The sequence below is a fragment of the Panthera tigris genome, chromosome C1, assembly GCF_018350195.1.
Source record: "Panthera tigris isolate Pti1 chromosome C1, P.tigris_Pti1_mat1.1, whole genome shotgun sequence".
Taxonomy (NCBI): Eukaryota; Metazoa; Chordata; class Mammalia; order Carnivora; family Felidae; genus Panthera; species Panthera tigris.
Window position 1 is genome coordinate 18,222,198 of NC_056667.1, and position 70,666 is coordinate 18,292,863.

General features: G+C 45.2%; 1 protein-coding gene and 1 long non-coding RNA gene across 14 annotated transcripts; one reads left to right on the top strand and one right to left on the bottom strand.

Annotated features, from left to right (window-relative positions):
• The first annotated feature begins 10,247 nt into the window (after positions 1 to 10,247).
• On the top strand, positions 10,248 to 47,759 carry SRRM1 (serine and arginine repetitive matrix 1). Of its 13 annotated transcripts, XM_042994825.1 has the most exons (19): positions 11,631 to 11,771; positions 14,656 to 14,745; positions 14,999 to 15,121; positions 17,251 to 17,421; positions 18,022 to 18,137; positions 19,694 to 19,897; positions 20,540 to 20,734; positions 21,058 to 21,177; positions 23,031 to 23,305; positions 28,446 to 28,526; positions 29,531 to 29,617; positions 32,118 to 32,262; positions 32,653 to 32,694; positions 36,416 to 36,526; positions 38,823 to 39,287; positions 39,861 to 40,056; positions 41,575 to 41,784; positions 42,615 to 42,719; positions 47,534 to 47,759. In XM_042994825.1, the coding sequence occupies exons 1-18, from the start codon at positions 11,751 to 11,753 to the stop codon at positions 42,717 to 42,719; spliced, it is 2,757 nt and encodes a 918-aa protein (XP_042850759.1). In that variant the 5' UTR covers positions 11,631 to 11,750; the 3' UTR covers positions 47,534 to 47,759. The 13 variants fall into 13 exon arrangements, with proteins under 13 accessions (XP_042850769.1, XP_042850768.1, XP_042850761.1 ...); XM_042994835.1 differs by lacking the exons at positions 11,631 to 11,771; positions 47,534 to 47,759 and adding an exon at positions 10,248 to 10,266 and having other exon boundaries at positions 42,615 to 43,452; XM_042994834.1 differs by lacking the exons at positions 11,631 to 11,771; positions 47,534 to 47,759 and adding an exon at positions 11,105 to 11,257 and having other exon boundaries at positions 42,615 to 43,452.
• On the bottom strand, positions 19,463 to 19,734 carry LOC122240972. Its single transcript, XR_006220833.1, has 2 exons — positions 19,669 to 19,734; positions 19,463 to 19,551 (listed from the first exon to the last, which is right to left on the bottom strand). It is a non-coding gene; the product is annotated as an uncharacterized LOC122240972 (long non-coding RNA).
• Positions 47,760 to 70,666: the final 22,907 nt, after the last annotated feature.

Genomic DNA, 70,666 nt, shown 5'->3' on the forward strand with positions numbered 1-70,666 from the left:
TCATGGCCACCCTTTGTCAAAACAGTACATCTTGTTCATCAACAGTGTCTGTCTCGTGTACCTCATTAATTTTTCCTGATTATCTGTCTTCTTGCAATAGAAGCTCCATAAAAACCAGAATTTTGTTGTTTGCTGCTGTATTCCCAATGTCAAGGGTGGTGCCTCACATAACAAATAATGAAAAAATGCTTAACGAATCCATAATTGAATGAATGAATGTGCCTTAAAAAAAATACAGTGTTCTTTTTTTTTTTTTTAAGTTGTATGTATTTATTTTTTAAGAGAGACAGAGAGAGTGAGTAGGGGAAGGACAGAGAGACAGGGGACAGAAGATCTGAAGCAGGTTCCAGGCTCTGAGCTGTCAGCACAGAGCCTGACACAGGGCTCGAACTCACGGACTGTGAGATCGTGACCTAAGCCGAACTCACGGACGGGGAGATCATGACCTGAGCTGAAGTCGGACGCTTAACCCACTGAGCCACCCAGGTGCCCCTTCTCATCCATCATCTACACAGTTTGCCTCCAGATCCAACTACACACACAAAATAAGAGAAACATTCTCAAATATACACCCTTACTCATCTGTATGTGAGGTCTTTTTGGTATGGGGGTGGAGAAGGGGGAACATTTTTATGCCTTGGCGTAGAATTGCTGAGTCATAGAACACACATTATATTTAATTTGACTAAGTACAGCCAGAAGGCCTACCTTTTAGAAAGGCACACAGTTTCTACCTCCAGGTATAAACAGGGCAAAAGCACACACAGTTTCTACCTCCATCAGCAATTAGTGGAAAATACCCTGTTTCCTCCATATCCTTATGGGCCCTTTGAATTATCTTGGGTTTCTAATTTTTTGGCAATATTATGGTTATAAAATATTATCTAATTGCTGCTTTAGTTTGAATTTCTCTGATTACCAAGAAAGGGCACTTAGAGTTTTAGTTCTAGAATCTGTGATATTTTAGATTTTTGGGGTGGGGTGGGGTGGGGAAGAGTTCAAGTTTTTAGACACTAATAAAATTGTTTAAGTCATTTATTCGCCTTTACCACCCCCCCCCCCCATATGTCATTGCTTTCTTCTGCATTCAGTTCTCTTTTTTAGGAGTGATTTCAAAGAAGATTTTTATGTGGCAACATTTCTGAGGCCCTGAGTAAATATTTATTTTACTCGAGTATTTAAATGACAGTATAACTAGAGATAAAATTCTAGTTTCAGAGTTCTTTTCCTCCATTACTTTGGAATATTACTCCATTGTCTTTTTGCATAGCAGCTCTTAAGAAGTCCTTCTGTCAACAATCTAACCGTATTGCCAGGAGTTTCCCCCACCCCCGCCATACTGTGTTATATTTGTAAAATACCAAATAAAATATGTAACATTAAAAAAAAAAATGGCTCTGAACACACTCCACTCAACTCCAGAGTTGGAGCATTACCAATACTGTTTAATAATTTACTTCTGTGTTCTTTCCCTATCTCCTCCTCCATTCTGACCCCGGGGGGAACCACTTTCCTGAACGTTCCTCACCTTAAAAATAATTTTGTCGTAAGGGCATGCTTCCCTAAAACAATACGTTGTTGAGTTTTGCTAGCTTTTTCTTTTCATTTTTTGATAAATGAGCTCACACTGTGCATAGTCTTTTGCAACTTGTTTTGTTTTTTTCAGTCTCAATTTAATTTTTTTAATGTTTATTTATTTTTGAGAGAGAGAGAGAGAGAGCGAGAGAGAACAAGCAGGGGAGGGGCAGGGAGAGAAGGGAACAGAGGATCTGAAGCCAGACACGGGCCTAGCCGAAGACGGACACGCGACCGACTGAGCCACCTAGGTGTCCCTTTCCAGTCAATTTTAAAGTTTTACCTATTTTGTGCCATGCACCTGTACTCCATTCCATTTCCTTTGAAATTCCATTTTAAAAACATACTGCACCAGACTTCTTAACGTGGAAGAAGTAGTCCAGTCCATATCAATTGGCATCGTGTGATCTTGATTTGCATTTCCCAGATCGCTAAAGAGGTTGATAGACTCTTCTGTGGAATGCTGGCCGGTTCAAGACTTTGCCCATCTTTCCATTGGGTTGTCTGCTTTTTTCTTACTGGCGTGTGACCGTTTTGAAAGAGCGTATTCTACCTACGAGTCTTTTTTCAGCTACAGTGACATTGTCACAAATGTCTTCTCCCGGTTTGCAACTTGTCTTTTTTACTCTGTGGTATCTTTGGACAAGCAAACATGCTTTAAAGTCAATGGACATTTTAAGAATTTAAGAACAAAAAGTTGGCTTTTAATTTTTTTGTAAATGCTTGTTTATTTTTCAGAGAGAGAGAAGAGACAGAGCGTGAGAGGGAGAGGAGCAGAGAGAGAGAGGGAGACACAGAATCCAAAGCAGCCGGGCTCCAGGGTCTGGGCTGTCAGCGCAGAGTCCGATGCGGGGCTTGAACTCACGGGCCATGAGATCATGACCTGAGCCGAAGTCGGACGCTTAACTGAGTCAGCCACCCAGGCACTCCAAGTTGTTGCTCATTTTAAATGAAGTCAAGAATGATTTGAATCACTGATCGCTTAGGGCCACTACTGCCCTGATGGTCCAGGGCCTGACACAAAGAAAATTCACCCAAGCCCCTCTGGCTTTCCCTTTCTTTCACCCGGTTTGGGCGCAGACTGGGAGGCATTTGATGACCGGCTACATTCCCTCCTCCAGCTATTTGCTTAAACGCCTACAGATAAGCCATTAGTGATGTCGTGGTCCCAACTCTCAGCAGACAGACCAAACCCTAAAAGTGAGTTCTGTCGTATGCGGGCTGTGTGATTTTAGGTAACGCGCTTCTCCTTCCTGGGCCTCCTTCTGCTCATTTCTACAATTGGGATAGCGATGTATTAATTCTCAAGAGCTGCTGTAACAGACGACCACAGACTGGGCGATTTGAACCACAGAAATTTATTTTCTCACAATTCTGGAGGCTAGAAGTACAAGGTCAAGGTGTTAGCAGGGTTGGTTTATTCCGAAGCCTGTCTCCTTGGCTTGTAGTTGGCCGCGTTCTCCCTGCACCTTTGCATGGTGTTCCTGTGGTGTGTCTGTGTCCTGATTTCCTCACGTAAGGACCCAGTCGTATTGGATGAAGGCCCACCTAGTGACCTCACTTTAACTTAATTACCTCTCTAAAGACTCTATCTCCAAATACAGTCACATTATGATGTACCAAGGGGTGAGGACTTCAACATGTGAATGTGGGGTAGGGGGACACAATTCAGCCCGCAACAGCCTACGAGGTATTATTGTTAGGACTGAGTTAGCTAATGCGTTTAAAGCACTAATGATGGGGTTTTTGGGGTGATGGTGGGGGTTCGGAGCTGACGGCCAAGAAAGAATTCTTGAAGATGTCTTTGGTGCAAAAGGGTGATTTTATTAAAGCACGGGGGATTGGGGCGCCTGGGTGGCTCAGTCCATTGAGCGTCCGACTTCGGCTCAGATCATGATTTCGCAGTCTTTGAGTTCGAGCCCCGCGTCGGGCTTTGTGCTGACAGCTCAGAGCCTGGAGCCTGCTTTGGATTCTGTGTCTCCCTCTCTCTCTGCCCCTCCCCCACTCATGCTCTGTCTCTCTCTCTGTCAAAAATAAACATTAAAAATAAATAAATAAAAAAAAAAAAGAAAAGCACGGGGGACAGGACAGAAAGAGCTGCACCGAGGCTGTGAAGGGTGACTGATTACACACCTTCAGGTTGGGAGGCGGTTAGGGATAGCATAAGTCTCAAAGGAATTTTGGAAACAAGGTTTCCAGGACCTTGAGGGGGTAGGTGTTGTTAGGAAAATGTCATTTATTACTGTTTAGTGAAACCTCAGTCATGAGACCCTTCAGATGTATATCGGGGGCCATATGCCTGGAGTATAATTGCCAATATATACTTGGGGGCTAATGATAAAGGAGGTTTGCAAAGGAATTTTTATGTGTTTAGGGACACTCACGGGATCCTGGGGGCATCAGGATAATGTTAAGCCAAGATTCCCTTTTGCCCCTAGCAAGGTGTCATCATCGAGGCAGCTGAGCTCCTAGAGGGAGGTCACTCTGCCTGTTTCAAGGACTCCTCGATGGGCTGTAGGCAGTAAGGGAACTTAATTTTTCATTTGCCTTTGTTTCTCCCATCACCGTGGCAAGCACCTAAAACCCCTTCCATCTTGATGAGGGTGATACGAGGCCTCCGGGAAACGGAGTCTACAGGTTTCTGGAGAATAGGCTATGGATAAGATTGTCCTTTTCTTGCCGTTTACTAAGTTATCCGTAAACTGAAGGAGACTTCTGTCCTGCGTGACTGTGATCCCTGACGCGGGATCGTGGGGCAAGCTGAGGGCAAAGTACAGGCTAAGAGCACCTCCCCGCCAACACCAGGTGGGATACATGTGATATTCCTCAGACACTCCTGGCTGCCCAAGGACAGGGGAAAGGAAAGAAAGTAAATGGTTGACTGACTCTTTTAAAAACATGCCAACACAGGGGCCCTGGGTGGCTCAGTCCGACTTCGGCTCAGGTCATGACCTCACGGTTCATGAGTTCGGGCCCCGAGTCGGGCTCTGTGCTGACAGCTCGGAGCTTGGAGCCTGCTTCAGATTCTGCGTCTTCCTCTTTGACCCTCGCCCACTCATGTCTGTCTCTCTCAAAAATAAACATTAAAAAAAATTTTTAAATAAAAAAATAAAAATAAAAATAAAAGTAAAAATTAAAATTAAAATTAAAAAAATATGCCAACACAGGGGCACCTGGGTGGCTCAGTCGGTTAAGTGTCCGGCTTCGGCTCAGGTCATGATCTCACAGTTCTTGAGTTCGAGCCCCACCTCGGGCTCTGTGCTGACAGCTCCGAGCCTGGAGTCTGCTTCGGATTCTGTGTCTCCCTCTCTCTTTCTGCACCTCCCCCGCTCATTCTCTCCTATCTCTCTCTCTCCCTCTCAAAAAATATATAAACATTAAACAATTTTTTTTTTTAATATGCCAACACAGTGCCTGAATATAACATCTGTGGGGGAACTTTCTACGGGATGGAAAGCAAAGCAGGCAGTTACACTGTTGTTATTACATGTGCCTGTTGCTGTTATCTTTCTGGCTATATTATAAGCTCCCGGAGGACTATCTTAAAACTCCCCTTGTTATACCCACGAACTACATGGTGAGCACATAGTCAGGGCTCAGTAAAAACCAACCAAACCACAGTTGTCTTTATGATAGCTCTCTTCCTTCTGAGAGGATAGAACGCCATCTAGTGAATCTTGTATTAGACTCAGAAAGTGAGATTCGGAAAATCCCAGACTGTTGGTCCATGTCTTACATAGCTGATATTTATATATGCAAAAGCAACTAGAAATCTCTTATAGTTTGAGCTTGATATTTTTTCATTTATTAGTTTCTTAAAATTTACATCCAAATTAGTTAACATATAGTGCAATAATGATTTCAGGAATAGAATTTAGTGATTCATCACTCACATGTAACACCCAGTGCTCATCCCAACAAGTGTTGGAATGCCCCTTGGCCATTTAGCCCATCCCCCCACCCACAACCCCTCCAGCAACCCTCAGTTTGTTCTCTGTATTTAAGAGTCTGTTATGGTTTGTCCCCCTCCCTGTTTTCATATTATTATTGACAGCTTGATATATTAATGACAAATTCAAGTAAGCTTTTATTTTCCTTTCTTGCCAAGAGATTTCTGGCTTTCGTAGAGTTAACCTCATAGTGAATCTGATTAGTTATAGAATGGAAATGCCATAAATAAAAGTGTCATGCAACTATGAATGACAATAAAATAAAATGGAGACGGCCATGAGAAATTCAGCAATCATAAAGTGTCCATTTAGTATTAAAAATGTGCAGCATAGGGGCACCCGACTGGCTCCGTCAGTGGAGCATTCAACTCTTGTTCTCAGGTTCATGAGTTTGAGTCCCACGTTGGGTGTAGAGTTGTTTTTTGTTTTTTTTTTTAATGTGCATTATAGTGAGTGCAGGAACACTATGGTGCCAAGAAGCTATTATTCCTGCCTGTACTGTAATGCCAGACTTAATTTGACTACTAAAGACTTTAACAATAAAGTTGTAATTACAGCTGTTGTTAAAATTTTATACTTTCCTGATACAAGTTTATTCTGTATCCAAAAGTTTGCTCTATGATGGCAATCTTCAGCTTTAGCAGAATATTGTTTTTAATACTCAACTATTGTGCATATGGCCAAAGTGTGTATTTGATGCACATATACTTAGAACCTATTATTTGTCAAACTCTGTTTTGGGCACTGATGATAAAGAGAGGAGACATAGTTCCCACCTTCAAAGAGTTTTGTGTGGTGGTAGGGGGTCGATGGGGTAGGAGTAGAGATGAACACATACATGATTAGAATATAATGGAAAATATGCTAATAGGTAGAATATGAGGAATCTGTTTGGGAAGGTCTACCATTGGGGTTTTGGGGGCTCAGCAACCCCCTAAAAAATACTTAGATGGAAAAAAACAAAACAAAACAACTCAGATGGCAAGTACTAAGTCCCACTACCAGAAATGCTTCCTGGAAGAGATTACATCTAAATTAGAAGGGCGCCTGGGTGACTCAGACAGTTAAGCATCTGACTTTGGCTCAGGTCATGATCTCGTGGTTTGTGGGTTCAAGCTCCCTGCCAGGCTCTGTGCTGACAGCTCAGAGCCTGGAGCCTGCTTCAGATTCTGGGTCTCCCTCTCTCTCTCTGCCCCTCCCCCACTCATGCTGTCTCTCTCTCTCTCTCTCTCTCTCAAAAATAAACATTAAAATTAATTAATTAATTAAACCCTAGAGGAAGAATTAGAGCTGGCTAGTTAAAAAGGTTTAAAGGTAGAGGGACAAGGTGGGGAGAGCAAGGCAAAGCCTGGAAGGGAGGGAACAGTGATTCTGGATCAAGGGAACAGAATACGTGCAAAGGTTTCTGAGGAGAGAGAAAGAATGCAATCCTTTCTAAATCTAGAAGTATACAAACTCTTGTGCTTACATATTCTTTTTTATTTTTATTTTATTTATTTAAGTAATCTTTACACCCAACGTGGGGCTCAAACTCATAACCCTGAGATCAAGAGTCGCATGCTCTTCTGACTGAGCCACCCAGGTGCCCCTACGTTTGCAACTTACAAATACTTATCCCAGTAGCCAGCCTCCAAGATGGCCCCCAATGATCCGCAGCTGCTAGTATCCACACTCTTGTGCTGTCCCCTCCAAAACTGATTACGAGTAACCTGTGTCACCAATAGGATAGTGTGGAAACTATGGTGTGTGTCTTTTGAAGTTAGGCATTAAAAGACACCATGGCTTCTGTCTTGCTCTCTTTTGGATCATTTGCTCTGGGGGATGCTACCAGGTCATGAAGACACCCAAACAGCCTATGGAGAAGTCATTGTGGCAACGAACTGGGGCCTCATGCCAATAGCCGTGTGAGTGAACCTTCTTGGAAACACATTTTCCAGGCCCAGTTGACTGTAACCTAGGCCAATATCTTGACTACATTCTCTTGAAAGACCTTGAGCCAGAACCATCCAAAGAAGCCACTCCGGATTCCTGATGCACAGAAATAGTGCATGATAGATAACAAATATTTAATGTTTCAAGTTGCTAAATTTGGGGAGTTATTCGGCAATAGGTAACTAATACACTCACTGATGTGCTCAAAGACACCTTCCAGAGCAAAACGCATCAGCTTTTATCCATCAGGCATTTTCATTTCAGTTATGGGATTATTTTAGTCCGTGGCTTGTTTGCTAAATTTGCACTTGGTTTTTGAGATATTTTGTGAAGACTGTTCATCTGTTTTATCTAGGAAACACAAATGCAGAGCTGAAAGAAAGAAGCAAATGACAGAGACAGATGTAGAGATGAGAACAAAAGCCGAAAGGGGTGAGAAAATCACACAAGATGCACCTCCTGGAGGGATGGTTATCTTCAGGACCAGTGGCTTTAAAGGACAGAGGGGATAGGGACCAGGTGAAACACTTCTATCAGGAACAGCAATCAATGAACAATGAGGAAAAGTGGTTGATGAAATGAAGAAGTCTTGGACTCTGGGCCTAGAGGATCAACACTCAGGTTGGCTGCCCATTAGCTTTTAGAGGCTCAGAACATATTTGAGGACTTAAAGACCAGACCTAGCAAAGAACCACCAGAGGCTCACTGGGGATGGCTTCTTGGCTTTAAGACCCATTTTGATCTGCACAGCATCAAAGTGAGCAGGAGATAGCGTCTGCAAATACCTTCACTGCCAAGTACTTCTACACCGCACCTGCTGGGAGAAGGCTTATTTGCCTCAGCAGAGTTTTCAATGTGGACTCCCCTTATAGAATCAAAGGTTACTATTTCAAAGAACAGACTCACTCATTGGTAGAAATGCCTGTCGTTACTGGTCCTGACTCTTACTCACGCATTTATTCACCAAATATTTACTGAGCTCTAAGACTGTGGCAGATACTCTTCTAGACACTAAGGCTTTAATGGTGAACAAGAAACTCATAGTTTCTTCTTTTTTTTTTTTAATGGGGGCAAAACGGTAAGCATGTAAACAAAATAGATAACAATGTCAGATACTATTAATTGCTATGAAGAAAAAATAAAGCCAGGTATGATAGAGTGAGTGGGGAGAGGGTTCAGCTATTTTCAGAAGGCCGGTCAGAAAAGGCTTGTTTGAGGAAGTGATATGAGTCACCTCCTAGTAATTTTAGATTTACCAACATACAGACAAGAAACTGACTTTTGAAACCTAACCTGTTCGTAATTAGGCCACATCTGTAGTTCAGTGTGGCTGCAGCTTAGAAGTGAAGGATGTGGCCAGGAAGAGGATTGGTCCATGTGATGAGTCTGAAGAAGGGAGCAATAAACAAATCATAAAGCGTTTTGTAGGCCACAATAACTAGCTTGGGCTTTATCTAGAGGACAATAGGGAGCCACAGAAAGGTTTTCAAATTGAAGGGTGAAAGGATTAAGACTATTACCTTAGAAAATCACTCTCAATATAGGGTGGAGACATCAACTCTGAAGGGAGGGGAAATCTTAATAGGTTGTGGCTGCAATGGCCCAGACAGTAATCCAAATTAAAGAGGCAATGGGGCAAGAAGGAAAGCAACAGAAATGAAAAGGCAGGAGTCTGAAGAGTATGAATGATGACAGATAGAAAGGTAGGCTCATTCATTGAAAAATGGGAAAAAAAGGGTTGAGGCAAGTGAAAGAAGATGAAGACATTTTGGGACATGTTGAGTGTGAGGTACCTATAGGACATCCCAAGTGAATGTCAACAAGAAGTTGCACATATGGGTCTGGGGCAGAAATCTGTCTCAAATATATAGGCTTGGAAGATGAAATGGTCATGGAACCAAGAGAAGACAGATAGGTCATCTTTGCTGAGTAAAAAGTAAAAAGGGTCAATGGCAGGACTGTAAGAAAGCAACATTTATGGGATTGGCAGCACAAGAGCAGAGAGAGTAAAGATAAAACACAATGACCGATCAGAACCACAGATCACAGTGAGATTTCATAGTTCCACCTGGTCAACTGGCTTGTTCTGTGGAAGCCGGTTAGCTCCCCATCTTTGATGCTTTGACAATGCTGTCATTCATTCAATAAATTTTATGCGGGGGTGCCTGGGCGGCTCAGTGGGTTAAGCATCTGACTTTGGCTCAGGTCATGATTTAATGACTCATGGGTTCCAGCCCCCACATCCGGCTCTGTGCTGAGAGCTCAGAGCCTGCATCCGATTCTGTGTCTCTGTCTCTCTCTGCCCTATTCTGCTCGTGGTCTGTCTCCTCCTCTCAAAAATAAATAAACATTAACAAAAAGTTTAAAAAATAAATCTTACTGAGCCTCTACGACCTGCCAGACATTGTCCTAGGTGCTAGGGACGCATCAGTGAGCAAGAAAGACAAACGCCCTGACTTTAAGGAGTTTACGTTCTAGTGTGGGGAACACACAATCAACATTAAAGATAGGCAAATAAATATTACAGGGTGGTAAAAGCTATGGGAAAAAGCAAAGTAGATTAGAGGCATCAGGGTTCTAGAGAGTGTGTAAGCAATTTCCAGGAGGATAGTCAAGGTAGACCTCATTGACTAGGTGATCCTTGAGTAAAACCCTGAAATTTACCAAGGGGATATCTGATGGTAGAGCGTTCTAGGCAGAAGTCACAACCAGTGCAAAGGTTGTGAGGCAATAGCAAGCTTAGAAGGTTCAAGCAGTGAGCAGTGTCAGGGCCCCAGGAAGAGGATCACAGAAACAGGGGAGCCATCAGGTAGGATTTTAACCTTTGTTCTGAGAAAAATGAGGGACTTTGGGGAGGTTTGGGGCTTAAGAGCGACATGACTAAGGGTTTCTAATAGGATCACTCTGACTGCTGCATTTAGAAAAGATGCTCAGTGACAAGGGTAGAAGAAGGGAGACCGGTTAGGAAGCCGGTGCGGAGGTTCGGGCAAAAGATGACGGCGCCTCGAGCCAGGATCCTAGCTGAGTGGGTTTCCCGGTAGTCTGGAAGCGGGGTGAAAGAGAAAGAGAAGTCCGGGAGTAACACCAAGGCTCGTGGCCTCAACACAGGAAAGATGTTGCCATCGACGGAGGCGGGGGGACCTTGGGAGGGGCAGGTCGGTCTTCTGGGGGTGCGTGAGGAGTGAGGGGGAAGAGAAGGGTGGGCATCAGGGGTTCGGTTCCGGGACGCGTTAAGTTGGGGATGTCTCTCCAAGTGGAAATGCCAAGCAGGAAGCTGCCTGTACCAGCTGGAAGATCGGGAGAGGAGCCTGAGCTCGACTCTGTTAGCACAGCACTCGTATTCAGAGCCGCGGGAACGCCATCCACACGGTGCGGGGCGTGATAAGGGCCAGGGCAGGACGGGCAAGGAGGGCGTGAGCGCGCAGGGAGAGCTAACTTTATAAAATATGGCCAGAGGGACACGCGCCTTCCCGCGCTGGGCGGCGAGCCGGCGGAGCCCCGCCCGACCCGCAGCCCCGGGCCCGGGCGCTCTCGTCCGCTTCCTGCCCGTCGGCGTGGTGACCGGGCGGCCGGAGCCGAAACTCCTCCGACGGGCGTTTGCGTTTTCGGCCAGCTCCCCAAACGAGGCAGCTGTGCGCCGACCGGGGGAGGAAGCCCAGGAGACCGGGGCCACGGGGCGGGAGCCGATCTTAGTCACCCGTGGACTCGTAAAACCAACACAGTCACAACTTCCAGGATGACCGGAGAGGCCGGCAGGCTTCTCTTCCGCGCGCGGGCCGCGCCGCCCGCGTCACTCTGAGGTAACAGCCTTTCTCTTCAATCGCTCCACGGAGCCCCCAGGGCGGGAGGCCTCCTCCACTACGGGTCGAACGATGGGTCAAGCGGCGCTGCGCGAACAAGGCTGCTCCAGTGCCACAAAAGGATTCGCAGGGCGGGGCTACCCAACTCTCTCTCTCTGCCTCCCTCTCTCTCCCTCTCTCTCTCTCTCTCTCTCTCTCTCTCTCTCTCTCTCTCTTTCTCTCGTTCTTATTGGCTGCGGTCGCGAGACTCTCCTCCCGGCCTGGCTACTCGGGAGTCTCGGAGTCCGGCAGCGGCTCGCCCCCTTGGGCGCGCATGCGCACGCGTGGCGGGTGCTCCCCGCACTGAGCAGGCGCGGCCTCGTGTCGGCCGAAGGGGCGGGTGGAACGGCGCGCGCTGCGTCCCGGCGCTCGGCTTTCCCTGCCGGTCCCGCCCTCCGTCGCGGCGGCGCGGTGTATCTTGGGATAGGGAGCGATCTCCGAGCGAGGCAGCAAGATGGACGCGGGATTCTTCCGCGTAAGTAGAAGCGCGGGGATCTGGGGTGAGGTGAGGGCCTCATCGGTGAGGCCCGACAGGAGGCCTAAGCTCGGGACGGTGTGGCCACCGAGGGGAGGCTTCGAAGATCCTGGCGGCCCTCCGTGCCGGCGGACGCTCCCCCCTGCCCTGCGGCGGAGACCGGTGCGCCCCTGCGCAGTCTCCTCCTCCGGGATCGTCCCCCCTACGCGGCAGCGACGGTCGCCGGAAAATGGCGGCGGGAATGGGCCAGAGCCGTACCTCGGCGCTCGCCTGCCTAGTGGGGCCTGCAGGCCGAGCCGCGCGCGCCGCCGGGTCCTGGGGCCTAGTTGGGCCGCGAGGAGGAAGTCCCTGGGGGGAGGCCGGAGGGAAGCCCTGAGGTGACTGGCGGCGGGAGGATTCTGGAGAGTACGGGCTAGGGGTACCGCCCCAGGAGAGCGTGTTAGGGAGAGGAGAGCACAGGAAACGGCGTTCAGCGGCTTCTCCCTCGAGAGCGGCGCCAACCACCCCCTCCCCCGTCGTCCCTCCTGGTCCTAAGTCTTCGCGAAGGCGCGGGTCAGAGTTCGCGGGAACTCCCGCCCAATTTGATATCCCTTTAGGGAGGGGAACTCAGATAATACGTCGTTGGAACGTTTGAATCTGAGACTCTGAGGGCAGCGGGTGCAACAAAAAGTGTGCACGTGTATGGAGGCAGGGGCACGGGGTAGAGCCCCTCTCCCTCCCGCACGCCGCTCCCCACCCCCCACCCCCGTTTGTTTCTTTCTTTTGAAGTCCGCTGGAGAAAAGGGGCCCCTTACCTACCTAGATTGTCCCGGGGCCACGCTCCCAGCACCTGCGGGCGGGGGAGCCACCTCGTCGAAGTTGGTGCTCGGGGCCCAGACTTTATCCGGCTGGTACTGCCGGGCCCGTTTGCCCCGTATTCCGCTTCTGTAGGAAACGGGTACCTAGGAGAGATCTAGATGGATGGGAAGTGACACTGATAGGACTAGAGTTTGCAAATGCTTTCAGTGCAGAACCGACCCTATAGAGACCGGTGGTTTGGGTCAAAATCCATACTTGGTGTAACCTACGTTGCGCCTCTCTGCTCCCTGGGGCGTATTAATAATGCAGTTTGCATGTTTTTAAAAGGGAAAGTTGAAAGAGGGGGAGGACCAGGACTTGAGAGAACGTCACTCTGGACACTCTGAAGCCGACGTTGAAATTCTTGAATTGGCTTTAAATGTGCCAATGAGTTTTTCATCAAAAGTTGCAGTATTATTCCCAGCCAGTTATTCGATTTCTTAGGTTGTGCGAAGGATAACTGTAGTTATTTCCATAATGATAGTTTGAATTGAGAGTACTTACCACATTTTCATGCTGTTAATGAACTCTATTTTCTAATTTTCATAAAAGTGTTTTGTAGTAAGTACTCAGTATTTCCTGTGATCCAGTGTACTATTTTGACACAAAAGCCTATTTTGATTTTTCTTTTCTTGTTGTTATGACCTTTAGTGGAAAGGAGTTCCAACAGAAGAAGAACAAGGTGGTTCATAAATCAAAAAAAAATTTTTTTAACGTTTGCCCGTTTTTTGAGAGAGAGAGCCTGAGTGGGGGAGGGGCAAAGAGAGAGGGAGACACAATCCAAAGCAGCCTCCAGGCTCCGAACTGACAGCACAGCCCCCCCCCCCCCCAACGTGAGGCTTGAGCTCATGGACCGTCACTACCTGAGCCAAAGTCTTACGCTTAACCACCCAGGCACCCCCGGTGGTTGATAAATTTTAAAACAAAGTTTGCTTTTGGTGTTACTAAAAACCTGGACGAAAGGAGGGGGAGTTATATACTACCTATAATTTCTTCAAGGAGTTGACTGGATTTAAACTGAGTTGCAAGAATTTAGGGCAATTACTTTTTAGTACACTGCCAACAAGATAGTAAACTGAATTTTTCATTTAAGATCAAAATGATGGCTTTCATTTGTTGAACTTCTGGCACATGCCAGTTACTTTACATATATTATTTTGAGTTTTTCGGCCCTGCAAAGTAGATTTTAGCAAGTAAGAAAGCATTGTAAAAAAGGTTAAGTAATGGGCTTTGAGTCATGTGGCTTAAGTAGTGGCAGAATTGGGATTCTAATCCAGGTTCTTTACCTTCCTAGACAAAATTTTCCCGATCACTTTCCAAGGGACGGTGGCCAACTCCGTGAACCCATCAGTAGATTTCACATCACATAGCCAGTTATTTTTTTATTTGGTCCACTTGGAATGAGAAAATGCAGATTAACTAGTGATCACTTGATAATCTCCTGTAGTATTTGTAAGCTCTCATTTTTCCAAATTTATTGCTGAAATTAAGTTAATTATTAGGGTAGACCTGTAACAGATTCCATGTTCTCAAAGTTATGAAAACCAACATACAGTCCCAGGGTGTTTTCTTTTTCCTTTTCCGCTTGTTCATAGGCATGACCGTAATTTGCAAGCATGCTACTGGTTTTCAGAAGAGGATGAAATTTAATGGTGTTGTTTGGAAGTATATTAAGTATAGTAAATATTTCAGTGTGTTCTTATTTACACAAAAAAGCCTTAAATGTCTTTTAACATAGAAAAAGGCGTAAAAAGATACACATCAAACTTAACTTGGTTGTGGGGGAGGTGCTAGCTTTATGCAATATTGCCATATTGACCTGTTACAACAAGTTTATGTTTTGTAATTTTTAAATACAGTCAAATTTTTAAAATGTCAGCTTCATTGGGAAAAAAGTATGCATTCTACACCTATGAGTATTAGCTGTGGTGTTTTCTATTTACTTGATTACCCTATTTCTACTGTAAAGGTCATGGCCATGATTAACTGACAAAAATCAGGAATTTAACTTTGAACTCTTAATTAAAATGTGTTTCTCTTCCCACAGGGAACAAGTGCAGAACAGGATAATCGGTTCAGCAACAAACAGAAGAAGTTACTGAAGCAGCTGAAATTTGCAGAATGCCTAGAAAAAAAGGTATTCTTCTAGATAAAACTGCTTTTGCACCTTTATAGCACAGTTGGTTCATTTTGGGACTGTTAAACATTTTCCACCTTTTAGCAACAACGACACAGAGTAGCACAGCCACATAAGAATGAGCCATATTGTAGCGTGTTACACCAAAAAAATTTCATCGGTTAAAAGGAATTTTGTTGGGCAAAACTCTTCAGTGAGCTTTCTTTTAGGATTGTGAACCCTGTACTCAGTCATTTCTTGTATGCTTTATCAGGTGGATATGAGCAAAGTAAATTTGGAGGTTATAAAGCCTTGGATAACAAAACGAGTAACGGAAATCCTTGGGTTTGAAGATGATGTTGTGATTGAGTTTATATTCAACCAGCTGGAAGTGAAGGTAATAATACACAAATGGCTCTTATTTCTGAATATGTGACATAATTTTGTGAATCTATGGAAACTGAATTTTTCTATGGAGTGCAAATATAGGAGGGTTGTTTTACAATGTTTGTTGTGAAAAGAATTCACTTTGTAAACAACTATTAAGGCTGGAAGTTTAGTGAAGGTACATAGTTTTGAAAGCTACACAGGTGAAAAATCAAACTTATTGTTTGTAATTTTGCTGTTACATGTTAAGTTACTTTGACAGCAATTTTCTAATGATAATGTGATTTATGATTTAAAAGGCCTGAACCAAAATGGAAGTTATTCCTTGCGTCTGAAGTATAGCACCATCACCTTATTAGGTCACAGCAGAGTGAGTGTCCCAATGTCGCTCTGACCCAACTCCCTTGATGATGCAGTGTGTGTTTGGAGGTGAGTTGTGTAAAGTGGCCGAACATCAACAACAACAACAAAAACACAAACAGGAAAGAGCAATTGGGTAAATCTATACACTGCTCTTTAAAAATACTATTATGAGATGGACGTTTATGTGAAGCATGAGGGGCAATTCTGATTTGATTGGATATTGTTTTTAAAATAATCAAGTAACTGAAGTCTTTAGTTGTAGCTGCATGTCAGCTAGTCATCGATTAACATTTTAGGCACAGACTTTTTGTTTACATTATGCTTAAACTTCAGACTGAAATAAATTGGCAGCATTATTAGAACGAGTTGATATAATCATTCCTTTCTTCATACGTGAGATAATATGAGATGATGATAGAACTGATGTTTAAAAACGATTTTATCATAAGATAGTTTGTTATTTTGCCACAACAACCCAAAGGATAGTAAGATGTACCATATGACCTTTTGGCAAATATACCAATGTGAATTTACCTTTACATTAATCCTTTTCCCAAAGAGTTCGCCCTTGTGTTTTGACAGAACAGTTGGCATTTCAGCTGATAAGGTATTTCTATTTTAAAAATAATTTGGTAATTACATTTTGTTGTGAATATTTTTAAAGATTAATGTTAAGAAAGCACTTCTTTTAAAATGTATACATTTTACTTAGAAAACCAGGAACATGGGAAAACGTTTTTAAAATGATGATTAAAGATAGATTTTATTGGAGAAATGCTTTACTGATTTGTATTTTAGTGCATTTTTAAAACCTAAGTATCTGGTAGTATTCCCCTTGTAGTGAGCATGAGATTAAAGTTTAGAACTTTTTTAAACAATCTTTTCTTTTTTTGTGGTTGTGTACTCATTATTGCTTGTTCGTCTTTTGCAATTTAGATAAATGATATAACATTAAACTCAAGGTGGTTGAGTTGCAGTAGGGAGTCGGAAGCAAGCCAAGGGAACATCTTTCTCTACAGGGGACTTGGCGATTCCAAACCCCCAAGGTTCCAAGAAGAAACTGAAGACACCTGGAATCTGTACTTGCTTTGTGCTATTGAGCTGTGCTTGTTATATGGACCTTGTTGCTTGACCAACAGATTTAGCATTTAAAAACCCAGTTATTTTTGAGAAAACTTGACCTCTTAGCCCTTTGTGGACAGTTGAGAATTCGAGGCATTGTTATAGTAGATTTTCCTTATGTAGAAGTCAGGCTTTCAGCTTAGTCTTCAAAAGTTACAGAGTGCATGCATAACTTGTTAGTTTTCATAACTGGACGGTAGATACTTTATAGAAAGCTATCTTATAGTGGTAGAGAAGTGAATAGTTTATGTACTTTTTCAGTTTCTCATTGGGGGAAAATTTCCAGGCAAGCAAACACTTTCCTTGTTAGTCAATGCAGGAATTTGTGGATGTTCATGATGGTTTTTAAAGTTAATAAATGTAAGGCCCACTAACAGCCACATAGTCTAAAAATACTTACGAAATCCACAAAGGATTAACAGGCTGCTCTGATGCTTTTGGTAGAGTGAGAGAGAATTTGGTAATCTGTGCTAGAGATTATATTGCTGAGAAGCTATTAGAGAAAACTATTTTTTAAGTAGTAAAGAATATATATATATATGTATTTAAGCCCCTACGGTAGACTTAAAAAATACTAATTTATATGAGTTTTAGGTTGGTTGGTTGGCCTGTTTTGAAGTAACCTGTTTCTCTTCCTGTCATGTCTTTTTGCAGAATCCAGACTCCAAAATGATGCAAATCAACCTGACTGGGTTTTTGAATGGAAAAAATGCTAGAGAATTTATGGGAGAACTGTGGCCCCTGCTCTTAAGTGCACAAGAAAACATCGCTGGAATCCCTTCTGCTTTTCTAGAACTGAAGAAAGAAGAAATAAAACAAAGACAAGTAATAGCCTTTCTGTTTTGTAATGTTGATTTGAGGGCATGGTATCCAGACTGCTAACACACTTTAAATCTTATGTGACCTGGCTAGGATTAGCATGTTGTTTTGCTTTGCTGTAATATATTTGGACATTCAGTTTTGGTTCTCCACTCCTTCTCCCCAACCCTAATCCAAACACTGAAGTTGAAGAAGTCATTTTCCCAGAGTCAGATGTGTGTGTGTGTGTGTGTGTGTGTGTGTGTGTGTGCGCGCGCGTGTGTGTGCGTGTACATTTTTTTTAATGTGAGTACTTCTAGCTTAAGAAAATTGAACTTTAGTAACAGTGTAAAAGTGTAAGCATGGCTTCTTCATATGGGCAGTGTATGTTAAATCACAAAAGAATAAGTTGAACATGAAAATTATTTTTTTAAGCAAACTTGAAAATAACTATTCTCTTTCATTCAGCTGTTAGGGATTAATTTTCAGCGAGAATAGTCTTGTTGAAAAGCAGGAGGCTGATGATTTATATAGGATTGGTGTTTATCAGAGATGCAAAGTCTTCCTCAATTTGTTTAGTGATCTCAGATGTTCAGCTATGTTTCTTTGAAAACTTGATCTTTGCAGATTGAACAAGAAAAGTTGGCATCTATGAAAAAGCAAGATGAAGACAAGGATAAGAGGGATAAGGAAGAAAAAGAAAGCAGCAGAGAAAAAAGGGAGAGGTCTCGGAGCCCAAGAAGGTATAATACAATGGATGCATATGTTTTACAAATACTTCAGATAGTATTCTGTGTGTAGAAAGTTACACAGTTAAAAAGGAAGCTACTAGCACTCTTCAGAATTTCTTCCATCATGTAGTTTTCATGATGAACTAAGGCTGGTCTCTGGCCCAAAATATTAAAGTTTTGTTTGAGGCAGATCATTGGACTATAATAATTGTCTCTTAAATCTTGGTGAATTGTACAACTCTCAATTTCTAAATCAGAATCTAGACTTGCTTTCCATATTGCTTTTCTTTAAATATAGCATTTAATTATTTTAATCTTCTCCAGTTCTTTTTCTTTCCTTTTAATTAGAAATCCTGTACCCATTAGCCATTCATGTTATACTTCTCTATGTATGCCCTGTTCTGCTTTTCTTAGATGGTTGTATTGAACCCAAAACAGATCATTTATTTGTTTTCTTCTTCCTTCCAATGAGACTATGGTTAGGTTTCCATTTTTAAACCCATGACTCAGCTTCTACTGTATTTGTGGTGAAAGGTGAGAATTCTACTAGGGTTTTCATTTTTAGAGTTCTGCTAATTTTTTCACAAATCTTCTGGAATTAAAGGGCAGAGGTAATTTCTTTATCCATTTTAATTTGTGTATTTGGTATTAAAACCTCCTTACTAGGGAAGCAGTATTTTTTCTGGTGCTAAGCGCATCACAGTGGTAACTAGGCTATTGATGAACCAGGTCTGCTGTTTTACTTTTACGTTAGGGAAACTATTATTGAAAAGGAAAGGGGACTTCTCCTTTTCCTAAAAGGCTATGCAAATATGACATGTTTCTTTTTTCTTCCAAAGAGCACTTTAATTGCACTAGTCATTTTTCTGGAATACCTAGATTACCTGACAAACTCTGGTGGCATCTGTCTGCACCCCAACTCTTGTTTTGTTGGGTTTTTTTGGATTTGTTATTAGGGAATATCTCTTTACTTTTAAGCATTCTCTTCCTCTGAAAAGTTGGTCTTTGGTCTCTTCATCTCTGGGAATGATTAAGAATCTAAATCTAGGGGCGCCTGGGTGGCTCAGTCGGTTAAGCGTCCAACTTCAGCTCAGGTCACGATCTCACGGTCCGTGAGTTCGAGCCCCGCGTCGGGCTCTGTGCTGATGCTGGCTCAGAGCCTGGAGCCTGCTTCCGATTCTGTGTCTCCCTCTCTCTCTGCCCCTCCCCCATTCGTGCTCTGTCTCTCTCTCTCTCAAAAATAAATAAAAAAACATTAAAAAAAAAAAATCTAAATCTAGAGTTCCAGGTCAATGCTTTCCTCTTGTAACTGGTATACCAGACAGTGTTGTTACCTTTTGTTTGCTTACCTTTCTGGTTTTCTTTTGGCCCTTCCCATATTAAGTAAATATGACAGGATATCTTATTTTCATAAGGAATCTCTCACCTGTAAAGACCAGTGGTATAATTAAAAAGATTAATTTCTCACTTTGCCCTTGACCCTCTCCCCCAACCAACATTATTCAAAAACCTGAAAAAAATTGCTTTTATCCTAGACACAAACCTGAAAAAAATTGCTTTTATCCTAGACGCAAATCCAGATCTCCTTCCCCTAGAAGACGATCTTCCCCTGTCAGGAGAGAGAGAAAGCGCAGTCATTCTCGGTCTCCCCGCCACAGAACCAAGAGCCGGAGTCCTTCCCCTGCTCCAGAAAAGAAGGAAAAAACTCCAGAGCTCCCAGAACCATCAGTGAAAGTAAAAGAACCTTCAGTACAAGAGGCCACTTCTACTAGGCAAGTAGATAAAAATTTATTTATAAATAAGACAATTTTAGGCTGTTGCTAACTGCCAGTATAATTCTGAGTTACAAACATAAAATTACTTGGTTATTTCCCTTTTGTATTTTTTAAATCATAAGATCAGCTTGTTGACAGATTCAGATTCTGTAGGAGAGTGTAAATAAAATGCCCCAAGGGCACCTGGGTGGCTCAGTTGGCTAAGCGTCTGACTTCAGCTCAGGTCATGATCTCACAGTTTGAGGGTTTGTGAGTTCGAGCCCCGTTTGGGGCTCTGTGCTGTCATCGCCGAGCCTGCTTTTCTTCCTGTGTCTGCCCCTCCCCAGTTCATGCTCTCAGCTCTCTGTCTCGAAGATAAAAACACCAAAAAAATGTTAAAAAGTGAAATGCCCCAAAGGTGACCACTGCTATTGGTTGGTTGTATTGTTTCAGATATCTTATATCCCGTAACTTGCTTTTTTCACCAGTATTGTGGACAACTTTGTACTCTTAAGAATGTATGTGGTTAGAATTGTTAGTTGCATTTTGGCTTTCACTGATGTGTATATATCTTTTGGAGCTAGGGAGAAGTCCTCATGGATTTTGGCACCATCTTAAAAGGAGAAATAACCATGTTGCATCAACATTTTGTTTCTACAGTGACATCCTGAAAGTTCCCAAACCTGAACCTGTACCAGAGCCTAAAGAACCTTCTCCGGAGAAAAATTCCAAAAAAGAAAAGGAGAAGGAGAAGACCCGACCAAGATCTCGGTCACGTTCCAAATCAAGATCCCGGACACGGTCTCGCTCTCCTTCTCATACTCGACCTAGACGGCGTCACAGATCCCGATCAAGGTGAGTTAGGGCTGTAGGAGTGACATAGATCTTAGGTTTTATGTGCTCCTCTGCTGAGTAGAATTAGGTAGATAATTTCAGAGCAGTAGAAAGCATTTAATTAGTACAAATGTTATTCTTTGGACCTACAGAGAGAATTTGAGGTCACTTTTGTGTGCTGTAGAAATTTGTGTGCACACTCTGTGCCATAAAAATCTCTACATAAATGGAAAATCGAATCCTTTGAAGTCGGTTTTTTAAAATGTAGGTGTTCAGAAAGCTGTCTCAGGGACTTCGTTCCTTGTTCTTGTTTATTCAGGCCCTAATTCTGTTTGTTATGGCAGATCATACTCCCCGAGAAGGCGGCCAAGCCCGAGAAGGCGGCCATCTCCTCGAAGAAGAACTCCACCAAGACGAATGCCACCTCCACCCAGGCATAGAAGAAGTAGATCTCCAGTGAGACGGTGAGGGTTTTCTTTTTTCTTATACTTTTTCCTTTATTTTCTTTTCCTCCTTCTCCTCCTTTTTTTTTTTTTTTTTTTTTTTTATTTGGAAGTGTCAGTATATGAAAATGCAGCACGTGTTAGTTTTAGGCTCATGTTTGTATTTGTGTTCCCCTGAAGAAAGCTCAGGAGTGTTATGAGGTGATGCCTAAAGAGCCTCTCATTTGAGGTTTAATTATGTCACAAAAACCACGCTAGTGCAGTGTTGGGGTGGGAAACAAGAAATTCACATTTTACTGATACTTGACGTTAACTTTTACCCTTTGAGACCCCACCCAGATCTCCTAGCAATGAGGGAATCTGCAGCCCTCCCACTTTCTTTGGATTTAAATTATCACTGGCTTCTAAAAAGCAGGTAACTACAGAGCCAGTAAGCTACTTTCACCAATATTAGAATAACCTATTTGCATTACATTTTTGTTTGAAGTGTTTTTTTCCCATTACAGAAATGAGTGCTTATAAAATATCAAACAAATAAGTTGAAAATTACCCATAATCCTATTCCATGGATATAGCCATTTTTAGCAGTTTGGCATCTAGTCATTTTTGAAGAGATCAGTCAGAAAACTAACCCTGTCAGTACCAATGTTCTTTTTTAAAGAGTCATTTTAAAATTGGCATAAGGCAGAACATTTGGGTCTATCCCTTTTAACAAAAAGATTGTTGCTAAATCTGCCCAAAGTAGAGGTTTGGTGCACCGATAGAGTTTTCTGCCTTCTTGACCTCCTTGGAAAGAGCTCTGATGATTGCGTTTCAGATTATAGTTAGCACAGAAGTTTTTTGTGTTTGAGTCTTTAAGTTATTTGCGGGAAAATGAATCCACTTGGAGAAGAAGGGGAAATAATAAGGTCCACAGTTGTTTGTTTCTGTAGTCGGGTTTTTCAGAGTCCCATATTGTTTTAAAAGAAAAGATTTGGGGGGAGGAGGTGGTTGTTGTGAACTCTTTATGACTACTGCTAAAAATGATAGACTTGATGTTACTGCTGATAAATGAGACTGATGATGTAAATGGTCAGTTGATTAGGCATCCCACTTTTCTAAAATTGGTTATATTCTTTTCTAGGAGAAAATTAATGCCGGTGCTCTCTAGTACGAGATTAGCGGAAACAGCTATTTCTTATATTGGAGTTTTGCAAACAGCGTGTTTTAATTGTGCTTACTGAGCCATTTAGCAGTCAAAATATTTTGCAGATTGTGTAAGATTCCCTTTCAGCCAGCTTTTATCTCACACTTAAGGTAGGGTTTCTTTTTTTCAGGTTCTCAGGAATTCTTCTGCCAAAGGTGAATTCTGCAGGTACACATAATTGCAACAGAACTTACCACAGTTTTTGCCGCAGAATTCGAGAGGCCCCTGCTTCTAAGTTTATGTAGCTAAATGAATTCCTAACTGCTGCACATCTTTTTTAAAAAACGCAGCCTAAAGGTTGTTTGACTTTGTGCTCTTAAATGGAAAATACTTCGCCACCCAAATTTTGTATGCAAACTCCAAACAATGGTATCACTCCTAAGGAAGAAAGAGACTGGCTAGTTACTGTATTATAGCTTTCAACATGACATATTTTATAACTGGACAGACAACTCAAACAGAAGCATTCATCAGAATAAGTTATTCATATTTAGTCTCAGAACTAGCTGTTTCCTGTCCTAGGTCATGGTTTTGTTTCCCATGTTTTTTTTTTTAAACTTAATTATGTGCTTAGCTACATAAACTCAAAAGTTGGATAAAAATAGCTGTTTTTGTGTAAACTGTACATACCTGTAAGGTCGTTTTTGACAAGTATGCAGTTAACGAACGTGAATCCTTTATTCCACAGAAGAAGGCGTTCATCAGCGTCCTTGTCTGGAAGTAGTTCGTCATCTTCTTCGTCTCGTTCCCGGTCACCGCCAAAGAAGCCTCCTAAGAGGACATCCAGCCCCCCTCGGAAAACTCGTAGGTTATCTCCTTCAGCAAGTCCTCCGAGGCGAAGGCATAGGCCATCACCTCCAGCAACTCCACCGCCAAAAACTCGTCATTCCCCAACACCCCAGCAGTCAAACCGTACAAGAAAAAGTCGGGTTTCTGTCTCTCCAGGGAGAACTTCAGGTAAAGGTAAAAATCTAACACACAAAAACAGTGTATGTTCGTTCTTTCTCTGTTTGGCTACAAAGTGCCTAGTCAGTCGTCGCTCCTGCCCCTTCCCCCTTCACGGTAAGAAGGAGCTGGGTAATATTTGTGGGTGATATTCTTTGTAAATTTGCTTTTCACCTTTTCTTTCCTCTTTGAGTTCTTGGGGTTTGTTGAAGTAGAGTTTACGCGTAAACTTGTTTTTAGCAGTTGCCCTCTGGCATTGAGTAAGTGGAGAAATACATTACCAACCCCAATATTTGCATGTGATATTCTTTGTAAATTTGCTTTTCACCCTTTCCTCTTTAAGTTTTTGGGGTTTGTTGAAACAGAGTTTATGTGTAAACTTGTTTTTAGCAGTTGCCTTTGGCATTGAGTAGGTGGAGAAATACATTCATTACCAGCTGTGGGCTGAGTTGGGGGAGCTTATCAAAGTCCCTGTTGTCGTGATAAGGGATCATTTTATTACTATGAGACCAGTTAATTTTTTTCCCCTGAAGATTTTTTTGTTTGATATCTTATTTGAGGACTCCATATTCTGTTTGAGTTCTTTCTTGGCCACATTATGCTCGCTAGGGAAGAACATGGTGTCCCCTTAAAAGCCTGTTTGTTTTTTAATTTAGGCTCCAGGCAGGGTTCTTCTGAGTGTTGTCCTTGCTTTATTCTGCAGATTGATTTCTGAGGAATTTATGATCTGTGATCTGGCCAGGCAAGTAGAATGCCATATTAGTCTGAGTGAAGGTTGTGGTGTATTGGGGTTTGTTCCTTTGGGTTAAATACACATGGAGAAAGGCGGTAGGATCTATTTGAATTGGGCCTCTGGTGCTGAGGGCTGAGATGATAGCCTGAAGGGTGAGTAGTGGGGCAGGGGAAATCCTAAAAGCTGCTGTAGTAATTGATTTTTAAGAAGCAGCCTGTAGGTTAATATATACTGGGCTCGCTCTGATCACATCTAAATTTTCAGGTTAGAACAAAGAAAATGGGGATGGGCAAAATTTTGACTTTGAGGTATAGACAAGCTAGCAGAGTGACGGGGACTGGCAGGTAATGCTGTCACCTGTAACAAGTAATGTGTAGATTATTTTCTGAATCTTAATTGGGTAATTAATTATTCTATGGTCAGTTTTGGTGCTTTGGCTCTATAGACCTAGACAGACACCTGGATAAGAACAGAAAAACATTTGAGTCTTCCAGGTTTAGACCTAATTTAAGTATGGGAGGGGGCCTTAGGATCACTTATTTTCATAACCTCATGTCCCGTATTACCTTCAGTTCGTACCTTTTTGACAAGTATGACAAATAGGAAAATTTCAGTGGTTTCTAGCAACTGTGTCCAGTATGTTTAAGTATTTGTACTTCTGCATATTTTTTTGTCTTTCCTTTGGACCCAGAAAGCTCTCTAGTGAAAAAGTATTATAAAAGTTCCCACCTGTTCCTTTGCAAAAAACATACCAAGGTATGATATAGCCAAAGAGTAATAAAAGTATCTGAACGGGAGGATCGAGTCTTTGTTAAAGTAGATAAGAGTTCACTTTTTGCAGAGGGCGTAGGCACTAACCTCTTGTGTCCTAATACTTTGTCAAGGGAGTGGGCCAGTACTTTAAAAAAAAAAAAAAAAAAATTCATGGTAGATATGCACGTTGGAGAGAAATAAAATGAGTCCTGGTGAAGACGAAGAGCTAGTTATGTTCCTATGGATTCTGGGGCAGGTCTTCCATGTGCAAACAAAACACAACCATAGAAAGGCACTGTGGGCAGTAGAGTCAGAGACTGCCTCGTGTCCTTAAGCTGAATTTGGCTCTGACTACTTGGAGGTAACTTTTTATGGTAAAATGATCCCAGTCCCCTGTGATGAAATTTCAGAGGTAGAACAGATTTTTGAGATTGTCATCAAGAAACAGGTTCTCAGGTTAAGTGATTTGGTCAAAGTCAACCAGCCAGGTCTAAAATTTGGGTTCTCAGTTCCCAGTTGAAAAATGTATGCTTTGCCCAGCTTTCCTATCTCAGCTTGTTTTGATGTCTGGAGTGGGGAGATGGAGGGCAAGGTGCAACTTTAACTTTAGATTCTGTACCTGGTAGGATGATTTCAGAAATTCCTTTCTTGCAACACTCCACTGCTTGTAAGATCAGTGACACCATTGAAATATAATAGATTTTACTGTAGTAGTTACCAATCGGGACTTTTAATATTGAGCAAATGGAGTGGGAGGGAGGCAGGGAAAGTATTTTGGGGAATTTAAAGGTGAATAATTTGTGGAGTACGTTGTACATTCTCATCCGAAAGGGTCTTCAGGAAGCATTTTGTCATCAGTGGCATGTTAGTTAAACTGGCATTATCTTAGTGTATAAAGCAGTGTGTTGAAATCAGTGAGATATTTAATGAAATCTGTTTACAGAGGCTCTATATCTATTGTGATTTTAGGATGAGATCCATTTAGCCATATAAACTGTATTCTGCAGACAAAATTATTTTACCAGTTCTAGTAACAGTAACTTTACAAGTGATCTTTTGGACAAGTCTGGGAGATTAATAATTAATAGGACTGTTGAAGTAAACTTAAAGTTCTGGTTTTACAGTTGACTTAGAAGATTTCTGACTTTATGCTAGAATGATTTTGCCCCTTGAATACTAAAAATAAAACATTAACATAATAAACTATCAGATCTTCTTTAGATCAACAAACTCTGATGAAACATTAACATTGTTAATAATGCAATGATTCAGTCATATTAAGCCAGAGCAGGCATATATAATAGATACTTATTTTAATGGTATGAATATATTGGTAATAGACTTTAAACCATTAGCTAAAGAGATTGGATCAAGATAAAACTCCAAATGTGTATTTCTATGGGGGAAAAATGTGTATGTTCTAGTTCAGTGGTGTTTATTCAGTTGGCATTTGCCAACTATCTTGCAGATATAACCACATTTTTAGTGTATCATAGGGGAAAATGCATTCTCACATTTAGACAGCTTCTAAACACATTTTAGAACCCAGTTCTTTTAGGTAGTAACTTAGACATGGGGGGGGGGGGTATAAGTAACTGGATGCCTCTAATAATTTTTCAAGAATTAAAGATTAACTGACACTTTGAAGTGGAGAATACAGACCAGAAAAATAGCCTCAAGTCCTTAAAAGTTTTATTTAAAAGCATGTGTATTTTATGTCTTTGAATTTGTTAAAATACACGTTTTGAGTGCACTTTTGCTGCTGTGGTTTTTAAAGTGTTTTTTAATAGTTTTTTTATGTTTATTTTTGCAAGAGAGCACGCACGCACACATGCACACACGCGCGAGCGGGGGAAGGGCAGAGATAGTGAGAGACACAGAATTTGGAGCAGGCTCCAGGTTCTAAGCTGTCATCACAAAGCCCAACATGGGGCTCGAACTTGTGAACGGCAGGATCGTGACCTGAGCCAAAGTCGGGACACTTAACCAACTGAGCCACCCAGGCACCCCCTTTTTAAATATTTTTTTAAGTTTATTTATTTAGATGGAGAGCGAGTGAGCAGGGCGGGGCAGAGAGAGAAGGAGAGAGAGAATCTCAAGCAGGCTCCACATTGCCAGCACAGAGCCTGACCATGGGTCTCGAACCCTCGAACCATGAGATCATGAACTGAAATCAAGAGTCAGATGCCTTGACTGAGCCACCTAAGCACCCCTTGCTGCTATATTTCATGGTAACTGATTAGATATTAACCATTTTTTACCCAATCCAGTAGTTTGTCCAAAACACTAGTTAGAATAATTAATAAAATGCAGATCATTTTTAAAGTATTGTGGTAAATTCTTCAGTTTCAGTACTTTAGCAAAGATGAGCTTTCTGTTTTAGATCACTAGCTCTCTAAGTTACTGCCCCTTAGACTAAGCCTTTACAGCATTCTGAAGAAGAGTGTTAAATGAAATGTATTTGCATTCTAGGTCAACATCCCATGGTAATTGCTTTAATCAAACAAAACAGATATGAGGGTCCTTAGGGGATCATATCTGTCTTCAAATTTAGTTTTTAGCAGGATGCTCTCAAATGACATTTCAGGTTAATCTGTGGTACGCTTAATGGTTATATTTGTGTATACTTTTGATTTTAGTTGAAGGCGTGGATGGATATTATAAATAGGGCGGAAATTATAAATTGGTGGAAATTAAAGCCTATGCTCTAGAAATAGAGTCTTGGGTTCAGATCCTAGTTCACTTTAATTATCTATGTGACTGGTTGAAGTTACTGCTTTTTAAGCCTCACATTTCTCCTCTTGTAAATTGGGCAGGGGGGTGGGGGGAGGTGGTATTACTAGCAACAGCAACAACTACCTAATACAGCAAGCATACAAAAGATTGTTGCATAATAATTTTCCATGCAACTTGGAAAAGAGAGGTTGGGTTACTTATAAGGTGCTCACAGCTCTCTTACTACCTTAGGTATATTTCAGAGCTCCTGCCCCCTCCCCCCTTTTTAAGCTTTGGCAAGAATCCTTCAGCCATAGTGTTTAATTATTTTTGTTATTGTGAGGGCTTACTTTTTTTATAGGTAGTTTAAATCCCTCATGCTATTATGAAGGTTGTATTTCTACATAGTCTTTAGTCTCTTGGTGGCCAACTCCTACCTCTTCTCCGGAACAAATTTCTTTCTCTGAAGATTTCATCAAATCTTATTTCTTAACCATGTATCATTTTTTACTACTTTTCTGAACCCACCTATAGCAGATGCTTGAAAGCTCTTGTGCTGATGGGGCCTGTGTAGTTGAGCACATGTGATTTAGGTTGTGGGGTGGAACCCAGAGGTTTATTGAGTTGAAGGTTACACAGATCTTCTATGCAGAGCTTTTGTTGCTGCGAAACAGCAACTCCTGATTTCTCTTAACTGGCATTTCTCTTGGGAGAATCTTAAGATTCAAAAATCATTATGGAACCTTTTAAGCTTTTCACCAAACGTCTAAAAATGCTTGCTTCCCTTCAGGTAATGTTGAGATAATGACAAGGTCTCGTGGAATTATGTAATTAGCAATAAATTCTTTATAAGAATAGTCTTTCTGCCATTAAGACAGTGTCTTGTGAGGTAGCTTTGTTTTTTGTTGTTTTGCTATTCCTCATATGTAAGGTGGTTTTTTTTCTCATTGTTTTTAGTGACAAAACACAAAGGTACTGAGAAAAGAGAGTCCCCTTCACCAGCACCTAAGCCTAGAAAAGTAGAGTTATCTGAATCGGGTAAGTTTTCGTGTGTTTTTTTGTTTAAGCCGAATTACATTTTTTGCACATTTGGTCAGCCCCTCTGGTTAAAGATTAATTATAGAATATGACTTAGTGGTTAAGAGCTATGGTTCTGAAGTCAGACCAACCTGGGTTGAATCCCCAGCTTCACTACTTAACTACTTTTTTTTTTTAATTTTTTTTTTTTTTACATTTATTTTATTTTTTGAGAGATATAGAGAGAAAGAGCACAAGTTGGGGAGGGGCAGAGAGAGGAGACACAGTCCGAAGCAGGCTCCAGGCTCTGAGCTGTCAGCACAGAGCCTGACGTGGGGCTTGAACTCACAAACCGTGAGATCATGACCTGAACCAAAGTCGGAGGCTTAACCCACAGAGCCACCCAGGTGCCCCACTACTTAACTACTTTTTTTGTTTAATTACTTAATTTATTTGAGTCTCATTTCTTAAATCTGAAATGCAGGTAACAGTACCATCCTTTAGGCTTTTGACAATTAACTGAAATAATGCTTATAAAGTTCTTAGTGCTTAACTTGACCTATAGTAAATAAGTTTATTTTTATTATATTTAGTGAACATAGTCTAAAGTCAGCTTTTTATTTATTTTTACTTACTTGTTTGTATTTTTAATGTTTATTTTTGAGAGAGAGAGAGACAGAGAGTGTGAGTGGGGGAGGGACAGAGACGGGGAGACACAGAATTCGAAGCAGTCTCCAGGCTCTGAGCTGTCAGCACAAAGCCAGACAGGCTCGAACCCACAGGCCATGAGATCATGACCTGAGCCAAAGTTGGATGTTCAACCACCCAGGCACCCCTAAAGTCAGCATTTTAAATTGGGATTTTAAGCTTTTTGTTGTTGTTGTTAAAAAATGTGTGTGTGTGTGTGGTTGTATTGCTTGACCCAATCGGATAAAAGTTGAAGAGACCATTTTCCATTTCAAGTATGTTACGTGTTCTGTATGTGTAACTAAAGAAACACTTTTCTAAATGCATCCATCTTTCAGAAGAAGATAAAGGTGGCAAAATGGCTGCAGCAGATTCTGTGCAGCAGAGACGTCAGTACAGACGACAGAACCAGCAGTCTTCATCTGGTATGGACATGGATTCATCTGTTTTCTACCTGTATTTCCTGATGAAAACTACTTAAAATAGAAATATCCATTAGTGTAGTGAGTGTACTTAGGAAAAATATGTGCTTACATGGAGATCTCTTTAAGGGGAGGAAGTATTAGTTTTTGGTTTTTAGTTTTCAGTCTTAAAGTTTAATTTTCTTTTAAGTTGTTATGAACATAGTAGACCTTTATAGTACAAAAGTAAAAACAGAGGTATAAAATTTGGGAAAGTAGATTTTTTTTTAATGTTTTTAAACATTTTTATTTATTTTTGAGAGATAGAGACAGAGCATGAGCAAGGAAGGGGCAGAGAGAGAGGGAGACACAGAATTCAAAGCAGGCTTCAGGCTTTAAGCTGTCAGCACAGAGCCCAGTGTGGGGCTCATATCCACAAACTGTAAGATCATGACCTGAGCTGAAGTCAGATGCTTGACCAACTGAGCCACCCAGGTGCCCAGGAAAAGTGGATTTCTTTTCCCAATCTCTAGTGAGTGTTACTCCTTAAAGCTTTTTTTCTTTTTTAATGTTTGTTTATTTTTGAGAGAGAGAGTACGCCTGCATGCGTAAATGGGGCAGAGAGAGGGGCAACAGAAGATCCAAAGTAGGCTCTACGTTGTCAGCACAGAGGGTGAGGCAGGGCTCGAACCCATGAACCTCGAGATCACGACCTGAGCTGAAATTAAGAGTCAGACGCTCAACTGACTGAGCCACCCAGGTTCCCCTCCCTAAAGTCTTTGTTCAGAAATTTTCTGCGCCACGTATGCGGATCTGTGGTTTAAATTGGCAAAAAACGGGCACCTGGGTGGCTCAATCGGTTAAGCGACCCAACTTCAGCTCGGGTCATGATCTCACAGTTTGTGGGTTCGAGCCCCACATCAGCTCTGGGCTGACAGGTCAGAGCCCAGAGCCTGCTTAGGATTCTGCATCTCCCTCTCTCTCTCTGCCCCTCCCCCACTCACACTCTGTCTCTCTTCAAAAATAAATAAACATTTAAAAAAATAGGCAAAAAACAAAACAACAAAAAAATTATGTAAGCTCAAACTTCAGATTATGTTGTCTCCCTTTTTAACTTAATAGAGATTTTTCCCTGTTCTTAGATCTAATTTTTTAAATCACCAAAACTTTTTTTATTGTAATAACATACTATGATTTATTGAGTCAGTCACCTACTTAGACATTTAGGTTGTTTCTGGGTTTTTCTGTGTGTGTGTATTTTGTAAATAATTGAGTAAATAATATTATTTAATTAATAAAAATTATATTAGCTCAGTGGGTCTTTGTGACCAAGTCTAGATGTGCTATTTTTGCTTTTCAATTATAAGATAGAGACAAAAACACCCCACAGCGGCATTGGGTCTGTTAAAAGCCATAGAGCTTTTGCAGTTCTTTTAACATGAAGTTAATCATAGAAAGGTTTTAAAATGCATGTAGGCCTTGGGTGTTTTTTGGTGCTTGGGACTTTACTTTAAATGTAAGTTTTGATATTTGGGAATAATTGTTATTTTAAGTTCAGGAAACCCTGTGCAAACAGTTGGAAGTTTTTCTCTTTGCAGTCCTGGACGTTTGCTACCAGGCCTGTAAGGAAAGGCTTGTTACATACATTTTTTTTTTTGTTTGTATGATAAGTGCTAGGGATGTGGAAATAAGTTCTTCAGACCCTAAGATGACTTTCAGTAGCTTTAAAAGTGCCTTAAAAAAAAATTTTTTTTTTTTTTAAATAAGTGCTCAGGGCACCTGGATGGCTCAGTTGGTTAAGTATCCGACATCAGCTCAGGTCATGATCTCACAGTTCATGGGTTCGAGCCCCGCGTCAGGTTCTGTGCTGACAACTCAGAGCCTGGAGCCTGTTTCAGATTCTGTGTCTCCCTCTCTCTCTGCCCCTCCCCCACTCACACTATGTCTCTCTCTCTCAAAAATGAATAAACATTAAAAATTAAAAATAAGTGCTTAAAGTAAAAGAATCAAGTAATTGCTTGAAGTGCTTTTTTTAATGTTTGTTAATTTTGAGAGAGCACATGAGTGGGGAAGGGGCAGAGAGAGAGGGAGAGAGAGAATCCCAAGCAGAGAGATCCCCGATGGCAGGACTTGAACCCACAAACCATGAGATCATGACCTGAGCCGAAATCAAGAATCAGATGCTCAACTGACTGAGCCACCCAGGTGCCCCACTTGAAATGCTTTTTAAGCTTAGTTATTTGGCAGATCACTAGATTCTTAAGGGACGCTTATGTCTTGTTGGAGTGTGCTATGGGAATGATTTATATAATTGTATAATAATATATGTTTATACTTGGCTTTCAAGTCATTGACCATATATTGATAGTCACCTTTGTTTAGAATTGATAGCTTATATACGTGCTCGCAACATTAGGGACTTAACTTGCTAATTTGGACATTCCTGTCTACTTAGATTCAGAAAATGTGGGCAGACTCTTAAGCATAGGTGTAATGTGATTTTTTCTTTATTGTGTAATTATAGATTCTGGCTCCTCTTCTTCCTCAGAAGATGAGCGACCCAAAAGGTCCCATGTGAAGAATGGTGAGGTAGGCAGGCGGCGGAGACATTCCCCTTCCCGGAGTGCCTCTCCATCACCTCGAAAGCGCCAGAAAGAGACTTCCCCTCGGTAATGTCTTTTCTTCAGTAGTCTTCACTGGTGTTCTGTGTAGTTGTGATGAAACTTTGTAACTTATGGGATGGGCTACAGGTTTATTTTAGAAATTGGTTAATTCCTTCATTTCAAGGGCTCCTAGAAGGAGGTGGTCAGATTTGGGAGGTTTTGGAATTTTTCTTTGCTTTATTTGGTGGTTACTACTAGTAATGAGATGTTAAGTTTTGTACCACCATGTCATATGTCTGCATGACTAGATCAGTTAAATCATAACATTAACTTCTGAATATCTTTGAACATGTAAAAAAAAAAAAAATGAATCTTCATTAGTGATACTTAACTCCATTGAAGTAAATAATTTGGTGAATGGAATTCTTGACCTTTGTTTTTCTCCACTGCTCTCAGGATGCAAATGGGAAAGCGATGGCAATCGCCAATGACTAAAAGGTTGGTTAGACGCTACTTTGTAAATTAGGGTTACATGTCAAAGTTTTAGTGACTTAATTTGCTGTTTAGGTAACCTGATGCCATTCCTAGGTATACAGTGGGTATGGTTGTGGAGAAGTTCCTCAGATATTTAAGTTTATTAAAAGTATATTTCTTTACATGTCAAATGAATGATAGACTTACACACAGTGTTCATTTTAGAGTACCATTTGAGCTTAGATTTTTGTGCAGTTACAGTACTTGGATATTTTCCAAGAGATAGGATAATAATAATAGCTCCTTAGATTTAGTGGGGAGGGACTTTGTGATGACTTTAGGGTAGACAAGAAAAATTTGGGAAAGATTAGAAAGACTAAAGATGAAAGTGAGGCTCTGGCTCTGTTGAGTGTTTCCCACAGTAGGAAAGTAGGTTGCATATTTTTATTAAACCTTTTTGATCAGGTATCTGTGGGATTGTAAAACGTAACCTTTTAGAGCTTAATAAATAGAAATAGAAATCTCTAATTGTAGCTTATCCCATTAAGTGAGAAAAAGAAAACAGGCCTAGAAGTGGTAAAATGAGTTTGTTAGGGTAGTAAGTAAAGTGACAAAGCCAGATCTTCGACCTGTGCTATTGGCATTATACCATTATACTGTCTTCACTGGTCTTCTGCTTGGGGGGAAGGGGGGGGTCTTAGCTGCCGCTGAATTTCTGAGTATCTTTCCTGAAATGATCACATTGCCCTCTTTATGGCTCACTTTTTGAAACTGTTTTGTTTTAGGTAGTCTCAATTAGTAAGAGTTCTCTTGGAAAGATTCTTTGGAACTAGTCAGCAATGTTTGCGATGGAACAAACTAGTGTATTTGTGCTGCAGAATACTTGACAATAAAAAATAAAAAACCTTTTAAGAGAAAGATAAACTTAGATGCTAAGGTATTCTGTTTCCAGCCATAATTACCTCTGACTTCTGTGAAAAGTCTAGTACAGCAGCTAAAAAGTTGCTTTACAAAGTCAGGTTAGTGGTAAGATTTCTTTTTTCCACCTGTTCGGGAACTACTTTCTATATTGGAAAGCAATTTCTCCGCAACACTGATGTTCATTATCCTGCTCCAGGGTGTTTTGGTTTTCCTCTTTAAAAAGGCCTCGAGTTTTAGTGATGTTAGAAATTGGCTATCAGGTGTCCAGGATTTAAAGATGGAGGAAGAATTCTTTGGAATCATGCTTCAGTATTTATTCTGTTTATTTTTAAGATTTTATTTTTTTAAGTAATCTCTACACTCAACACGGGGCTTGATCACAACCCCTTGATCAAGAGTCACACGCTCCACTGACTGAGCCAGCCAGGCATCTCAGTAGTTACTGTATTTTTAAGAGGGGACATACAGCCTGGTTTTTTTTTTTTTATTATTTCCTATGTTAAGTTTAAATTTTGACAAAGTAACATTTTCCATGTTTGAAACACGTGTCTCTGGGATCGAACACTCCTCAACTTAAAGGATAACGAGGTACATTGATCCTAGTATTAAAAGGTTGGCATCACATCTCTATTTCTTGTCTTCATTACCAGCATGGCTAGTGAAGTGAGGTTGTTCTGAGAGCATGCTGGCCCCTTCTGATAAAACCTGTCTTCCTGCATACTTGAGGGTTAGTGACATCACATACTGAGACTTACTGAAACCGGTTCTCACGCAATTTGAGGGCACACTTTCCTACTCAATTTCTGCATGCAGTTGAAAGCTTAGCTTGGCGTCATTCAGAGTAACACTAGAAAATGCTTAGCTTTCTGTTGTTAGATTAAGTGGATGAAATCTATTAAGGATTCAGAATTTCTAATAATACAGTGAACAAGCTTGACCAAATCTTGGAAATATATTAAACCTGGCATTTATGTCATTTTCTTTCTTTCTTTTTTTTTTTTTTAGCATATACGGAAAAATTGAAATAGATTGATCTCAAAGAAATCAGCTTTTTGTTTTAACTCTTAAAATGTGTGCCTTACCAGCTCAGGTAGAACTCTGTAGCCTTCGGATCATAGAGCCGTGTGGTGTCAAGACTCCAGTCTTAAGCGATTATTAGATTTTTCTGGCATTCCTTAAGTTATGCTAGTTTGGTTATGGTGTTATTTGTTCTTTTTGGGTATTTTCCTACATAGAAACAGGACATTGAAGGTCCTCACTGGAAGGGACCTTTTGGTTCCTCTGAGCCTTTCATTTTACAAGTGAACATGAGGCACAAAATAAGTATCTCAGGCCATTCGTGTATCATAATAGATTCTAATCTGAGTCCCAATTTTTTAATGAGAGTTTCTGGTTAGATTTAAAGAGAAGTCACATAATCAACAGTAATAGCCTCTTAGGTTATTATATTTACTGATAACACTGGGAGTTCTTTATATCACTTCATTTTCTAAGTTTGCACCTGTAAACTTTTCTTTCTTCTTTTTAAGTTAAAACCCAAATGTCTTCTCCTATTTGAAATCTTGCTTACCTGTTGAATCAGTACTGTGGTCATCTTGTCTCCCCAGGTCCTGTAATTCTCAGGTTAACCCCGCTAGTAAAGTGGTTTCTCCTTTACTGTATTTTCGTATAATTAGTAGTTCATTTCATTTCATTCATCCAAAGCTTTTCTGTCTAGATAGATTGCCTTTTGTAGTTTATTATTATAAATCTGTTCCAAGTGAAGTCTTAGTCCCCACGAGGCATAAACAAATTGAAATTGAAAATTAAATTGTGAAAATAAAATTTAAATGAATTTCAGAATTTTTTCTGTTCTGTTAGTAACAGAGCACTCTTTAGTTTTAAAGGGAGATCAAGACTAGTAAACTGTAGAAAATATTTCCAGATTCACAGGAAACCTCAGTCCTATGCTGGGCAAGAAGTTGAAAACTACATTATGTGATTATGGCAAACTGGCTTGGTGTATATTTTAATATAAATCTGGGGAGATTGCTATGAGTTAGTCCAGTTGATACAATTTTATTTTTCATGTGTGCATTTGTGTTTGTTAAGTGTGTAACAGCTCAGAATTAAGGTTCCTAAGATTGTGTTTCAACCACACTGCTCCCAGTGATAGCTTTAGTGCTCAATTTTTAATCCTTTGTTTTTGAGATAGTGTTTTTAGTTAATAGTAAGCCAACTCTTGAATAGTGGAAATACATTTTTAAAAATCGAGAACTTGGAACAGTGACATATAAATCTGGGGCCATAAGTCCCCAAATTTAAAATTTCTGAGTTAGAACATTGAACTTTTCTGGGTTTTAAAGCAGTTGTTCTGTTTCTGATAAGGAAATAATCACCTAGAGAGCCTTTTTAGCACATACTGGCTAGACCATACGTAGTCTGGGCCTGGTGAGCACAGACTCAGATTAGTCTCCTAGGTAACTGAGGTGCATTCCAATGCTTTCAGCCAGTGTTTTCGAACTTTTTTTTTTACCCTGTGTCATGTTGAGAATTTCTATATCATGACCCAGACTCTGCATATGTATATACTGAAACAAAAATTTTACAAAACAAAATTTACCGTTAACAAGTAAAATGATGATTTTCTAAAATGCTGGTTCTCAGACAGAGCCTTGCTAATGATCCTGTTTAGTATGAAAAACATTGCTCTGAGGGATAGAGGAACAGTTGACTGCACTTTTGGTTAACAATGATTAAAACTATATCATCTGGATCACTTAATTGTAAATGCTGACTCCAAATAACTTGTAATTTTTTTTTTTTTTTTTTTTTTTTTTTTTAGTGGTAGACGGAGGAGGACCCCCTCCCCGCCACCCACCAGAAGGCGCCGTTCTCCTTCTCCTGCCCCTCCTCCTCGAAGGCGCAGGTCTCCCACACCACCACCTCGACGAAGGTATTTTATCGGATTTGCTAGTTGTAGCTGATTGGAACAACTTAACTTTTTTTTTTTTTTTTTTTTAATGTTTATTTTTGAGAAAGAGAGACAGACTACAAGCAGGGGAGGGGCAGAGAGAGGGAGACACAGAATCGGAAGCAGGCTCCAGGCTCCGAGCTGTCAGCACAGAGCCTGACGCAGAGCTCAAATGAGCCATGACATCATGACCTGAGCTAAAGTCAGATGCTTACCTGACTGAGCCACCCAGGCGCCCCTAAAATGGTTCTATTTTAAGGTGTGTGAATCACATGTCAGCAAAGATGTTAAATTAAAAGGTGAAGTCACTCTATTTAGTGATTATAAAGGGAAAAATACTAAGTTTACAGTTTGGAATTCTGTCAGATACCTCCTTAAGTAAGGATTCAAAGTTAGCGGTAACACATAGTGGTATTATATAATTCCCAGATACCTCTGTAGCAGCCTTACCAATTCTACAGAACCTCAGTCAAATTTATTAGGGTATATCAGACAAACCCAATTGAAGGATATTCTACAAGGTAACTGACTAGTACTCTTTAAAAACACCAGTCACGTAAGACAGGAATAGTTATGTATTGGCAGAAACTAAGGACGCATGATAACTAAATATAATGTAGAATTCTGATTTTTAGAACCTGGAACAGAAAAGAGGCATTAGTGGGAAACTGTGGAGTTGTATTTTAGTTAATACCAAGTCAGTGCTAGGATTAATTTCATAATTTGGATAATTTTTTTGTGGTTACGTGAGCGGTTAAGTGGCAACTCTCCATTATTTTTGTAACTCTTCCGTAAATCGAAATGATTTCAAAATAAAGGGGGGAAAAGATTTGTAATGATATTACTCAAATACGTTACCAAGCAATATGAGTGCCCGTTATATGCCAGGTAAAGTGCTGTAGGTGTTTTATATACTTCATCTCTAGTCCTTGAGGTGAACTTGCTTGCTAGGTGGTATTGTTCCCATTTTTCAGGTGAGGAAATGGAGGTGCCCATTACCATGTTGAACGAAAAGTGGTCTATTGTAAAGCTGAAGATATTTTTAGCTCAAGGTCTGAACATTTCAGGAGCAAATTAGGCAGTTGGAACTGAATGTTCTATTCAGGTCTAATTTTTAAAGAGGCGTGTGAGGACTATGTAGGAAATAAGCATTAAGAGGAAGTCCAGCTTGGACTTCCTCAGCGATGCATTGTTCTAGTAGGTAGACTTACAGTGAAAAGTGGTTTTTGAGACATAAAATGCAAGTCTGTCCTTGGCAGGGTGGGGTGGGTGTAGAGATATCTTTTAAAACTTGTGCAAGTGAACTCTTGTTATTAATACTAAGTCTAAATGCCAGCTCAAGAGAGCACCACATAGAAGAGCTCTTTAAAGTACAGATTTCCTGGGGCTCCTAGGTGGCTCAGTCGGTTGGGCGGCTGACTTTGGCTCAGGTCATGTTCTCACAGCTCATGAGTTCAAGCCCCGCGTTGGGCTCTGTGCTGACAGCTCAGAGCCTGGAGCCTGCTTCGGATTGTGTGTCTCTGCCCTCTGCCCCTCCCCCGCGTGCGTGCGCTCTCTCTTTCTCTCTCTTAAAAATAAGTAAACACTAAAAAATAAAATAAAATAAATAAAGTACAGATATCCTAAGTTGCCCATAGTAGAGTCCTGCTAATGTAGTTGGCTAGCTATTGCATGATGATAAGGATGTTCAGTTTATGCAAGATTCTCTTCTCAAAAAAACATTCAGATTCCATATGGATTACGTTAAATGACATAATAAACTTTAATTCCAAAAACTTCAGATTTCTCCATTAAGCAGAATGTCCTCTTTTATAGTCATCTAGGATAAACCCACTAAGTGATTTCTTTTCCTTTAAATGAGGATAAAGGCATAGTGTTTCCAATTAAATATTTTTTAAATTAATTAATTTTTAATTCCAATTTTTTTTTTTTTTTTTTCAACGTTTATTGATTTTTGGGACAGAGAGAGACAGAGCATGAACGGGGGAGGGACAGAGAGAGAGGGAGACACAGAATCGGAAACAGGCTCCAGGCTCTGAGCCATCAGCCCAGAGCCTGACGCGGGGCTCAAACTCACGGACCGTGAGATCGTGACCTGGCTGAAGTCGGACGCTTAACCGACTGCGCCACCCAGGCGCCCCTTTAATTCCAATTTTTAATTGGAAACACTTTCTGCCTGGCGCTAACTACAGTGGCGCCATAACTGCTGGTTAGTTTTCTGTGCATTCTGTTGCCTTATTCTGCTGGACCTTCCGACTTAATGGTGTGTTTTTCCTAGGACTCCTTCTCCTCCCCCCCGGCGCCGCTCACCTTCCCCAAGAAGATACTCTCCTCCAATACAGAGGAGATACTCTCCTTCTCCGCCTCCAAAGAGAAGAACGGCTTCTCCACCTCCCCCTCCTAAACGTAGGGCATCGCCATCTCCACCACCAAAGCGCCGGGTCTCCCATTCTCCACCTCCCAAACAAAGAAGCTCCCCGGTCACCAAGAGACGTTCGCCTTCGTTATCATCAAAGCATAGGAAAGGGTCTTCCCCGAGCCGATCTACCCGGGAGCCCCGGTCGCCACAACCAAACAAACGGCATTCGCCCTCACCACGGCCTCGAGCTCCTCAGACCTCCTCAAGTCCTCCACCTGTTCGAAGAGGAGCATCATCGTCACCCCAAAGAAGGCAGTCCCCATCTCCAAGTACTAGGCCCATTAGGAGAGTCTCCAGGACTCCGGAACCCAAAAAGACAAAGAAGTAAAAATATTTTATGCTTTTTTGGTTGGGAACACTGATTTGCATAGCCTTTTATGTTTGGAAGCCTTTTTTCCCTTTACTGAGAAATTACAGAAAATAAGCTGGTGGGAATACAGGCTTGTGAGGCAGGTTAAAGGTACTATTTGCAGATTCATTTTCTGTTTTCAGGATAGTTCCTTTTGGCACACACTAAATGCCATAGGATTTTACTTGGTCCTTAGGGGTTGTCTGGTTTATTGAGGGATGTGTGTTTCCAAAACTGACCTCTGAAGTAATGCATAGAACATTTCTTACACGTCTGTGTATGACTGATAAAAGCAGTCTTGATTACAAGGAATTGGACATTCTTAATTTCATATAGGAAGTATTAACAATGGATAGAGGATTATGGGACTTAAACTACTCTCCAGGAGACTTAGATGATATGTGTTAGTAGAATCAGCTAGCAAACTAAGTACTCTAAAATATTTAAAAGTGTGTGACTTGGTTATATAATGGAAGTGGGTTATTTTCTCTTGGGAAAGACCTTTGTTCTTGGATATTAAATGTTTTGTTCTTCCCCTCTATTTCTAGGGCTGCCTCACCAAGCCCTCAGTCTGTAAGGAGGGTTTCATCCTCCCGATCTGTCTCAGGATCTCCTGAGCCGGCAGTTAAAAAACCCCCAGCACCTCAGTCTCCTGTCCAGTCTCAGTCACCCTCTACCAACTGGTCACCAGCGGTACCGGTCAAAAAGGCTAAAAGCCCAACACCAAGCCCATCTCCGGCAAGGGTATGTGTCTGCCCTGTTTTATCTTTATAATTTTATGTGGTCACTTGGAAGCAAAGACAGTTTTTTTTTTGTTTTTTGTGGCTCAGAGCAGCAGCATTTTCTTTAGTTCCGATGGACTTCAAGGAAGCACAGATTAAGTGGTGGTGGTTGCATCATAGTCCACGCTTAATATTCTAGCCACCCACTGATTGACATTATGTCTAATACTGTTAAATTGTGTAATCTTGGTGGTTAAAATTGGACTGTATTTCTGCTGTTCGACACATTTGGGGACTCTTAAGATCACAGAATCAGTAAAACTTTCAAAATTAGATCGTGTGTATTAGTATGGCTCCTTTGTCATAAAGGAAAAAATTCTAATGTTAACAGTGGTTATATGTTAGAAAGAGAAACGATGAGTGATCTTAATTTTTCTTTACGTGTAGTGCTCTTCTTTTTTCTTCAATAGGAAATACATTTACTTCTTTAACAAAAAATGAGTCTTAAAGCCTGTGAATTACTGGCTGAAGTGGGAAACAGCTGACCCTTGAGCAACGTGGGGCAGGGCCACTTCTCTGTGGAGTCTTTTTGATCAGTACAGAACAGCACTGTGCATGTGTTTCCTCTTCCTTATGCTTTTCTTAATAACATTTATTTTTCTCTAGTTCACTATATTGTAAGAATACGGTATATGTTTAATATACAAAATACGTGTCAATCAACTTACCAGTAAGGCGTCTGGTCTACATAGGCTGTTAGTAGTTAAGTTTGGGGACGGGGAGTCCAAAGTTATGTGCAGATTTTCAAAACTATGTGGGGGATTTACCTCTTATCCCCCACATTGTTCAAGGGTCAACCGTATGCATTGACAAGCACGCTACCTCCATTCTAGAGATAAGAGAAGTCATACGGTGGCTAGAGACCTGGCATTCATACAAGCATATGTTTAGAATAATAGCTGTATTTCTTCAAATCCTGCTACCTTTTGGGCTCTTATTGTGGATGGTTTACAGATATACCCATTTGATTCTTCTAACAGCTTTATCAGGGATTGCTGAACCAATTTTAGGTTGACAAAAGGGGCTCAGAAAAAGGGGATTTGTCTGAGGTCAGATGATTAACAGGTTCGGGAGCCAGAATTCACCTCAGACCCAGTTGAGTTCAGAGACATCTTTTCCTTTGCACGTGCTGTTTTTCCTTACATGTGGAGGTGGCCCCCGGATCCTGGAGCCCTGACTTGCAGCTTGTGGCTTGGAGACCTGGTGTAATGTGAAGTTAGCTGGGGAAAATCATAAAGAATCCGTTCCTTCGGGGTCCATTCTGACTCTTAAAATCCACGAAGAGCATCTTTGCTTTCATTGTGGTTCTCCTCTCCAGAAATCGTTTTCTTGGTAGGAATTGGCCTTGGGCTTTTCCACTCCCCGAGGCCTTAAGAAATCCTGAGATTTGTCCATTTAGTTATTATCTTGAAGGAATAAAATGTTAAGTTGGCCAAAATTTTAGGTTGATTTTATTTTTGTTACTTTTCTGGATTTTTAGAACTCAGACCCCGAAGGAGGTGGAAAGAAAAAGAAGAAAAAGAAGGACAAGAAACACAAAAAGGATAAGAAGCACAAGAAGCACAAAAAACACAAGAAGGAAAAGGCCGTGGCTGCAGCCGCTGCGGCTGCTGTAACCCCTGCAGCCATCGCTGCTCCCACAACCACATCAGCACAGGAGGAACCAGAAGCGGAGCCCGAGCCTAAGAAGGTGTGTATGGATGCTGTCTTGCCGTTTATACGGATGGCCAGATATTTGATTTTGAGAGAGGGCACAAGTGGGCGAGGGACAGAGAGAGAAGTGGGGCTCAAGCTCACGAACCGTGAGATCACGACCTGAGCCGAAGTCAGATGCTTAACTGACTGAGCCACCCAGGCGTCCTAAGTAATTTTTTACAGTAATTGACTCCTCGGCTGTTAGCTGTCTTCTGGTCTATTCCTTGATGATCTACCAAGAACAGGAATTTGCCAAGACTAAGGAAAAGAGTAGAATGGCTACCAAAAGCTTAATGTGTATTTAAAAAATAACTTTAAGGTATAATTAACATGCCATCTACCCATTGACAGTGCGTGATTCAGAAGCACCTGGTTGGCTTAGTTGGTAGAGTATGCAACTCTTGATCTTGAGGGTCGTGAGTTTGACCCCCATGTTGTGGGTGGAGATTACTTAAAAATAAAGCTTTTAACATTTTTTTAGTTTAGTTTTGAGAGGGAGAGCGCGAGCAGGGGAGGGACAGAGAAGGGGGAAGAGAGGATGCGAAGTGGGTTCCGTGCCAACAGCAGCAAACCCGAGGCGGGGCTTGAACTCACCACGAGACCATGACCCGAGCAGAAGTTGGATGCTCAACCGACTGACCCACCCCGGCGCCCCAAAAATAAAACTTAAAAAAAAAAAAAAAAAAAAAAAGAAACTATATGATTCAGGGGTTTTTAGTGTATTCATAGAGTTGTGCAGCTGCTGCCACGATGTGGCTCTGCCCTGCACCCCACACCTTTTCGCCAGTTTCTCAAGACTCACCAGTGTGACTCCTCTGGTTTTAGGAGACCGAAAGCGAGCCCGAAGACAACCTCGATGACTTAGAAAAGCACCTGCGTGAAAAGGCGCTGAGGTCGATGCGGAAGGCTCAAGTGTCCCCACAGTCTTAGGTGGGAATGTGTGTTACGATGTACATTTTATTTGGTTTGTACGCAATTCAATTTCAAAATTGCTAAAATGTGTTTGAGCTTTAGACTATAACATTTGTTGTAATAATTGCTAGGTTGAAGTTCACCATGTAAAAAAAAAAAGGGCATGGATTTACATTGCAAAAGGTGTCCACAGTGTATTAGTGACATTCTTTCATTGACAGCTGACATAAATTTCATTTAGAGTGAAATATTTTAAGCCAAAAAAAATCCCCTTTTTAAAAAAGGGGGTTTCAATATTGTTGGCATTCTTATGGTTTCTTTAAAGGCCTTGGCTATTCCCAGAGGTTTTCCTTTCTTTTCGTTTTTGGTTTTTTTTTTCCCCTTTATTTTTTCTCATTTGAGTCTTAGCACCCATTTAAGTTATGATGCTTTCAACCTCGTATGGTTTGCAAGCTAGCCCAGAAATAAGACCACTGTTGAACTACCACAAAAGTATAAATGAACATTTTGATGCCACAATCTTTCCTGTTGCCTGTGGAGTCTCTGCTGAAATGAATCCAGATTCGAGCTCTAGGATGAGACGGAAAATGAAAGCATGTTGTTTGCCAGGACACTGTGGGTTTATATGGATGTGTAACAAGTTGATTTGGAACACTGGAATTTCATTCTATTCTGTTGTGTTTTTTTTGTAAAGGCAATTAACTAGTCCCAGGAAGGATCCTTCAGTTACATAAAAGTTTGTTTTATGAAATGTCACGGCTCCATTCATAATTTTGTCTTGTTCTTCCAACTGGTATATACAACTTTCAGAGCTCTCTCATATTTGGAAGGCTGGAAGGGCCCAGACTTTGAAATAGTGTCTTGTTTTCACTGTTTCTGTTTTGTTTTTTTGTTTTTTTTTTTTTTTAAACTAAAGCTATATAAAGCTTGTGGATTAAACAGAATAAATTTCTAAATTTAAAAACGTTTGCCACTCACTTTTACTTAATCGTCTCAATACTGTGGGAACCCACCTTTTTTAAAAAAATGTTACAGTTAAGCCTATATTTTTACCCTCTTGGCACCTTTGACACAGTAAAGATTGAGCAAGGAAAGTAAAAGGTGGTGAAATTATTCTGCCGTCTTTAATTGATGTGGTACGTGCTGTGAAGGGCGAGTGTATGGTAATATGTAACGGACAGGGCAGAGTCGACTCGGCACCTCAAGCGGAGCAGTATCTGTGTATATGCCTACACATAGAAAATGCCCACACATCTTAACTTCAGGAAACCTCGGTGGGATGGTTTTTACCTGAAGGACATGGTCATAAAGGGGCTGTTTTTACCGTGGGTTTTTAGAGTAATTTGTAAAAAGGCAGAAGCTCAGTTAATGAAGCTGCTTCTGTAGTGACCTAGAATCTGTGATCGATAACAGAATCTTATGTGTGTGCTGTAACTTAAGTCTGAGCATCTTTCACGTGACTTCCTTTCGATTTTATAATTCTGTTATTTAAGGAAAGCGCAGAATGTGCAGTTTCTAAAATGGTCGTTGATGACTTAATCCCTTCCAGTGTGAGCTAACCAGTGAGCATCACTGGGTACTTGGACCTATCTAGCCAGTCATTCATTCGGTCGGTCCATTTATTTACTTTTCCCGTTCATTCGTTATGCCTTCATTCTCCACTTGAGATTGCTCGGTAGGGTTAGCAGTAGCCTCCATTCTGCCAAACTGAACGATCGGTTCTTGATCCTTTACTGGCCCTTGGCTGGATTTGGCTCAGTCGCTCATGCCTCCTTTGAAACACTGCACTTGGGTGCTAGGAGATGCCACTGGTTTCAACCCTAGTTTCCCTCCTGTCTCATTAGTTGGTCCTTTTATGTCTAATGGCTTCTTTCAAACATAACGTGATGGAAGTTTGTCTTAGTCCTTGGTGGATTTCCCTACATTTAATTCCTCATCCCTTGACTGTAAATGTCCTCTTTCTGTTAGTTTGTCAGTTACTTTCTAGTCTGAACTTCCCCCTCACCTAGACCCTGTCCGTCCAGCCACCTACTTGTTACCTCGCTTCAGGGGTCTAAAAGAGATACTGAACGTATCCAAAGTAGAGTATTTTTGATGCCGCCCTCTGGTCTTCTCCCCATCTTCTTCTTTCGGTCCACGTCGACTTCATTTACTCAGAGTCGGAGTGAGTACTGTTAGGAGCGGTGTCGTCTACGCTCCAGTCCTTAGGCACAGAGGCCATCCCGTTCCCAAGTCCTAAGTCAGATCACAGTACTGCTCAAAACCCTCTGATAGCTTCCTGCCCCTGAGGAAAATCCACATTTTTTACCGTGGCCTCCCAGACCCGACACACCGGGTTGAATCTGCTTTGGCAACCTCCTCCATCCTTCAGTCTCGCGCCGAACCTGCTACCTTGCCCTCCCTGTGACCCATCAAAGTCGATTGCTCTTTCAGGACCTTCACACCCACTGTTCCTTCATCCTGGGAGACACTGCTCCTGACCTTGTGGCTCATTTCCTTCCTTGGCTCTCCTCAGACAGTCTTCCTGAACTCCCCTTCTTTGTCTTCATATATAGCAATTATTAGTACCTGAAATGATCGGGTTTTTGGTCCCTAGGAGCTCTGGTCTTGTTCGTGACCGTGTTCCCAGTGCCTGCTACGCAGTAGAAGCACAAGTATCTGACAAATGGATGAATGCATTTAACTGACTTGTCTCTGCACTTGCCAGGTGCAACTAGGGTTTGAGGCAAAGAAAATGAAAAGACCGCGATTGCTGCCACCAAGGAGTATTTGCCCGCTGGGGCTGTAACCATGCAGACACTTCGTAGTGGACAGAACGTCATACAGACTCTGGTAGACCAAGGTTTCTACCGTAGCCTTCTGTGTAACCTCGATCAAGTTGTACTTGACCTAAGTCCTGCCATTTCCTCTTCTATAAGGGAAATAATGGCGGAATCTACCTCAGAGTGGTTTCAGGGTTTTTTTAATGTGTTAGTTGATACGTATAATCCACTGATAGCACGAAGAAAGGTTCCCAACTTTTTAGCTAAGGACATGGATCCATTTTAGTAATGCAAATTTTAGTTTACACGTCTACAAAAGATTTGAACCAATCACAGCCCTATTCAATGCAGTTTTCTTCTTTTTTGTTGTAACTCAGCCTAAAATTTCCTGTCTTAAAGTGTACAACTCATTGGTATTTAGTATATTCACGAGGTTGTGCAGCTACCGCCAGTGTCTATTCCAGAACATTTTCATTGTCCTAAAAAGAAACCTGCTGCCCAGTAGCATTCACTTCTCATTCTCTTGACAGTCCCCTCAGCCCCAGCCCCTGACAACTACTTCCCGTCTGTAGATCCATCTATTCTGGACCTTTCATTGGAATCACACAAGATGTGGCCTTTTGTATCTGGCTTCTTTAATTTAGCATAATGTTTTAAGGTTCAACCATGGTGGTACTTTTTTTTTTTTTTTTTTTTTTTAAGTTTATTTATTTATTTCGAGAGAGCGAGAACTCCAAACAGGCTTTGCATTGTCAGTACGCAGAGCCGGACGCGGGGCTCGATTCCACAAACTGTGAGATCATGACCAAAATCAAGAGTCGGACGTTCAATCAACGGAGCCACCCAGGCACCCCAGGACTTCATTTCTTTAATTCCCAAATAGTATTCCCTTATGTGGTTATATCACATTTTGTTTGTCCCTCCATCAGCTGGACATTTGGGCTGTTTCCACTTTCAGGCTATTAAGAATAAAGCTGCTAAGAACATTTGCATGTAAGTTTTTATGTGGACATGTTTTCTCTTGGGTATATACACCTAGGAGTGGAATTGCTGGGTCATACCGTAACTTAACTTTTTTAGAAACTGCTAGACCTTCCCGAAGCAGCTCACCATCTTACATTCCTACCGGGCGTGTATAAGGGTTCTAATTTGTCCACATTCTTACCAGCACTTGTTATGTATCAATTTATTATCACCAGCCTGGTTGGTGTCACTGTGGTTTGATTTGCATTTCCCTGATGGCTGGTGATGTTGAGCATCTCTTCATTTGTCGATACACCATAGCACTCTTTTAAGCTGGTTTGTATCTACATGAAGATTTTTCTGAAATTTCTGTAGGTTGGATCCAGGTCTCTCAGGGTCTGTAGAGGAGAGCTAATAATTCATTTGTAAAGTGCTTTGACATGTGCTCATACTCACTGTGCAGGTTGGGGCTAAACAAAAATTAGTTCCCTTCTTACAAAGAAGATCAGAAGACTCAGACAGTGTGACTTGCTTAAGGTAAGGGGTAGATGCAGGTCTAGTTAATATTGTCCTTCCTCCGGCGCCTGGGTGGTTCAGCTGGTTAGGCATCCAACTCTTGATTTCAGCTCAGGTCATGATCTCACGGTTTGTGGGTTCAAGTTCCACGTTGGGCTCCGCACTGGCAGTGCAGAGCCTGCTTGGGACTCTTTCTCTCCCCCTCTGTCTCTGCCCCTCCCCTGCTCGCTCTCTCTCTCTCTCTCTCAAAATAAAAACAAAGTACTGTCCCGGGGCACCTGGGTGGCTCAGTCGGTTGGGCGTCCGACTTCAGCTTGGGTCATGACCTCACAGTCTGTGGGTTCGAGCCCCGCGTAGGGCTGTATGCTGACAGCTCAGAGCCTGGAGCCTGCTTCACATTCTGTGTCTCCCTCTCTCCCTGCCCCTCCCCTGCTCATGCTCTGTTTCTCTCTGTCTCAAATAAAGACACTATTAAAAAAAAAAAAAAAAATACTGTCCCTCCTACCATCTGATAAAGAACCCAATCTTTTTCTCAATAGATCTGTCTAGTATATCATAAAAGGTTTTTGCCAAGATCCCCTTTTATTTCAGGTGTATCAGAGGGGAGGGGCAGCCAGCATGCTCCCAAGATCCCGGAGAGTGGCAGCATCCGTGCAGAGGGCTGTGGACTCTGCTAACCAGATGAAGCAGTCGTAAACTCTTCGGGTAGGAACTACTTTAATTTAAGGAAGTCTTTTGGAGTCTGCACGTTGAGAACCAGTAGGGGATTATAATTTTACGATTACTGGATCACAACCAGCATTAAAGGAAAAAAAGTCAAACAGTAAATTTGGCTGTGAATTGTAGCAGGCTAAGTATCGTTTCATGACGTGTCTATTCCCACGCGCACATGTGTAAGTGGGCTACTATGTAAAATGTAGTCTAATTCATAGTCAACAAAGTGGAAAGCCACTGCCGCACGCGCCGATCATCTGGTCCACCAGTGTTTAAACTGCCCTGCAGCACCCTAAGTGGGGAGGGGGGGCGGGTTACGGTTCAGATTTTCTCTGTAAACCGGGACTGCTGGTCGTACCTACCTTTGTGGAAGGACAGAGAGATGATGAAGGTAAGCCTTGCAGGTGCTGGACTCTGATACGTAGGTATCTAGATACATACAAACACGTATTTTTTTCTTTCAACTTTGGGCTTTTCCTGTAGTGTTCTGTCTGAATAAAGGGATCTGCGACCAAACACCGTGTGAAAACCACCCATCTAGCCTAGTCCGTGTCTTCTACAGAAAAAGTACAAAGAGGAACAGACTGCCCCAAGGCCCTACACATCATAGTAAATAATACTCCCCCAGGTACTTTCCCACTTCATCGCCCTGCCTCGGCTGGGGGCTGTGAATGGCACCCAACCTTACGCTGTGGTGGGAGGAAGCAGACCCACTGAGATCTGCCAAGTGCCTCGGAAGCAGGGGTGAAGCAGCTTTCCGTGGGTATCGGTAATATGGAAGGAGAAACCCCATCTAGACACATATGCAAGTTGCTGGATCCAAGAGTCCGACATCTGTTCTTTCAAGATCCTCCCTAGTGCACAACCAGGCAGGGACCCTTCTGGCATTTTAAGCACAGAGGCTTTGGCCTACGCAGCCGACATGACCAGTGGGGGGTAATAAGTCTAACTGGGCTCAGCCCCACCAGGAGGGAGAAGCCCACCCAGACCGGCAGGACCTACCCAAGCAGCCAGGGTTTGCTGAGCACCTGGCAGGTGCTCAAGGCCGGTTCGGGGCTCCTATCCTGTGACCGCCCGCTTCAATTCTCTTGTTTTTCTCTTGCCATTCTCTGGAATGTTCTCTCCTAATGTCCAAATCCTTTTTGGACTTATGAATGTATATAAGATGATATTTTCTAACTGACTTTCAGAGAATTTGGGAAACAAAAATATAGAGAAAAAAATTGTTGGCAATCATACCGTCCTAATATAACCAAGGGCACCTGTGTCAGGTCAAGTTCTCTACCTGACTACACCCAGTGCCCACTGAACTCCCCCCGTCTAATATATGGAACAAACCAGGTCTTTTTCTTAGCTATTTAGAAGTACATATCAGGCTCATACCGTATATACAATAATGTTTAATAATTCTTTTTTTCATTGGGCATATCCTAAACTAAAATTGCAGAATACATTGTAAATGTTTTCTATAACCAGGACGTTTGGAAATTCGATAAATCACCCCATGCCATTAGCAAACCACAGCTACAGTTCTCCCTTTTGTATACGTCTTACCTAGTGATTTAAAAAGATTTTTAGATGCTTCTCTATTGAAACCCTTAGCTCTGTAGGAAAATTAGTAACAATGGTATGCCCCTCATAGGGCTTGGGGGAGGACCAACATGAACAAAACGTAGTCCCTGCCCCATTGGCGCTCAGGGCATTTGACAGGAAAGGGGTGGGAACAGAGGGCCAGTCAGGCAATGATAAAACCATATGACTGGAGGCATAGGATCGAGACAGCAAGGCCGTGCAGAAATAAACAAGGACAATGTTCGGCGGCCAGCTTTTCAACCACGGACGCTGGGACCGGGCAGGTAACTTCACCTCCCTCAGCCTCCCTTTCCTCTCCCGTCAGTTGGGCACGGATTCAGTTAAGACGATGAAGGGCTTGGCTTGTGCCCGGCACATCAGGAGGACCCCACCAACGGGAGTTGCGACCATGTTTCGTCAAATCCCGGGGGCCGGCCGTTGTAGGCTGCAATGCCATCCATTACGCTCTGCATCCCACTCCTTTGTAAAGACGCGTCGCGATTTCAGAGAATTTACAACGTAGAGGGGAAAAAAGTTCTTACGCTGTGTCACGTTCAATACAGTATTGTGCACAGAAGGGTCTGCCACGCCCAGGAAGGGCTCCTGACCCAGCCCTGCGACACACTCGTGTGTCGCTCCACCTCTCATCCCTCCATCTCGGGGTCTCTAACGCCTGTTTCAGCGGCTTTCTAACATTCTTCCACCAGGTGGCGCCCCGACCCCGGCTGCCGGCAGCGGGAGCTGCCGCCCTGCAAGGGAGTCCTCGGTGGTGGGCTTCCCCCGCTTCTCTTTTCCCTTTCCCTCCATCCCTGTCTTGCTTCCTGGCCGCGGGAGGCCCCAGTGCTCAGAGGCTGCCCGCAGGGTTCCAGAGCTTGACAGCCACAGGGGCCCTCGCAGCCCCCTGGCTCCAGTACATCCCAAACTGGAATTTCTTCCCGGCTACCCCCCAGCTCTCTCCAGTTCTGACCCCGCACACCTTTGGTGGCTGGAAACTCACTACTCTAGGAGGATCCTCTTCTGGAAGGAAGCCATGTAATGGTCATGCACTTCGGCTCTAACCGTCCCAGCTTTGCCCCTGGTTTAGCAGGTGTGACTTAAACCCCGTCTGTTTTGTTTATGAGTGAATCCCCGGGGCCTGGCACAGGCGGGGCACTCATTTGGTGAACGAGTTAGTGAACCAGCTCCATTGTTCTGAGCATCAGTTTCCTCACCTGGGAAATGGGGCTGATCAGGGTAGTTACCTCATAAGGTTGTGAGGAGCGAAGGAGACGACGTGCAAACAGGCTTAGTCTCAGCAAATGCGTCTTTCATTTTGGGTTCTTGTATACCTATGGATAACTCCACTCTTATTTGAGAGTTCTCCTTTGAGAGGGCGCCTGGGTGGTTCAGTCCGCTAAGTGTCCCGTCTTTGGCTCAGGTCAGGATCTCACGGTTTATGGGTTCGACCCCCGCATCGGGCTCTGTGCCGACAGCTCGGAGCCTGGAGTCTGCTTCGGAGTCTGTATCTCCCTCTCTCTCTGCCCCTCCCCCGCTCGCACTCTGTCTCTGTCTCTCTCTCTCTCAAAGATCAAGAGACATTAAAAAAAAAAAAAAAGTTTTCTAGAGCAAATTGCATCCCGATTCCCAAAACTTGCATGCACTGGCCTTGGGCTGAGCTCTGTCCCTCTGTCCCTCGGAGGCACAAAGAACATTTACTCCCTTTTCCAAATGATTCATCTCAGCCGTGCATACATGTACTGCCTGTGTGCCAAGCCCTGGGGTTACCAAGACAAAGACACAACCGCATAGTTTCTTCCTTTGGGGGTGCCTCTCGGTCTGGCCGGGACAAGGGACAATTGAGCGGTAGTGAGCCCTCGGTGAATGTTTTGAATAATAGGACTTATCTATCGAACCTTCACTGCACCTCATTTCCTCCTTCCACCTGTGTTCCTGGGCGCGCCAGCCCCATTTTACAGATGAAGGAACTGAGGCACAGAGACGTCACATAAGCTGGCGAGAGGTAGAACCAGGATTTGGATCCCGTCTGACTCCGGAGCTGACACCTTAACTTCTAAGCCCCGCTATCCCCATACCCTGGAGGATGCTGTGGGGCCGGTGAGGACCCTCCTGTTCCTGATCATTCCGCCACCACTACCTTGATGTCATGGCGATTGCGCGGCTTCCCAGCATCGGTTCCCCATCTCCCCCGCCATCAGAGCCGTGTTCGGCCCTGTTGGGAGGCCGTGTGATTGGGTGATGGTGGTACCTCTAGCTCCAGAGTGGGCTCAGAGGGCTTAGGCCAAGCACCGCATCACCACACTCCCAGGGACAACAGTGGACGCTTAAGTCAGAGCCAGCGATTTGTCCGGAGAAGTAGCAGGGCTTGCTTCCCTGGACAACCTGGGCCGGGGATAGGAGGGCAGAAGCACGGCAGCCATTGCCAAAAGAGAGTTCCTTTCGAGGATGAGGCCCACGTACAGAGGAAGGCAGCACCCAGAGACTCTGTAGAGACATAGAAGCCAGTCAGTGGTTTTATCAACTATTGTTGTGCAACGAATCACTCCACACAGTCGAAGAGGCCTAGACGGGTGGTTCTGGCTCGGGGTCTCCCACGAGTTTGTAGGGAGGGGTTGGCGAGGGCCGCACGCATCCGCAGTCTTGACTGGGCCCAGAGGATCCACTTCCAAGATGGCGCACGCACATGGCCACGGGCGGGAGGCCTCAGTCCCTCGCTAGGCGGTCCTTTCCGTGGCGGACGGTTTCCACCGGAGTGAGTGAGGAGAAAGAACGAGGCGAGGAACCAACGGTCTAGTCTCCGACGCGGCGTGCTGTTGTCATTTCCACTTTTTTTCTGGGCTCTGGTGACTAAGTCGGACCCACAATTCAAGGGGGAGGACAATGAGGCTTCCTGTGAAGGGAGTGTCAAAGAACCTGTAGACTAGTTTTTAAGTCATCGTTGCGGCGCCATCACTGGAGCTCCTAGATTAGCTCATACCTCAGGACCCTTCTCTGAACTCTCTGATACGTTATGAGTTAGGTAGGTAGTTTGTTAGTGTTGGTTAAGTCCCCTTATCGTTTAAGCTTATCTGTATTATCTCCTCTACATCTGCCTGGTTTGACTGTGTCCCTCTGAAGTGCGGTGCCGAGCGCTGGGCCCAGGCTCCAGGAGACGCGGGACAGGCCCTCCGTGCCTTTGGTCCTTTACCCTACACCCAAGTATGTGCCCCGGCTCCACGGCCACCGGTGAAGACGGCCGTGGGAAACCCCCGCTGCTCCTGACTCCTGACCCAGCACGTTCTTCTCTCCACTTGCTGCTTCTGTTAAGACACGACCTTTACATCCTGGGTTTGCCCTTAAACATCGGGCAACAATTTGCAGGCTTCTCCTGGTCAGTCCTCCTTTAGGGGACGGGGACGGAGGAATCACAAGAATTCTAGGTCAGTCTCCCACCCTGCCTTGCTGTGTGACCTTGAGCAAGTCCCCGCTCCTCTCTGGGCCTCGGGGTTCTCTCCGTATGAAAGTAGCAGATTGGACTTCACGTGTCTGAGAAGCTTCGGGATCTTCCTAGTTCCCTTCTGTCCAAAGGAGACCGGAAATTTAAGGAGGAAGCCTCACTTCAGACAGTCGGGTCTCGGGTGGTGGTTTCACATGACGGCGGAGATAAATCCACACGCTGCCGTCCCGCTGGATCCTCCCGGCGGCCAGTGAGGAGCCGGGACAAGGCAGAGAGCCGCAGGCCCGACGTGCTTTCACCTCCAGGGCCCGTGACAGAACAGCCGCTGTCATTTACTGAGTGCTCTCTGCCCACCATGTGCCAAGTACCTCATGTGTGACCGTCGTGTTCATTCTCACGTCAACCCTAATGGGTGGTTACTATTATTACCCCCTTTTACAGATAAGGAAACTGAAACCCGGAGGGTGAAGGAACTATAGAAAATGCGGCAAAAGTCAGCAGTAGAGTTGGGACTCGACGCAGCTTGAATGTCTCAGAGCCTGTCCGTGCTTTTCATCACGCGACGCCCCCCTCTTGGTGTTTACAGGGGCGTGAGGGTAGGAATTGGCTGGAGCAAAGCTAGGCCGGAGCCTTGGGTTCTTGAACAAACTCTGAGCCCTTACTCATTCCGCGGCCAGGGAAAACCACGCATCTCTGCGGGCCTCTGTTTCCTTGTCTGTGAAATGGGGATAATGATTCTCCCCTGCATTGTGAGGATTGGGAGGAATATTTTTAGTGAAGAAGGATGTGAGCATTCCTTGTGGACTGCAAAGCGTTGTCTAAATGTAAGACATCGTCGTTTTCCTTAATCCCAGCGCAGGAGGTGGGGCAGGAAGTGGGCAGGCTCACGAGGCCGGGCCGCGCGTCCCAGAGGGACTCTTTCCGCCCCCGCACACTCGAAGTCCCCGGGAGAGAGGAGGCAGGGCAGGACGAAAGGCCAAAGCCCTGGGTGCTTATCTAGAACTTTCCCTCCATTCCAGGGCCCTCTAGGGGAAGGGAAACTTCTGGACTGTCACCACTGAGTTCCAAGCATTCCAGAGGGCTCACTGGCGAGGAAGTCTGTCATCGCCTGACCCAGCATCAGCCCTAGAAAGGCCTGGATGGGTTGGCTATACTCCTCCCCTCTCAGCCCCTGTCTTTGCACTGCCCTGGTCTGATTGACCAGGACCCAGCCTGCGGTCCAGCCCCCACCATCCGTCCTACGGAGAGAAACACCAGACTCCAGGAGGGAAGACCCACTTCCCAGCCCTCCTGAGGGGCAGCAGCTTTGGAGTGAGGACGCCGGGGCTCTAGTTCTGGTTCAGCCCCTTCCCCTCTCTGGGCCTCAGTGTCTGCACTTTGAAATAAGGAACTTTAGCTTGAGGGGACTGGCCTACTGCGGTCCTGGGGCCTGAGTCTCGTCCTGGGTTCACACAATAGCCACCTCCCACACCTGTCACAAAGTGCTGCCCCTCGGTCCCTCTTCCTGGGCTGCTGGAGAAACAGTGTTTGTTTTTATTTATTAAAAAAATTTTTTTAATGTTTATTTTTATTTTTGAGAGAGGGAGAGAGAGTGTGAGCAGGGGAGGGGCAGAGAGAGAGAGAGAGAGAGAGAGGGAGAGACAATCCGAAGCGGGCTCCAGGCTCTGGGCTGTCAGCCGGGAATCCGACGCGGGGCTCGAACCCACAAGCTGGAAGATCATGACCTGAACCGAAGTCGGACGCTTAATGACTGAGCCTCCCAGGCGCCCCGAGAAAGTTTCCTCTACACACGCCGTCCTCCCGGTTGGCCGTCGCCAGTGCTCCAGCCCGGGGATTCGACACCAAGCCATCTTTATAATTTTGTGTCTCTGATTCCTCCTGAATTCCAGGTCTTTCTTGCCTCCAGCGAGACTTGAGTGCTCGTTTAAGCACAAGAGACCGGGGCCCGCTTGCTTCTGTGCTCCCCTCAGAGCCCAGGGTAGGGCTGAGCACAGAGTACAGCAGACCAGTAACTGATGGTGTCGCCGGCTCCTCCCTGAGGCCTTTGACGAACACCCACCGGACCCCCAGCGTCTAGTGGAAAGAGTCCGGCTGCACAGGAAGGAAACCCGGCTTCTGCCCCTGGCTGCACCCGGCTCGGTCTGCATGACTTCGGGCAAGGCCCTTTCTCGGAAGCCTTTGTGGTTTTTCAGATTGCGCTCAGTGGAGGCCAGGCGTGCCGTGGATATTCCTGAGTGGTGGGGAGAGGCCAAGGGCACGAGCTGGCATTCCAGGCCCGGCTCCCACCGCCCAGGGGGGCTCCGTTCTTCACTTTCAACTTTTACACGCTCGGCTTTCACCTGAGATGTCTGCTTGGTTTTGTTCTCTACAGCTTTACTGGGGGGAAATTGATAGGCAATAAACTGACATATTTAAAGCGTATAATTTGAAAAGCATTGTCCATCAACACAATCAAGATAGTGAACATATGCATCCCCCTCAGGAGTTGCCTCATGCCCTTTAATTCCTCCCGTGACCCAAGAACCACTGATCTGCCTTCTCTCATTATATACCAGTTTGCATTTTCTTTTCTTTTTTTTATGTTTATTATTTTTGAGAGAGAGAGAGTGTGTGAGCGGGGAAGGGGCAGAGAGACAGGGATACAGAGGATCCAAAGCGGGCTCTGCGCTGACAGCAGGGAGCCCGACACGGGGATCCAACTCACGAACCACAAGATCATGACCTGAGCCAAAGTTGGACGTTTAACGGACTGAGCCACGCAGGCATCCCAGTTTGCATTTTCTAGAATTTTATGTAAACGGAAGCCTGTGGTATGTGCTCTCTTCTGTCTGACCTCTTGTACTCAGCGTAATTACTTTGAGATTCGTCTCTGTTGCCACATGTATCCGTGGCACATCCTTTTGTAATGCTGAGTAGTATTCTGTCGCACGGAAATGCCAGTTTCTTCATCCATTGACCTGTGGGGGCAGTTTGCATTGTTTCAGTTTTTAGCTATTATAAATGAAGAGCTATGAATGTTCCTTCACATAAGATTTTATCTGAAGAAGTTGCACTACTGAAAGGAAGGAAGAAAGAAAGAAGAAAAAGAAAGAAGAAAGAAAAAGGAAGGAAGGAAAGAAGGAAGGAAGGAAGGAAGGCACAAAGATAGGAAGAAAGAGAAAGACTGGAAAAAAGACAGAAAGAAAGAAGACAGGAAGAAAGAAAAAGACAGAAAGAAAGAAAGAAAGAAAAAGAAAGGAGAGAAGGAAGGAAGGAAAGACAAAAGGAAGGAAGACAGAAAGACAGGAAGAAAGAGAAAGACCAAAAAAAAAAAAAAGACAGAAAGAAAGACAGACAAGAAAGAAAGAAACAAAAAAAAAAAAAAAAGAAAGAGAAAGAGATAGAGAAGGGAAGGAAGGAAGTCACAAAGACAGGAAGAAAGAGAAAGACTGAAAAAAAGACAGAAAGACGAGAAAGAAAGAAGACAGGAAGAAAGAAAAAGACAGAAAGACAAGAAAGAAAGAAAGAAAGAAAGAAAGAGGAAGGAAGGAAGACAGAAAGACAGGAAGAAAGAGAAAGACCAAAAAAAAGACAGAAAGAAAGACAAGAAAGAAAGAAAGAAAGAAATAGAGAAGGGAAGGAAGGAAGTCACAAAGACAGGAAAAAAGAGAAAGACTGAAAAAAAAGACAGAAAGAAAGAAAGAAGACAGGAAGAAAGAAAAAGACAGAAAGAGAGAGAGAGGGAGGAAGGAAAGAAGGAAGGAAGAAAAGATGGAAGGAAGGAAGGAAGAGAAAGACTGAAAAAAAGACAGAAAGAAAGACAAGAAAGAAAAAGAAAGAAAGAAAGAAAGAAAGAAAGAAAGAAAAAGAAAAAGAAAGAAAGGACAAAGTTGGACCAGATGACCGCTGAAGTCACAGGCTTCTAAGGACCTGGAAGCTGGACGCGGGCCAAGCTAGGGACTCAAGGATGAAGGGAACTGCCGTTTTGAAGCTGCTCACTGGTTCCAAGCATCTGACCACATTTGTTCATTCAATCGCATCTGTGAGGCAGGTGCCACTGTTATTCCCAGTTTACAGACCAAACAGCTGAGCCATAAGGCAGTGAATGTAACCGATGACCCATCTTGGCCGTGACACCGCTGTGACTCAGACCGGAGGTCTGGCTGCCCCGGAGTCCAGGCCCCTAGCCACCACGTGTCTGTGGAGAGAAGCAGCGCCGGTCCCCTGGCTTACTTCGAGTCACTGTGTGGTTGGGGGCGGTATTTGCGTTGGCGCGCCCCGTGCTGGCCCCATGGGGGACACCCAGTCAGCCTGGGACGCCCGCTGGGGAGCTGGGGCCAGCCCAGCAGGAGCGAGTGAGTCAGCCGTGCTACCCAGGGGCACCTGGTCCTGGCCTCACAGAAGAAAACCAAGAGGGAGCCCCTGCTTATGCGGAGGCCACTGGACTTTTCACACCCCTGCCCTCCCACCATGCTTACAGCAACCGTGAGGTGGGAATCATCTCCACTTTCCAGAGAAGAAGACTGAGGCTCAGGAGAGTCTATCTGTTAGGATTCTGTCAGCTTCGAGCAACAGATAAGCCAACCCCAAGTGGCTTAAACGATAAAGGCATTTATCCGACAAACCCCCCCAAAGTTCTAGATTTGGCGAATTCCAACTCGGTAATCCAGGGACCCCACGGGCCACCAGGACAGGGCTCTTACCCTCTTCGTGAGCTCCTTTCTTGGCACCTTGGCGCAACCGTCTCTCACCGTCCCCAAATGGCCGCAAAGGTGTCAGGGACCCACAATGGCGGTCCGGAGGCAAGCAGCGAACTCTCTCTTCCCTGTGACACATTGTAAGAGAGGGGAGACCCTCCCAGGGCGGCCCACAGACTTCCTCTTGCCTCCCATTGGCCAGGGTTGCCTGAACCAACCATTGGGTAAGGGGACAAGACCTCTTCTGGAGCAGGGGTGGAGGTGGGAGGTAAGGGCGTAGGGTGGTGGGGGCTCTCCTGGGGCGGGGCTTTCCTTGGATGGGTCCTCCTGGGGCAGGTTCTCCTAGAGGGGAGCTCTCCTGGAGTCCCCTGTGGGGGGGGGGAAGGAAGGGGGGAAGGAGGAGAGAAGGTAGGGGGGAAGGAAGAGGGGAAGGAAGGGTCTGCCTCAGAAGAGACGAGACTCGCTCAAAGTGATCCATCTGGTTCAAGGCAGAGCTGAATTCTAAAACACGCAGAGGCATTTTGCCTTGCCTGTTATCCTTCCAACATCTTTGTTATCCTCATTCCGTAGAGGACAAAATTGAGGCTCCTGTTGTGGAACCCGGGCCAGCGCCAACGCTCCATTAGGAACCTGTGTGTCATAAAACGTGAACACTTCGTGTGCCAGCCACGTATGATTCCATCACCTATGATGTAAGGTACTATTATTATCCCCATTTCACAGAGGGAAACACAGAGGCGCGGAGAGGAGAAGAAGCTTGCCTGAGGTAACACGGCCAGAAAGGGGTGGGGCAGGTATTTTAACCGCCTGGTGTTCCAGGATCCCACCCCACCAAAAGGTCAAGGGTGGAGTGTGAGGGAAGCCCGGGTAGGTGAGTCAGAGAGGGTGGGTGGGGGAGCCCCTGGGCCAAATAGGGAGAGCTGAGCAGTAACAGGGGAAGGGTGGCCAGGAATGGGGCTAGGGCAAGGCCAGCTGGCAGGCCCGGCGCAGTCTGCAACCTGAGCCCAGGAGCCATCACCGCCCACCCGCCTCCCTCTCGGGTTCCAGGTCCCCTGCCCAACCCCCTCCAGGAGCCTGAAGTACAGAATCGGGTTTTATAGGCGGGGGCAGGCGCGTTTTGCGGACAGATACAGCCTAGGGTTACCTCAAAGAGTTTTTGGTTCAGTACCCTATTTTCCAGATAAGGAAACGAAGGGCAATCTGTACAAAGGGTTTTGTTTGTTTCTGTCTGTTTTTTTCACTGCTTCGTCCCTGCTGCCTAGAGCGATGCTTGGCATATAGTAGGTATTCAGTGAACGTTTGCAGAATGAATGAGTGAATGCGGTTTTCCTAGGGCACGTAGCCTTGCAACAGAAAGCTGGCCATCAGAAGAGTCCCTTCGGGGGTTGCCCGGGTGGCTCAGTCGGTTGAGCGTCCTACTTCGGCTCAGGTCATGATCTCACGGTCAGTGAGTTCGAGCCCCGCGTCGGGCTCTGTGCTGACATCTTGGAGCCTGCTTCGGATTCTGTGTCTCCCTCTCTCTCTGCCTCTCCCCCACTCCCGCTCTGTCTCTGAAAAAATAAACATTAATTTTTTTTTTTTTTTTTTTTAAATAAGAGCCTCTCCTCTCCTCCCCCAACCCCTCCCCACACAAGTGGGAAGACTGCGGGTCAGAGAAAAGTGGTTTGTCCACAAAGATATACCCTCACCAAGCACGTGGGCTCTCACGGGCACAAAAGTTACTCTATCCCTTCACACCCAGACACACAAGGTCACATAGGCCTTGCTCGAGCTGCAAGGTCAGAGGCCGCTCAGCCCAGCCCACTTAGGCATAAATGGGGGAGGGGGCGTGGGGGATATTGGCAGGATCCTTGAGCGAGGCAAGGGCAAGGCACTGCAGCCAGAGCTCCCAAGGGGCCAGAAACAAAACCAGAAAATAAGAAATGCCATTACGCGCCACCCCCTACCCCTGCCCCTGTCCACTAGCTTTGGAAGGGCTCCCCGCTGTCTCCAGCCCAGCTTTTTGGGTCTCCTCAGTTCAAGCACTCAGCGGGGGCCGGTGTCTAGGTCTCAGTCGCAAATTCTAGAAGAATAAACCTGATTGACCAGCTGGGGCTGGCAGCCACCCCCGGGGGCCGGGGGCCACCGCCCACCGCCCACGACCAGGGCTGTGGGAACAGGCGCGGCTTCTCTAAGATCAATGTGAAGGGTGGAGGAAGTGATGCCTCCCCAGTCCATTCAGCTGGTCTAGATCCCATCCCAGCCCCCATCTCCCCAGACAAGAAGTCTTGAACAATCTCCATGATGGAGCTCTTACTACCCACACAGCACAATGTTATGCATTGTCCCTAATTACTCATTACTCGTGGAAGGCTCTTAGGTCATCCTTTCTTTCCAACGAGCCATTGCTCATTTGCTCAAGTCTGTGACTGCAGCGTTTACACAGGTTTAGGTCAAGGCTACCCAACCGTTGGCTCATTCTGTGTCTTTGGCTGCTATAAACAACTTTTCACCTCCAAACCCCACAGAAGAGAGGATCCGATTGGTTCTCCCGCTCGCCAACTTGTCAGAGCAGCCCCTGTTGGCCAGAGCATTCACACCAGCTGCCCCGGCCACCACCCCCCCCCCCCATTGGGTGCCAGCCAACCTATAGGATGGCCGCCCAAGACCAGAGGCCTGCCCATCCTTGCGCTGTGATGGTCGGGGTCGTTTTTGTCTCTGGTTTAGGCAAACGTTTTCTCTGCTTATCCTGATTTTCCTCTGGGCCTGGGCCAGTCCCCTGGGCTCCTGCCCCCACCCCAATTCTCTGTTCATTGTTTTCAGAGGCTTATTCTTCTCCTTCCTGGCGTTTCCCCACCTTTTTCCTGCTGATTGCACGTTTTGGACGCAGCTCTGCTCATTTCAGGCATGGCCACATACATGGCTTTGGGCAAGTCGCTTCCTCTCTTTGAGCCTCAGTTCCCCCATGCGTATATTGGGGCGACTAATTCCCACCCGACAGGGTTATTGAAAGGATGTGTGAGGTCCTGTCACAGACTTGAACATTAAGCAAACTCAATGTCTGTCCTTTCTTTTGGCTTCAGCCCTGAAAGCTGTCAAAAGGCCAGAGAGGCAAAGCTCGACTAGGAGAGAGAAGAGGTCTGAGTTCAAGTCTCAGCTGGGCAACTGACTTGCTGTGTCACCTTGGGAAAGTCCCTTCTGCTCCCTGGGATCAGTTGTCAAATAAGGATTGGACCAGAGGAGCATTTCCCAGACTGCAGACGAACAAACAAACAAACAAGAGTTAAATGCACTCCATAAAGAGAGAGAAAGAGAGAGAGAGAGAATCCTCGGTAAACATGTTGGGAAAAACCACCTAACACTTACTGGAATATTAAAGACTGACGGGGGCGCCTGGGTGGCTCAGTCGGTTGGGCGTCCGACTTCGGCTCAGGTCACGATCTCGCGGTCCGTGAGTTCGAGCCCCGCATCGGGCTCTGGGCTGATGGCTCAGAGCCTGGAGCCTACTTCTGATTCTGTGTCTCCCTCTCTCTCTGCCCCTCCCCCGTTCATGCTCTGTCTCTCTCTGTCTCAGAAATAAATAAAAAAAAACGTTAAAAAAATAAAAAATAAATAAATAAATAAAATAAATAAAGACTCTGACGCTGGGCTGTCCAACATGGTAGCCACTAGCCACACGTGATTACTGAAATTAAAATTAATTAAAATCGATTAAAGTTTCAAGTCCATTACCTCCATCTCACCAGCCACATTTCAAGGGCTCCATAGACATGTGCGGCTGGTGGTTACCATGTAGCATGGAAGTGATTAGAGGGTTTCCTTGCCTGTAGAAGGTGCTAGTTAATGGCACTGCAGTCAGAGGGGGCCGTTCCACCTTAACCAGAAGTCCCCGCACACAATTGGCCACACTACCCCTATGGCACATCTATGACCAACGTGAGAAGGAATGCCGCTCCCAGGACGGGGGTCGGATGTTGAGTGAGAGGCTCTCTTAGGGCCCTTCCAAATCCAAGTGAAGCAGGGGGAACATTCTGGTAGCTGGATTCCCCTTAGGGGAGGGACCCGCCTGTGTTCGGCAGCTCTCTTGGCTACAAAGACACTGTAATTGTGGAAAGAGAGCCCTCCCTGAATGCAGCTGGGATGCACTGGAAAGAAGGGGGCTGAGAAGTTCATTGTTCAGGGTGCTAAACGGCGGGTGTGGAGTTGAGAGAGGCAGTTGAAAGAGTCGAGGTGAGTGGGTTGAGGGTGGGGGAGGGTCTGGCAGCCTGGTGGGAAGATGCAGCCCAGGCAGGAGGGAGGATGGGGGCCCCAGGGTGGCTGAAGGACACTGGAGGGCAGAGAGGGCCGACGGGCGGCTAGAAATCATCCGCACGCAGCCGCAGGCAGCGTGGGGATTCTCGCCCATCATGCGTGAATCACCCATGGGTGAGTCAGTACGAGTCTCCTGCATCTCGACACATGACCTTGGGAAAAATCGAGAGCAAGGGGCGTTGACCTTTGGGCTGCCAGTGGAGTAGAAAGAGCTTTCAAGGGAGTTGAGAGCTGAAGGGTGTTAAATCCAGCAGAGGAAGGTGGTACGGAAAGGAGGGATTGCGGAGTGAACGAGGGGAAACGACCCCTCCACAAGGGTCCCCAGAGAGGTCAGGTGTGGTGGCTCTGAAACGTGGCCCCCAAATGCTCTGACCCTCCCCTTGAATACTGGTTCTGTGACTGCTTGACCAATAGAATACCATAGAAGTGACCTAAATCTTGGGGCGCCTGGGTGGCTCAGTCGGTTAAGCGTCGGACTTCGGCTCAGGTCACGACCTCACAGTTTGTGAGTTCGAGCCCGGCGTCGGGCTCCGTGCTGACGGCTCGGAGCCTGGAGCCTGCTTCGGATTCTGTGTCTCCCTCTCTCTCTGCCCCTCCCCTACTTGTGCCCTGTCTCTCTCTGTCTCTCAAAAATGAATAAATGTAAAAAAAAAAAAAAAAATTAAAAAAAAAAGAAGTGACCTAAATCTTAAGAGACTGGTAGGTTCCACTTCCCGTTTCTAAAGACATTTATTCTTGGAATCCAGCCACCGAGCTGTGCCCAGAGCACACTGGAAGGCCACGTGTAGGTGTTCTGGCCAACAGTCCCAACTGCGATTCTAGTGACAACCAGTGTCAGCTGCCAGATGTGTGCGTGAGGAAGCTTCTAGATCACTCCAACTCCATTCACCGTGACTGCATACACTCGAAAAACCCTAAGAGAGAGAGAGCCCCTCGTTAGGCCCACCAGACCCACAGAGCTGTGAGAAAAAAATAATAACATGATGTTGTTTCACGCTGCTAAGTTTTAGTTGATTCACTTTCCAGCAATAGTTTAACCGGACCAGGGGACAAGCTATGAATCCTGTCACAGTGGGATAGGCTAGGGGAACCAACTTTTTTTTTTTTTTAATGTTTCTATTTATTTTTGAGACAGAGAGAGACAGAGCGTGAGCAGGGGAGGGGCAGAGAGAGAGGGAGACGCAGAATCGGAAGCAGGCTCCAGGCTCTGAGCCATCAGCCCAGAGCCTGACGCGGGGCTCGAACTCACAGAGTGTCAGATCGTGACCTGAGCTGAAGTCGGATGCTCAGCCGACTGAGCCACCCAGGCGCCCCTAGGGGAGCCAACTTTTCATGAAAGCTTAAAACACGGGGGGGGGGGGCCTCAGCAAGTCGTTATACCTGGACGACCGGGGTGACATCTGGATGAACTCGGTATGAGATAAGGTTTCTGCTGTGACCTTGAGGAGTGGGCCCAGAGACCGTCCAGGTGAGAGAAAGGAAGGTGTCAGCGGTGACTCGGAAGTTTCTGTCCTGGGCAACTGTCCTCGGTGACAGCTGGAGCTGAAATTGGGGGGAGGGAGAGGGTGGGTGAACAGGTTCGGAGGAAGGTGATAAGACCACTTGGGGACGAACGGCGTTGCCTTTGCAATGTGCCTTCCGTAAATACCAGAACCTGCTGACAGAGTAATAAAAAGAGAGAGAGAGAGAGAGAGGAGCTTCAGCTCACGTTCCCAAAGCAAAGCTTCGAGAAGTCTGAACCCCCAAGCTCATTCGTAAATACCCACAGTCGTTAATTCATGTATTTACTCTGTGAGTCAGCCATTCAGGCAGGTGTAGTTAGGCGTAAGATCACAGACCCTAGAGCCAGACCGCCCGGGGTTCAGAGCCCCACTCCCCCTCTTACAAGGGCCCGGCCGTGGGCAGGTGACTCAGTCTCTGTGCCTCAGTGTCTTCACCTCTAAATGGAGATGGCAGCAACTGAACCCGTGTGGTCGTCAAGATTAAAGGAGTACATCCGTGGAAAATTCTTAGAACAGTGCTTAGAACATAAGTCCATACAATGTGTTAGCTGGTAATATTCGACAAATGATTTGGGGGCACCTGCTGTATGCTGGACGCAAAGCTGCACTGAGGATACAGCAGGGAACGAGGCAGATACAGGCCTTGGCCCATGAAGCTCACGTTCAAGTCTTTATTCAGCAGCTGGGCGCCCTATGTTTCTTCAGGCTTCCTTCCTTCCTTCCTTCCTTCCTTCCTTCCTTCCTTCTTTTCTTTTCCTTCCTTTCTTTCTTTCTTTCTTTCTTTCTTTCTTTCTTTCTTTCTTTCTTATTTCTTTCTTTCTTATTTATTTTTTGAGAAAGAGCGAGTACACGAGTGGGGGAGGGGCAGAGAGAGAGAAGACAGAGAATCCCACGCAGGCTCCGTGCTGTCAGTGCAGAGCCCGATGCGGGGCTCGAATTCACAAACCACCGTATCATGACCGGAGCCAAAATCAAGAGTCAGGCACAGTAACCCACTGAGCCACCCAGGCACCACCCCCACCTCGGGTTTCCTTTCATACGTATTTTCCTATTTGACCCTCAGAGAGGCCCCAGGAGGTTGGTACAACAGTGACCTCATCCCCGTTTGACAGAGGTAGAAACTGAGGCCCAGAGAGAACTGATGCCCTCTTCGCACAGCGCCTCAGTCCACTGTCCCAAATCCGTGTGTCCCTTCAACAAAGGCTCTGTGACACGAGCGGCCCAGAGGCCCCGTGTCTCCTGTCGGCCGGCTTGTATTTCCTCTGCCTGGAAACTTCCAGTGGCTGAAATCTCAAAAGTGACCCGCCCCTTGCCCCTGCGCGAGAAGCTCTGGAGCCCCTTCATGGCAAAGTCCTGGAGGCAGGAGGTTGGGGCACCGTGCCTGTGCTACCCCTCTCCCCGCTCAGCCTCCCAGGGGACTCGAGGGTGTCTCCACTTGGTGTGACAAACAGAACCCCGCCCAATACCATCTTCACGGATGCCTGAAATTCCACTGTTCCTCATTCATTCTTTCGGGTTGAGGAATCGCTCCCAGGAATATCTTTCCGCATCCCAAATTCCTCTGGGATGGGCTACTAAAGGCCTTAAAGATAATCACTTTCTTTCTATGGATGAGGAAAGTTCTGCTCCAGAAGGCAAAGTGACTTGCCCAAGGACGTATGACCAGTCGGGGGCAAAGTCAGAAATGACTGGATAAGAAGGGCAGGGATCCATGATGCTTCCGTATGTCTTATGCTACTCTGCCGCCTTCGAGGGGCTTCTCCCCAGCCAGAGTTCACTTGATTCAGGTTGTCCCTACCAACAGGCCGTCCTCCTCCCTGAGGTGGGCATGAGTTTTCTGGGGCTGCTACAACCATTCCCCTTCCGATAACGGAGCCTGGTTGATTACTTCCAGAACTAATCTAAAGGTACTTGTCCCTATCCCCACTGCTGGATCCCTGAGTGGCTAAGATTTCTGGCCTTTCCTAGGCCTGGTTTACCTCCTCCCTCCATTCTACAGGCAGCCTCAGATCCTTCCAGCACATTCCTTTGCCGCCGTCGCTGCTGAAGCAAGCCAAGGTTGGTTTCTTTTTTGTTTTTTGTTTTAAGTTTATTTATCTACTTTGAGAGCGAGCGAGCCCAAGGCGGAGAGGAGCAGAGAGAAGGGGAGACAGAATCCCAAGCGGGGCTCCAACTCACGGACCACGAGATCGAAACCTGAGCCGAGATCAAGAGTCGGACACCCAACCCACTGTGCCACCCGAGTGCCGCCCTCCCCCCCGCCCAAGTTGGTTTCTGTTGCTTACTCTTAAAGAGCTCTAATTGACATACCCACTTTACAGATGAGGAGAATGAGGTGTGGAGAGGAAACGTGGATAAGAGGTAGAGCTGGGAGTGTGACCCAGGTGTCCTGCCTCCCACCATACTGCAGGCTGGGAGCAGTTGGGTCCTAAGGAAAGAGGAAGGTAGAGAGGAGTATAAGTGAACAGGCCTGGACACAGAGAGTGTTGTGGTTAAGTGAGAGGTTTCGGAGTCAGACAGACCTTGAGTCTGAATCCTCTATCTGTGTTTTATTAGTTTTTTTCTTTAATTTTTTAAAACATTTATTTATTTTTGAGAGATAGAGACAAGTGTGAGTGAGGGAGGGGCAGAGAGAGAGGGAGACACAGAATCCGAAGCAGGCTCCAGGCTCCGAGCTGTCAGCACAGAGCCCGACGCGGGGCTCGAACTCACGAACCGTGAGATCATGACCGGAGCCGAAGTCGGATGCCCAACCGACTGAGCCACCCAGGCGCCCCTCTCTGTGTTTTATTAGTTATGGGACCCTCGGACAAGTCATTTCGTCTTCTCAGAGCCTGCCTTCCCTCAGCTGTAACGTAAGGGGAATGGGACCTTTGTACAGACACAGGTCTGCAGGGATACAGCTGGTGAATACAGCACTGGGTGCGTTTGGGCCTTCACCCGTCCCTTGCCTGGGTCCCCTGTGCAGTGAACAACCTGTACAATTGTACAAGAAAGCTCGACGGATAACATCGGCCTTATGTGGTTGTTAGGAGGACTAAATGAGATAATGCGCCCAACACTTAGTAAAGTACTCAAGAAATAGCAGTGAGCTGTTATGACACATCACCACAGCCCCAGTCTGGAAGGTCTCTGGCAGTCTGGGCTGACACCGTAAGAAACTCTTTCCTTTCTCACCGCCCACCCCCAAACCTCATAACCTTTCCTGGACGGCCTCGCTGCCCTGCCTTTCCCTCCACAGCTCTCCAAGTTTGGCCGGGCTGCTGGGGACCAGGCTTCTGGCCTGGTCTAGCACACCACGGCTTTCAGTTTGGCGAAGGCCCCAGATCTGCTGGGGGCCAGCTGGCAAGTCCTGCCTGTTCCAAGTTTCTGAAGGTTCCAGCAGCCAGCCTGCCCTCCGGGCTCCTCCCTCGGACTCAAGGCAGATGGAAACCAGAATGTTTAGCATATACTTGGGGTCTAGCTAAGGCAGGCCCAGAAGCGCCCTGTGGTAGCCCAAGCCCCCTTAGGCCTCCTCCCTGCTCTCTGGAAAGGCCCAAGCGGTCAGAACAGGAATGGCTGCACCCAGGGCCTCTGGGAGAGCCACGTGAACCAGCCCAGCGCCTGCCAGCTCTCAGGCTGATCTCACAATGGCTCCTTTCACCACAAAGAAGAGCTGGCTTGCCTATAGCCCTCGAGGTGGTGTCCCAGGCCCCAGGGGCATGGAGTGGGAGGTCAGAAACTAAGGAAGGGGTTGCTAAGGCTGGGGGAAGTGAAGGTGCTGAGTCACCCCCTCACGGCCACCTGATGTCAAGGTGACCACCCTGCACTGGGGCCACAGGAGTTCAGATTCTCTGGGGCCCGGGGCTGGAGTAGGGGTGTGTGTGTGTGGGGGGGGGTGGTTGAGTAAGTGTGGGAGCAGATGGAGGGAGAGAGTTAGTCATGGAGTTCTGGGGGGAAGGGAGGCTGGGCCCTCAGCCCACACTCTTGCTGGCATCTGCAGGCCCATAGCAAGAGGGTAACGTGGTCTTGGTCCTTGAAAAGCCCTTCCAGTGACAACTGGGGCATCCCAGCCAAGTGTCTTCTGCACTTCGCCCTCTTCTCCACGCCTTCTGCCCCAGGCTTCCAGGATCTCTTAAAGGGACTTACGTCTTCCCACAAGCATGTCTGCCCGCCTTCGCTCCCCCTTCTTCACTCCCAAGGCACAAATCTAATTTAAGCCGCTCAGTGAATTAAAGCCCTCCCCGGCTGCCCACTGCCCAAAGGACCATGGCCTCAGGGTCTTTGCCCTGCCTTCTTTGCCCACTCGGCACCTGTTCCTCTTCCTTCTGATTTCTAAATCCTTTAGTTCCTGGGAAGCCACCTTTTCCCCACCCCCAGTTTCTGCCGCTTGGGTGGGGCTCACACCTAACCATAGGCCCCTGTCCGGCCAATGAGAATATTCTACCCCACCCCCACACAGTGCCGGTTCCGGGGTAGTCATGTGACCCAAACCGCTCCAGGGAGATCCAGTTTCAGAATCTGTGTTTGAACATTGGGAGAAATGAATCTTTCCTTCCACTGGGCTTGGAACCGCGAGGGTGTCAGCCTGGGGCTGCCTCCATCTGGAAAGAACCTGCTCCAGAATGAAGCCAAGGCAGGGAGAAGCAGGAAGATGGGAGACCAGGTGCTGGCGGCATCATTTGAGCCCACTAAGTCCAGCTGTACCTGAAGCAGATAAGCTGCCTTTTTTTTGTTTGTTTCTTGAGGTCAATACGTTTCCTTTTCCTTTAAGCCTCTTGGAATTGGGCTTTCTGTCTCTTGCAACCCAGGAGTTCTGACCAACACAGAGGCCCTGCCTACTGTGGCCTCAAACCACTTTTGAGCTCCCATCTGCCTTTTTGTTCTGGACTTGCCTTCCCCCCAGACACCCCATGTACTCTGTGACTTCTGCTGGGCTCTCTACTTGGGGCTGATTCGCTTTTCCCCTTTCATTGACTTGGTCAGCTGGACCTGAGCCGAAGTCGGATGCTCAACCGACTGAGCCACCCAGGTGCCCCTCTTTTTTTTTTTTTTTTTTTAATTTATTCATTTCAAGAGAGAGCGAGCGGGGGAGGGACAGAGAGAAAGAAAGAGAGAGAGGGAATCCCAAGCAGGCCCCACACTGCCAGCGCTGAGCCCCACGCGGGGCTCAAACTCACGACACGCGGGATCATGAGCTGAGGCGAAACCAAGAGTCAGACGTTTAACCGACTGAGCCACCCAGGCGCAAATAAAAGAGAATTTGCTCTTTGTTCCTGTCCACTAAGGAACCATTATTTGGCTGCTTGATAGTGATTTGTGTGTTTGTATACTCATCTCCTGCACTAGATTATTGGGTTTCTGGAGGACGAGACCTGTGTATGATATCTTTTTCTTTTCTCAGCGCCCAGTGCCTGGCGTGGCACACGGTAGGTGCCCAAGGAATTCTTCTGGACTGATCTGACTTGCCTTCAGGGGGGGTGGGCGCGGCTGAGCGTTGGCGCTGTGGGGACGGGGCCCTTTCTCTGGCTCTACTACGAGGCAGCTGTGCGGCCCATTCCCACGTCAACCTAACATGTCTGTCTCCCTTCAACCCCAAACCCTGCTCATCCATCGGGGGACTCTGCCCCCACCGTGTGACAAAGGGCTGCTTCGGGAGTCAAATGGATTTGAGTTCAAGTCCCGGCTCTTTTATGTGGCACCTGAGTGAGGTGAGCCGAGTCACGGGACTTCCTGGAGCCTCGGTTTCCTTAAAATAGCAAACACATTGTGCTTATTGGTGTGCTGGGCACTCTTCGAAGTGCTTCCCGTGTCCTCACGCTGTTTTCTTACCCACCCTGGGAGGCGTAGGTGCTCTCATCGTCCTCTTGTAGTGATGGGAAAACTGAGGCCCAGAGAGGGTAAGAGTTGCCTGAGGCCACGGCCAGGGGGTGGCAGGGCTGGGGTTGGAACTCAGGCTGTCTGGCTCCAGAGTCAATGCTCCTCACGTTCAACTGTCCTGCCCCGTGCAAGATGGCGCTACTCCCAGAACCTTCTTCGTTAGGTCGTCGTGAAGCCCAGTCTTGGCACGATGTGTGTGGGAGATCCAGCCGAGCTGAGCACCGCTGTTACCAGTGGGTGTTCCGAGCCTGGCGGAGTCCAGTCGTCCCAGAGCATCCTTGATCTTGGGGTCCGGCTGCAGGGAGTGGGGCTGCGGCTGGTCCCGAACAGCAGCCGCTTGGCTCTGGCTACATTCTAAGGCTCTCTCTCCGCTTGGCAGACGGACCGTACTCATAATGCTCATTTGTCCAGACTGTGGTTCAGCGGCTTCTGCATTCTCTGCACGCGCTGCCCGGGGCCCGGGAGGGACGGAGGGCAACAGGACAGGCTCCAGCCAGACGGGGGGTGGGGGGGAGGCTGCTGGAAATCAAGAGGGCCGGGGAGGCGGGAGAGCCTAGTTTTTAGAAACCCCAGCTCTGCCACGGCCTTGTTGTGAGAACTTGGGCAGACTGCATACTCTCCCCGGGCCTCAGTTCCTTCATCTGTGAAATGGGCACAGTAATGGTACCTACTTCGCCGGGTGGTATAAGGATGAGAGAAGATGACGTGTTTTGCAGTACCCCTGGGGGCTCTCCGTAGGCGACAGTTAATTATTAGCTTTGTCCTGCTGTTTGCTCAGCCAGGCTGCCTGGGGGTCAGTCTTGCCTCTACCCCTTCCTAGCAATTTGACCTTGAGCATGTTACTCAACCTCCCTGTGCTCAGTTCCTCACTTCTACACTGGGGACAAGAACAAAACACCGATGAAACAACCCTCCGTCTGGGGCGTTGAAAGCGCTCCCTAAGCTTTAGTGCTTGCTGTTACTCTCCAGCTGTAACATCTTGGGCGACAGCCTGCCCCTCCCCGTGCCTCAGTTTTACCACTTGTTCAGCGAAGTTTATTTATTTATTTATTTATTTATTTATTTTAATGTTTTATTTGAGTTTTGAGACAGAGAGAGAGAGACAGAACATGAGCGGAGGAGGGGCAGAGAGAGAGAGAGGGGGGGGGGGGGAGACACAGAATCGGAAACAGGCTCCAGGCTCCGAGCGGTCAGCCCAGAGCCCGACGCGGGGCTCGAACCCACGGACCGCGAGATCGTGACCTGAGCCGGAGTCGGACGCTCAACCAACGGAGCCGCCCAGGCGCCCCGCAAAAATAAATCAACATTTTAAATGTTTGCTGAATTTATTTTTCTCATGAAACACGGGACCAAGCACCTTTTTATGTGCCAGGCACTCTTCTGTGTGCTTGACACAGATTAAAGCGCTTACTCCTCACCGTCTTGGCGGGAGGGACTATTGTTACCCCCGTTTTGTTTTTGTTTTTTATAGATGAGGCAACTGAGGCAGAGAGTTGTGCCCGGGGAGTCAAACCCAGGTCATCTGGCTGCAGCTCCACCTTCTGACCTTCTCTGCCCCTGTCCCCTCTGTTCGGGAGTTGGGGTGCACAGTGGACCCCACTCATCCGTGGGCATCCATTACTCATCTCCTGGGACGGGGGTTCTCCCACCTTTGGGGTGACGGGTGGGGGCCGGCGGT

Excerpts from the sequence above, each read along its gene's own strand:
- SRRM1 (XM_042994825.1), top strand. The coding sequence starts at position 11,751 with ATGGACGCGGGATTCTTCCGC. Across the intron at positions 15,122-17,250 it reads TCAACCAGCTGGAAGTGAAG|AATCCAGACTCCAAAATGAT; the intron begins GTAATAATACAC and ends GTCTTTTTGCAG. Across the intron at positions 32,695-36,415 it reads CAATCGCCAATGACTAAAAG|TGGTAGACGGAGGAGGACCC; the intron begins GTTGGTTAGACG and ends TTTTTTTTTTAG.